The 64,998-nt window shown below is 40.4% G+C and overlaps 1 protein-coding gene across 1 annotated transcript; it reads left to right on the top strand.

The window, feature by feature from the left end:
• The first annotated feature begins 11,168 nt into the window (after window positions 1-11,168).
• Window positions 11,169-42,280, top strand: EPYC (epiphycan). Its single transcript, XM_019480801.2, has 6 exons — window positions 11,169-11,365; window positions 31,671-31,824; window positions 38,057-38,215; window positions 38,621-38,823; window positions 40,726-40,821; window positions 41,625-42,280. Exons 1-6 carry the CDS (start codon window positions 11,198-11,200, stop codon window positions 41,793-41,795), a joined length of 951 nt encoding a protein of 316 aa, XP_019336346.2. The 5' UTR covers window positions 11,169-11,197; the 3' UTR covers window positions 41,796-42,280.
• The last annotated feature ends 22,718 nt before the right edge of the window (window positions 42,281-64,998 follow it).

The following is a 64,998-nucleotide window of genomic DNA, read 5'->3' as shown; positions in this document are numbered from 1 at the left end:
TGCTGTAATGCCAGTTATTGCATATTGAGTTAGTACCTGTTTTTATAGGTACTAAACTTAATGTGCCATAATGACAGCACATTAATGCATGTGTAAACACACCCAGAATGACTAAAACAACCTTATTGTGCAAACTATATCAGAGACATAGATCTGCCTTGTGAAGAGATTATCCTAGACAGGTGTTTTGCCTTAGGAAAGAGTACAATATCAAGGTCAAAGGGTATGGAATCAGGGCCTGTTGCATAACTTAAACTCTGATGTGATAACCTTTCAAATGCAAAACACAACACAATAAATATTTAACTATTATGTTTTTAGTTTAAATTAGAACTGATCACCTTATGACAATGGCAGAGTGAAAATACCCAGTAAAACCAATGGAGATAGAAAAACAGCAACTAATTAGTTAGGATGGAGCTCACCCATTTTATTCCAAAGTATTCAGTGGGTATAACTGTTTTGTAACTACATGGGTACACAATACAATTAACTTTTTACCATTAGAGACCTGGAGTATATGTTATAGAAAGAAGAGGAATATTGTTTTTAGAAATTCATGGCCCCTTTTCTCCAGTGGAGGAATTTGTTGGTATGCCAAGAAGAAACCAAACCGGAAGTAAGTGACATATCTCCTTTTCCTTTAATATTTTCCCACCTTCTGCATTATACTACCCAATATGCATTATAAAGCAGACAGAATAGTCTTTGCTTCAGAAGGAGCCTTTTTACTCAAGACTGAACAGCAGAACTAGCCCTGACCTGGGCCCTGGTAGATACTTGGACAATCAATTCCCAATGAACAGAATGACCAAGTCACCTCTGGCTAAAGCATATTTCAATAGACTTGATTACTAAACATTAGGGCTATGTAAAGCTTTGGTTCCTGATTCAACTCAGTGGAGATTTGGCCCAATTCAGTGGTCGAATCTCTGAATCCGAATCTAATCAAAGGACCCTTTAATCTCTCCGAACCGAATCAGAACCATCTGAATTGATTTGGAGAGATTTAGAAATTTTGGCAATTTGGACATAGACACCACTTTACATTTTTTTTTTACATACCTCAAGTTTCTAGGTGGCTTATGAATGCTGCAATGCTGGGGTGGATGGAGCATCTTACAGGAGCAGGGAGGCTCCCCAGCATGCTCAACAGCAGACCCAGAAGTGGTCCAGAAGCACTTGCAGTCCACTTCTTGGTCCACCAGGGAGCATGCTGGGGGGTACCCCCACACCCCTCCAGCTCGGTGACTGGTGCCACCCAGGGTCCCCCCATGGCCAATCGCTGAGCCAGAGGGGAGCTCCTGTGAGATGCTCCATCTGCCCCATCATCACAGTGTTCGTGAGCTGCGCCTGGTACCTTGAGGTATGTAGAAAAAACATTTAAAGCTATGTCTGTCTGAATCATTGATTCTCCGAATCAGCATCGAATCTTCAGATTTGGGTTCAGCTGAATTGAATCAGGGACAGTGATCTGAATTAACAAACTGAATCAATATCCCCAATTTGGGCTGAATCTGAATTGAATAGGGCCTATTTCATGCACCCCTACTAAACATCTTACCATTTCAAAACCAAACTATACCATTTAAAAGGAAAAGAAGCATATCTTTAGGAATCTAGCCTATAAGGATAGTTTATCAAGCAGACATCCCTGATTCAGCTTGCAGTAGGAGAAACATGATCTGCCAGGGTTAGCTGAAGTGCCACAAGAACAGCAGACTCAGAGGTCTAACAGAGAAGAGTGTATCTCCCCTCTCTGGCCCATTATCTATCCCATCGATAACTTCTCTTGTCAATTCAGCACCCCCTAAGAGTCTTGCTAAGCAGTCTGTTGTATTTCTTTTTCTGCTTGTGGTGATGAGTTTAAAAATATATATTGATAGGGCAGCCTATATGATGATTCAACAACTATGATTCTGGAATGGGGCACATCTCCTTGACCCATTCATAACTTTTTTTTGTTGTTGTTAGGGTCAGAAGGGACCTCAAAGGATCATCGAGTCCGACCCCCTGCATAGGCAGGAAAGATTGCTGGGTTTAGATGACCCCAACTAGATGCCTATCTAACCTCCTCTTGAAGACCCCCAGGGTAGGGGAGAGCACCACCTCCCTTGGGACCCCGTTCCAGACCTTGGCCACTCTAACTGTGAAAAAGTTCTTCCTAATGTCTAGTCTAAATCTGCTCTCTACTAGCTTGTGGCTATTATTTCTTGTAACCCCCGGGGGCGCCTTGGTGAGTAAAGCCTCACCAATTCCCTTCTGTGTCCCCATGATGAACTTATAGGCAGCCACAAGGTTGCCTCTCAACCTTCTCTTGCGGAGGCTGAAGAGGTCCAGGTGCCCTAGTCTCTCCTCATAGGGCTTGGCCTGCAAGCCCTTAACCATATGAGTGGCCCTTCTCTGGACCCTCTCCAGGTTATCCACATCCCTCTTAAAGTGCGGTGCCCAAAATTGCATGCAGTATTCCAACTGCGGTCTGACCAGAGCTCAATAGAGGGGAATTATCACCTCCTTGGTTCTGTTTGTCATGCATCTGCTGATGCACGATAAAGTGCCACATGTCAATAGCCTAGACTGTCTTAAGGTAACAGGGAACCCCTGCCTCTCTTACTCGGATGGCTAGAGAGAGGATAAGCAGTTAAAATGGATAGCACAGGTGTATCAAACCCAAAACTAGTAAGGCTTGACACCTAAGATGCAACAGATGTACCTTGCCATTGGTTGCAGTGAACCCAGCCAGGGGACTAGAAGACAACTGAGTTAAGGGATATAAGCCCTGCCTAGGGCCAGGAAAAGGGAAGAAAGGACCTCAGGAGAGAGTGGGTGCTCCTGGAGATAGATAGGTACATGAACTGTTCAAGGAAGCTGGAGAGAAGGTTCCTGAGCAGGTAAGTCCTGCAAGCAGCATTTATCTAAGTAGGAAGACTGTTTTTGCTTTGAAACAGCTGGGCTGTGTTTTTGTTTGGTTTGGACGTGTTGCTGGAGGAGCAGGTTGTGGTTACAGGGGTGCCAGAAGTGAGGGGTCAGGAGATAGTCCTAAGATGAGAAGCAGAGACTAGAAAACAGAGATAGAAACTCCCCGCCCTGCTACCCAGAGGGCAGCCTGCTAAAATAAGGCTGGTACCGCAGAGGCTGAAGTCTATCCAGTGAACCAAAGCAGGGGTCTGGCCAGATAGAAAAAGGGACCTAAGGTTAGGATAGCTGAAGCCCTGACAAGCCCTCAGAAACTCACAAGAGTACTGGGCAAATGGCTGGACAGAGGACCCAGGCAGGGTGTCTGACCTGACTGGATGGTCCAGGTTACTTGTGAAGCCACTACTAGTCCCAGGAGTTTCCACTCCCCAACTATAAACAACAGCAAAGTCAGGCAGGAAAGAAATTGGAGGCATGGAAAGGGTGGAAGAGGGGCAGTTGAGCGGGGCAGCTGCTACCTGTATTACACTCATCTACCTGGTGTTTAGGAAATTTCCCACTCAGAGGGGTTTGTCAACATTTATCTTGTTTCTTCAAGTGGTTACCTTCCTTTTAAGTATACAGCTATGGATTGTGTGGCTTGAGTTGCAGCACTCTGAAAGGAACTGGAGTACAGTGGCATCTGCTCAAAAATAACTCAGTCAGGACAAAACTGTTTTCAAATGGTCTGGTGCAGTTTGCCAATAACATCTTTTCTGAATCATTGGTATTCTTAAAATGGGGCTTCACTAGCTTTACCACAACCTTGATGACCACATTGCTTTGTGGAACAAAACCTTGAAGTGGTGTGGATAAAGTTGCATTCTTTTACTAACACTGTGAACAGATAGACCTGGGATGGGTTGAACTATGGCCCATTATTATCCATGCAGAGCCCTTCCAGGTCACCGTGCCTCAAAAAGAGGAACCTCATGTGAGTAGTGACTGTGTTTGAGGAAAAATCTTTTAGCTTGGCAAACCTGAAATAGTATGAATAGTACTTGGACACAAAAAGATATCCCTGACCATTTAGGTGATGGCAGGAATTTGAATGTGTACTTCTGGAATGGAGTAATGAATATGTTAATATAGATGAATCCCAAGAGAGTGGTACCTGCCAAAGCCAGGTATCAAGTGTGCTGAACACTGCAGCATTTTGCAGCTGGTCACTAGCATAGATTACTATTTGTGTTCCATACTTGTTGAACTCTAGTTAATCAACACAGAAACTCATGTCTCTAGAGGGGTTTGACATAATGGCCATGGACTCTCAATGGTTAGAAGGCTTATCAACCACCTCATTAATTCCTTAGTCGACTAGTTTTGATACCTTTCATCAATGGAAGTGGCTCTTGACAAGGTTCTAGGAGTATAAAGGAATTAACTTTTTTTTTTTGCTTGATTATAAAGTTCTGTTTCAGTTTTCTATAGCTTTAGGAAATCTCAAACTGGGATTACCTTGAGCACCTTGAAACCTGACAGTATAAAACCTCCCTGTGAAGACAAGTTCATTGCTTTGTTTACAGCTCAGTAGACATTGTTTGAGGTCTTTGATTACATAGATGTCTTCCTATGTGCATGCCATCTTGTGCTACAGCTGCTCACTAAGCATTTCAGTGATCTGTGGGGATGACTTCTCAAGTGCAAATAGTCTGTAAGCAGGACAGAATTTGAGATGAACCATAGATTCATAGATGTTAGGGTCGGAAGGGACCTCAGTAGATCATCGAGTCTGACCCCCTGCATAAGCAGGAAAGAGTGCTGGGTCTAGATGACCCCAGCTAGATACTCATCTAACCTCCTTTGAAGACCCCCAGGGTAGGGGAGAGCACCACCTCCCTTGGGAGCCTGTTCCAGACCTTGGCCACTCAAACTGTGAAGAAGTTCTTCCTAATGTCCAATCTAAATCTGCTCTCTGCTAGCTTGTGGCCATTGTTTCTTGTAACCCCCGGGGGCGCCTTGGTGAATAAATACTCACCAATTCCCTTCTCTGCCCCCGTGATGAACTTATAGGCAGCCACAAGGTCGCCTCTCAACCTTCTCTTGCGGAGGCTGAAAAGGTCCAGTTTCTCTAGTCTCTCCTCGTAAGGCTTGGTCTGCAGGCCCTTGACCATACGAGTTGCCCTTCTCTGGACCCTCTCCAGGTTATCCGCATCCTTCTTGAAGTGTGGCGCCCAGAATTGCACGCAGTACTCCAACTGCGGTCTGACCAGCGCCCTATAGAGGGGTAGTATCACCTCCCTGGACCTATTCGTCATGCATCTGCTGATGCACGATAAAGTGCCATTGGCTTTTCTGAGGGCTTCGTCACACTGCCGGCTCATGTTCATCTTGGAGCCCACTAGGACTCCGAGATCCCTTTCCAGCTCTGTGCCACCCAGCAGGTCATTCCCTAGGCTGTAGGTGTGCTGGACATTTTTCCTCCCTAGGTGCAGCACTTTGCATTTCTCCTTGTTGAACTGCATCCTGTTGTTTTTTGCCCACTTGTCCAACCTATCCAGGTCTGCCTGCAGCTGTTCCCTGCCCTCTGGCGTGTCCACTTCTCCCCATAGCTTTGTGTCATCTGCAAACTTGGACAGCGTACATTTGACTCCCTTGTCCAAGTCACTGATGAAGACATTAAAGAGTATCGGTCCAAGGACCGAGCCCTGCAGGACCCCACTGCCCACACCCTTCCAGGTCGAGACTGACCCATCCACCACGACTCTTTGGGTGCGACCCTCTAGCCAATTCGCCACCCACCGGACTGTGCAGTCATCCACATCACACATCACCAGAACAGAACTATACAACTTGAGGATGATGGCGGTGTCACCTGGAGTTGATCTTGGAGCATAATGGCTGGGGTCCAATGACCCACTCAGCTCCAACTGGCAGAATGTATCACTACCTCACATAGACAAAAATTGTCCTGAGTGACACATGCACACCTAGTAGGCCATTTATGTCACCTGTAGAGACCTACCAAATTCATGGCAGAAGTGGGCTGTGTGGCAGCTCCTTTAATCTTGCAGCTTCCCCCACATACCCCTCCTGCCTCTCTCTCCTGACCAGCAGGGAAATGAAAACCATGGTTTTACATATGGCATCTTTTTTTGCCCACCAGCTGGTTATCAGCAAGCAGCATAGCCACCGAGGCCCCTCGGCGGGGGGAAACAATTGGTGGGGGAGCGTGGCTGCATGATGCAGCAAGGGGGTTGAGTGCCCCCTGGGATGGGTGAAGCCCACTCCAAGTGGCTTCAGCCTATAGGAGAGACTAGCCTGGTAAAAGCTAGTGATAGGCATGATTTACCTGCAGGCACCGGATCTGTGGCAATGGAACAGCATGAGCTGCTGCCACTCCATTTTACAAGTATGTGCTCCCTGTTTGTAGGCAGGTGCACAGGAAGTGACACAATAAAAGCATGCCCATGTCAGAGGGTCTGGGCAGGTGATCCAGGTGGAAGCAGCCGAGAGGGCTCCCCAGCTCCGATGAACCAAATAACTCAGGATGCAGGGCGAAGATGCAGGAGCTCAAAATCAAAGAACCCAGAGGTGTTCTCATCCACGAATTTCTCAGCCACAGAAAGCCTGGACGACTCTGTGGTTCTGCACCCAGATGGAGGGAGCAAAAGGAATGCATGAGTGTGACACCCTGCCTAGCACCTGCCAAAGCATACTGGAAGGGCTACACTGTCTGAGTTTCTCTTTATGGGCATCTGCCTAGCCTTGCTCTGGCTAAGGAGCTGAGTAAGCTTTGAGTTCTATTGTCTACAAATTGACCTAAAAAGTGAACTGTGGGGATACTGAAAATAATCCCAAAGAGAAGTTATAGGGATGGATGTTGCCCAACCAGGATGATTACCTGGGATTGCAGTTGGCAGTGGTAGAGCTCTAGGCTCAGGCTCAACTGCCACCATTTGAGTGTTTCTTTTGGAATTACATTGTCAGTTCCATGACTGAGGGACTAAGCCTAGGACTGTTTTGTGTAAAAAACTGAATTAAGAGAAATACACAAATGTTAAATTAAGTATATGAGTGATTTGGGATAGCAGAAGTCATGTTCGGTGATGCCCTGCACAGACAATCTTGCCCCATTATACGAGCCACCAGTCTACAGACAATGGTTGCCCCAACTCGTGTCATTACGCACCACCTGGAGTATCCAGTTGGTGTGTGGATGGGGTGGAGGAGCTCCATGAAACATGCTTAAGAAGAGCCTCCCTGAGGAAAAAATACCATCTATTATTGGAGCCTCCCTCCCTAGTGTTCTGTTCACATCAAGTCACGGCGAGTGAGTAAAGAGGGATTTCCATTAAGGGAAAAGCTTCCAGTACCCAGTAAGGAGCAGACAAGGGGAACTAAGGTTGGGACAGGTGATCTCAATGATCACACCACTCTCCTCACTGCCCTAACTGGGTACAGGGGGCATGGGGAAACCTGCAAGTTTGAAGGAGTTGCCATGCAGCCCATGTTTGCTGCGAATTCAGTAGATCTCTAGTCATCAGTCACATATGTCATTCTTAGCAGAACATTCACTACATGGTTGCCTAAATACGTATCCACTTGAAACATACATGGATAGAATTTACTTTTCCAAAATGGAATATGACTACTAACTTACAGTATCTGTGGACATTATTTCAATGAAGGGCTGGAGGGAAAAGTGATAGGCGCTAAGGAAACTGAGAAAGACATGTAAGATTTTCAGTATTATAGATGTAATTACCAGAGCAAGTAGAACAGAATAGGAAATATATTAGAGATAAAACAGAGAAGGGATATATTGACATATCTCATGTCAGACAAAATATTGAGAAGTCTATTTTTGATATGAAGAAATAAGATGTGGGAAATTGTCTGGTCCTGTCCTGTCCTGTCCTGTCCTGTCCTGGATAATTTTCTGTGACAATATATAGATAGCAATGTATATCATTTAAACAAGATGTGCTCTCCAATGACTGGGGAAAAATTTCTGAAAAGAGTAGCTTTCCCTGTATGCTCAGTGAAATGTCAAAATTAAATATTAAGATGTACATCTTAATACACAGGAGACTATACCTGTCGTAGTCTTAGATTCAATAAGCACTGTCAGGTATGATGACTCAGAAGGGAAATATTACTTACAAGAAGCAACATTGGCCTCAATGCTATTGGTCAGGGCCAATGTTATCTAGTTTGATAAGGATTTGCACTTATATGAGGGAAATAGCCTTCTTCGATTCAATGCTTGCTTACAGAAGCCTGGCTTAGGATAAAGACATAGTTAAATGTTTTAAATTGCAAAGGCAAAATACATGATCATGGCAGGTTATTGATAGCTTTCCATTTAATCATTATAAATCCAGAGTAACTCAACTTATTTCCATTGAATTATTGCAAATTGGTATAACTGATCAGGATTCAGACAAAGTTAAAAAGAGCACATATAATTTATTAAAAAATATGAAGATCTTGATGCATGGCATATGTTCCTTGTTACAGTTTGACTAGGCTTCCTTTTACTGTCATGTTTATCTTAACTTTAGATAGCTTTTACTTTATGTCTATATTTGAATATTTTTATTATAAATAAAATCAATTTTAAATATCTAAACTTCTTATTTCAAGTTTCTAACTCCATATTTTTGTGTGTATTCAAGTATATCCTTGAGTAGCGGTAATACATATAGTGTAAATATATTGCATGGTCTTATTTTGTAGAATTTATAATGGATAGACCCCAAAAGTAAAACTGTTCCTCTTTGTTCCTGATATTTATGAGGAATACTGATAAGCACAGTAACATCCAATAGCAGATTTTATTTTTTTTTGTAACAAACTCGAACTTCTGAAAAATTACATTTGTTTATAGTATTTCTTTTCTTGGACTTTCCTTAGATCTATTTCAGCATAACTACTATCAAGGTGTTTAAAGACCAAGAAACTTCTCAGGATGAGGTCTCTACTTGAATGATATCACCCTCCCACAGCCCCCAAATCCCACTGCCATTGGTCAGGGTCAAATACCTCTGGTTCTGCATTCTGAGCAACTCTGTGCCATTTGAAAAAGTAGAAGCCAAAGGTAAGTTTTAGTGCTTCTTTTCTTTGATTGAAAAATTGGGTTCTTAAAGTTGGAAAGATTTTTTTTATGATATTTGTTTAACCTGTACTTTAAAATACTATGTAGATTAGTGATACTATTTACTTTATTTTCCATGGATATTTCTTAGTTCCTTCCTGTGAGAGAGGAGTACATAACCTTCACCAAAATATTTCATTTTTTACAGCTACAGTAGATGCCAATATAATTACAGTGTGTTCCAATATATTACATCATAAATGTACAGAGGCACACAAAGTAGACATAGAGTGCTATAAGCATAGTTGGAAGGTTATTTTTTTTCCACAGATATCATAATATTACTACTTAACTTACATTTAGTTGCCAATATTGCCTTTGTACATAAGATAAAGTATGTTAAAATATTTTCTATTTAGGAAAATAAATATTTTGAAAGTGTACTAAGCAAACTAAGTGTAAACAATTTTAAAAGGTTAATTACATAGCATATTTAAAAATAGGAGGTGCTCAGACAAGTTTTCACAGGATAAAAAGAAATGTTTGTCTGATATAGCTCTTCTAAATTTAGAGTTAGTATACAACATAACTTATTGTTAGACGATTTGGGAAAAATTCCAGAAATGTGCCAATTACAAATTGAGGCCAATAGCAACCCTGGCAGATGTAGGGAACAGGAGAGAGACAGACAGTCAGGCAGACAGAGAGCAAGCAAGAGAGAGTGCAAAAACAAGCTAATATAGTTACTCTATCACTTTTACATAGTGCAGTAGATTGGAGAGATCTAGGAAAGACTTCTCATATGAAAAGCAGGATCTTTAATAATCTTGGAAGCCTGCACCAAGAAGCTGCTATACAAGCAAGCCTTGCCCAACAACAAGCAAATCGGACACTAGGTTCTCCCAGCAGCTGCTAAAAAAGTTACTTTGAAAAAAGCAGCGGAGGGAAAAAGAGTGCCTTGTGCTGTTCACCATCCCCAGTGGAATTTCATATCCTCATGCCTAAAGCAGCTTCATAAAGACCTTCTTTCAAGTCACTGAAATTCAGTTTGTTGCTCAGTGTATGAAACTTTGAAAGAAAACCATGTAATGCTTTTTTTTTTATTTCATACACTGTGAAAACTACAAGCTTATAAAGAAAATAATACAACATGTACAGTCTTCAATGTACTATTGTTACAAATCAAGATATGGTTTATTAGACCTGTTCACTATTACTGTCATGGCTTCTGTTGGATCAAGGTGAGGTTTAGGTAAAAATGTATGAAAAAAGAATGCCGAGTAGGACTACATGTACAGATATTTTAGATGACACTGAGCCAAGCACATAAGAGTGAGAGAGAATGAATGCTAGTATTCTAGCTGAGTATGCCTTCTACAGAATTTTAGTAAGTCAGGGAACATTTAAATATGTGAAGTTGGATGCACAAGTGAATATGCCATACTAGCACTTCTCATTAGAGATGGCTAGAGAAAGAGTGACTGGAGGACAAGGAAGAAAAAAAAGGAAAGGAAAGGAGAATGCTGTCACTTTTGGATTGTGGTAAGAACACAAATTTCTTCCTTCATTCCAACTACGCCCCATACATAGTCTAAGATACTGGTAAACAGTGAAGTACTTGGAATAAGCTACTTCAAGAATAGTGTCAAGAAAAAATGGTTCTACTTCTTGTTGGATTTAGTTAGGTTGACTGGTGCTATGGACAAAAGGATGGTATTCTGTTACTGAACATCTTAGGATGCCAACCATTTTTCCTGTTGTGCGCATGTGCATGTGTGTGTGTGTGTGTGTGTGTGTGTGTGTGTGTGTGTGTGTACACACTACACACTCACAAAGTAGTATGTGGCTTTTGGTTAACTTCTCAGCTGTTTATGGAGGAAGTTGAACTGAAATGGAGGAAGTTGAAAGGGAATCAAAACCCACTCCTCTTTCAGATAATCAGCATAGCTTTAATGAAGTTTGCAGGATATATGAGCAATAATTCTGACTGAACAGAAACTGAATGGTGTTTTAGAGTTTAATCACTGACCTATAAATACACTTTACAGGAATGCCACTGGAATATTAAGAAGTTCTTCAGCCTTCAGCTTCTTTCTTGTTATTTTATTTGCTATTCATGCTTGAATGAATTTTCACAGGTGATTTACAATCCTATTTATACAAACATTTTTGGTTTTTTTCTCCTTTAGAAAGGAAGGAAGAATGAAGACCCTTGCAAATATTTTTCTGGGATTTTTCATCTTTGAGGGCATTGTGGCTGCTCCTACCATTGATACACTAACTTATGACTCCGATTTATATGGCATAATACTTGGAGAGTCAGATAATCTATTTGACCACATTGAAAATGAACAATCTGCTCAGGCAGAGGTAATCTGAACTTCATTTATTCTACTTTTCCATATTGCAGAGTATATATAGGTTTCTTCTTCCCCTTTAAGTATTCATAAGTAAGATAGGTCTGGTTTTATTGGTTGGCATGGCATACAATTGAGTCAAAGGTTTTCTATGGAACTTAATATAGCATACTTAATTCATGTTTATGCCTCATCTTCATATGTGGTCCAAGGTCTGTCTCTGATTGCAGTCAATATCTGTCATGATTTTCCCAGGTCTTATAATTTGGCTGCAGTACATTCTGTTGGCTCTCGTAGTGGTATCAGTGTCTTAGTAAGATACCGAGAAGAAGAAAATTGGGATAAAACAAAACACACATGGCTTCCCATAAAGCAAGGCAGAAAAACTGCTGTGGTTGTGTATCTATTTTATCCATTGGTATATGATAAATATTTCAGTTCTAGTAGTGAAAAAGAGGTGAAGGTGGGAAGGAAAGGTAAGTGTAATAAGAGAAAAAAAGAACAGAAGAAAGATCATAAAGTAGACAAACAATGGAAAAAAAAGACTAAACTAGTTATAGTCTGATTGTAGTGTAAGGGCTTAGATGAAACCCCAGTGAGGTAGGATTGACTCATTAGAATGTTTAGAATGAAGGATCATTAATAAATATTAGATTTACAGAATACAAACCTCAAATATGATTTGGGGGCTTTGTTACTTAAAAATTCACAATTCATAACATTTATTTCTTCAGTGCTACATGATTTAGAGAGTGACAGAAGCTGTAACTAGCATTTGGTACCAATATCATAAATATTGGCCTGCAACCAGAGAGCTAAAGAATGAATAGGGCAATTGTAAATAAAACATAAGCCAGATCTTCAGAGAAGGAAAGTAAATGCATCTTCACTGAAGTACGTGCTGAACCCCATCTGCAAATCTGCCCTAACATCATGAACACTTTCATAACTATGCTAATGTATTAAGAGGAAATATGCTGTTCCTTTAAAAATAAGGTGAGAGATTTCTGCTAGCTAACCCAGAAACCCAGCAGACCATAAAAATGCTTGAGCAGGGTTTGCAAACTTTCAAAAATATAAAGTCCACAAGGAGCTGACATGCCTAGGTGAAATGTATGATTAAGCTACAAATTACCAGCTTTCTTTCCATAGAGGCAGTACAATGGTGGAAAGATCAGAATGTAAAAAGCTAGATTGGTTGCTTTTTGCTTCTGTACACCTCCTCCATGTACAGTTCCTGTTTACAGATTCATGCCTCGGGTGTCTCATTCCAGATGAAAGCATGCCTGCTGTCTTTATTTTATGCTGAGTAATATAAATTATGAGGTATGTCTTGCTTAGCCTGAACATGGAACCTACACCAAGACTATTGGGTTGGTTCATCAAATCTGAGATGGACAGTTTTCAGCATCTCGTCTTGCCTTCATGATGCTCCAGTTAAACTGTATCTGTCTTATGTACACGGTGATTAGTAAAGGTAAACCTCATGCACTTTGTTCTCTCTGGGATACACCCAAGTAGGCTCCCACCTAACTGGGGGTGGGCCTTTTAAATCAAACTTTCACAATGAAAGACACAAATCTGATGAGTTCCTTCCAAAAATCTGGAAGGAAATACAGGGTTCCCTGTGCAGTCTTTGTTCCCAGTAACTGGAGAGAATAGCCCCTTCAGCTCAGTCTCCTCACATACTTCCATAAGAAAATAAAAAAGGGGAGGGGTGAATGATAACTCTATTAATTCCTCCTGTCAGTCTCACCCCCAGGGTATACTGTCTCCTCTTACTGAGATCATTCAGTCTTATTTTAAAGTCCTCAAGGGTGCCTGTAGACATGTCAAGAGGCTGCTCTGATGTGCGTAATTAAAGTGCGTCAGAGCAGGCTTGATTAATCAAGTCTCCTGGAGCATGCTAATTAGCTTCAGCCTCTTGGACCAGGGAGTTAGCATGCTCCAGCTAATTAGCATGCACCAGCCAGCTTCTGTATCTTGTGTGGGGGGCGCTTTGGTGGGGGGGGCTCTTTAACTAAAGCTTATTCGATGAGCTTTGCTTAAAGCGCTCCCACTGCCATTTTGAAGCATGAGGATGCTGATACATGAGACACTGGTGCTTTCATCTGAGCAGTCCTCAGAGCTGCTCTAATTAAAGCACCTCCTCCCCGTCCCCCCCACAGAGTACTTGTAAAAATGCCCCAAGTTACTAGTCATCAACCATAGCAGCTGAAAGGGAGGTTTTGTAGATTAACAGATCTCCATGTGAGAATTTTTTCCAGAAATCTACCCAGAAATTTCTTTTGCTTCCTTCTAACCTGCATCATCTTGAGAAGCCCTCATCAGTGAAAGGTGTTTGTGTTTTGTACCTTTAATAAATCAAACCACTTTTATGCAGGTGTCTACGTTTCTTCACTTCAGTGGGTGCATCTACACATACAATTAATGCAGAGCAATAAATTCTGGTATGGCAGAGTTTTTTGCTCCTGGGTGTGATGTTTGAATGTGTGCCTGGGACTGCAGCATGTTGGAGCAGCCCCAGCTAGCAGAGGGCCCTAGGGAGATGTCTGCCAGCCTGGGGCTACTCCTGCCCAGCTCAACGTGCTGTGGAGGGGCTGGCAGGGATATGAGAGTGCTCCATTGTGGGGCTAGCTGGCAAGCAGCCCCCACACTGAAGTACCCTTGTGCCCCAGCCAGCTGGGCACTGGTCTACATATGTACTGCTGCAGCATCTACACATGCATTGCTGCACATGGGTCAGCAGGTCACGATTTACAATTACCAACCCACTGTGGCGTTTATTAGTTTCCTGAGGTCTAATAAGGCCACATATGTAGATGCCAAGACTTTTACTGCAGAGCTAATTAGGTGACTGCATTAAACATCCCATGCAGGCATGCCGAGTTTAAACTGCAAGACCATTACTTAATTCTTAATCTCTATAAACAAAATGCATTTTCTCCTTCTATCGCTCTTTTTGGCTATCTGATACGAAATAGGATCCAATTGTATATGATGTTCTGAGCAATATAAATAGTTTTCATTAGAGTAAGAAACCCTTTGATAAACTGGATCCTAGAGGGCACAGTCAAATTAGGTGGGTTTTTTTAATTGTATCCAATAGTCCTATAATTGTTATTTATATGCATAAGAACAGACTTACATTAGACCTTTGCAGACTAGAAAAGGAAAGGTATTTAGAGTGCATGAGAGAAACATCAGTTCCATTAAAAAAAGAAGAGAAAAAAAAAAAGTGGCAGAAAAAGAATAGCTGATATGGCTCTTTTATGTAAACACATTTAATGTGGAGTCTATGTTGTCTATTAGATGAGTACCCTCTCAAACGTTGTTATTTTTCAAGACATACTAACAATCTATAACCAAATTAAATGAGTCTGAGCACAGATTAAGAGCTGCAAGCTTTGTCTAGGCTTCCCAGTGGAAAGCGCATGGACAGAAGTTTTTGCAACAGCATAAACTCAGAAGCATGAGCCTGCTCCAAGAACTGAGTATTGGAGAAGCTAAGGGACTACCTTATTTTTCTGTCTTTGGGGTTTTGTGGTATAGTTGATTATGGTATGAGTCAGCTCAGCAAGAGGAATCTGTTCATGAAAGGTTCATGAAAAAGAAATAATTTGAGAGGTGCGAGAGAAAAGTGGTAAAAAAAGTTGGGGGAGAAGTCATGGGCCCCTTGAAAAATGGTGCTTTTCGCCAGCTTGCTTAGTCTGAAGTGTGAAAGCTGCCTAATGGTGACAAAGAACACCTTAAAGAATATTGCCATTTTTTCCCTTCCAATTACAAAACAGTATTCTTCTAAGCTTAAGGAATTTAAACTTAAATTTTTAACTTGGGGGTCCGTGTCTTATGTTCTAGAGATAATTTTTTCCATGTGGAATCTTTCTTTTCTGGTACAAATGAAACTATTGTGGTGTTTTTATGCAATTAACAGTGTCTTCATGGACTATTTTTTCTGACCTACTGGTTTGTTAACCAACTTATGAAGATGTCCCTGATGGAAGCTAGTAGAAGCTAACATGATTGTGTTAATGCAACTTTAAGGTTCACAGAGGTAGAATACTGCAAAGATACACTGGGATATAACCAGGATACTCTGAATAAGTGTTCGATGGCCCCTTTGACTGTATGTGGCATCAGCAGGCAGAGTCCATTTCTTGAAGTGCATTCATCCCATATCACTGGTTTATGTGAAACACATTATATATTGAAAAATATTGGAAGGAGAGGGTAGCTGAACTTTGTGCTATTCCAGCAGAAAGGTACTGAATTGCAAATTAGCTCCATGCAGCTGCATGCATTAGGTAAGGTCAAATTTTGGCTATGAAAATCAAAACTAGCCTCCAAGCTCAAAGGTGATTGAAATAAGGAGGCCCTACTAAGGGTTTGCAACCAAAGGGAGTTTATTGTTAAAAGAATCTTAAATAAAGAAAAGTGTATCTTGAGTAAAAAAAATTATGTGGCATTTGTAAACAGATCAGTGCCAACCACAGACAACAGGAAAAAGAATGTGAAAGAAAATAAACCAAAGAACAAGGAAGAAATACAGAGGTCCTGAAGGAGAAAAAGACTAGGAGGGAGTGTGGCTGAAAGGCAGCGGTCAATTTTTTTTTTTCGCTATTTTTCCCCTGACTTAGATAATCACAGTAGTACAAATACGAATTGCAGCATCAGAGCTTTTCCTTAGAGGAGCTTTTATAATTATCTTTAATGAATATTTATATCATGGTAGAGTCCAAATGTTCCAATCAAGACTGGGACTTCATTATACTAGCTACCATACACTAGACACTGTATACAAAGACACTATTCCTTCCCCAGTGGGAGTATATCAAAAGGCCAGATAGTCAAAGGAACTACTGATCTCAGTACACTACTCACCGAGGTAAATAAGTGGCTCAGAAAACTTTCCCACAAAAGGTCTCTTTGAAGTGAAAACTTAGTTGGGATGTTCTGAGGAAAACCTTCAAGAACTAGAGACAGATTTTTGCTTGCTTCAGCTAGCAAAGTTAAAGAAAATATAGCCCATGACTATTGAGTACATTTAACCCCTCTTCTCTAAATTAAACCAAACTATAGAAGACAGGCAAAATTAAAAGGTATGGAAATAAAGGAAAAAAAAAATATATATATATATTAGTTGAGATATGCAATGAGGTGGGGAATTAGAGGAGGAGAAATATGAGAAAACTATCCTAGGTGACAGGAGCTTAGTAACCAATAATAAGTTAATGAGACTAGGTAAGGAAGTAGGCCAGGGCTATATTAAGTAACCAATAATAAGTTAATGAGACTAGGTAAGGAAGTAGGCCAGGGCTATATTAAGAGGAAGAACAGAGCTGGGGACCAAGGAACAACAAAATAGTCAAAAAAAGGAAGCAGATGCCTGATAATGAACCATATATTCATTTATCTTGCAGGCATTAGTTTAAATTTAAATCTAACTGGTATGAGCATAACATTGTTATTCAAAAGCCTGAACAAAATTAATTGACCGTCTGATTGCAATTCAGGGTTTACAGGCATGAACAGTAAGCCACCCCTGCGGTTAGTGCACTATTTACCAAACTTATTTGATAAGGCAGAGACTGAACAGAAGATTCCTGGATATTAAACAGTAGTCATGGAATACGAGTCAAATGACAACTTGTCTTGGAGCAAGTCTGTATTGAAAGTAATTTGAATTTAGTTTTTACTGGGGCCATCTACATGTGCACTTTACTGCTGAGTTGACGAATTAGTTCTGCAGTAAACAATCACCATTTACGTGTGAGGTGTTATTAGGCCAGAGTAAACTAATTAACTCTGCCATATGATAGTACTGCCCAACATGAGTACTATCCTACGGCAGAGCTATTTAGTGTGTCACAATGCACGGGTAGTGACTGGGGCTAACTGAGGCCCTGGTCACAGTGCGGTTAACAGACAGGCAATGCGACTAGCAGGCAGGCAGCACCCTTGTGTCCTGAGCACCCGGTCACAGCACAGCTAGCAGGCAGGCAGCACCTTTGTGCCCTAGTGAGCTCCTCTGCAGCACACTGAACTGTGGAGGAGCAACTCTGGCCTGGCAAATGAAAGCCTTCTCTTCTTTTAATCAATAAGCCAAAAGTTGGGATATTTACCCAGGATCTGGTACAGCTATGTCCTAGATGCAACTCAGCCTAAGGAGGTTTGAACCTACATCCACCTGTCAGGAAAGGTTTGAGCCTATATACACCTCTCAGGAAAGGGTCTTAAACACCTGGCTATGGGACAGACAGGGCTCTTTTGGATGAAGTTGGGCTACTGGGTATGGGCTTAGAAGGAGAGCTGTTTAAGGGGAGTGTGACTCTGGTCTAGTGAGGAGGGAACTTCCCTTGGAGAGTTAAGGCTTTGAGTTTCAGATGATTATTTTTATGCATTTTATTCAAAGCATATTTGATGCAAAATTTTGGATAACGTACATAAACAATGTTGGGAACAGAGGCCAAAACTCTGCTCTTCTCTCGCAAAGAAATGCCCTTCTCACTAGTTAGAAGAAGTGGTATCAGAGAATTAATCAAGCTTTCCTTTGTTGATACCCTTCAAGTTACTATATTTGGGTCCCAAATGATAGGCCTATGCATATTAAAATTCCTTTGGCAGGACAGAAGGTAGCCATTACCTTTGAGTTTCTAGACACAATCTTGGGGTGTAGACAATGTGTCTAGCATCACCTTTTGAGAGCTGAGTCCCTACTGTCTAATTGTCTATACACTTGAGCACTCTGTTGCAATTCCGTTCTTCAGGGACGTGTGATATTTGAAGCACAAGGAAGGCAAGATTCTTCAGGTAAATGTGAAATCTTTTATTAGACCAATGAAATAGTTGGAATAAGGTTCTTTGCAAGCTTTCGGGCACAAACACCTTTCTTCAGGCACTGGGAGATTCTGCTGCTCTTATGTGTTCTCCAAGGTAGGAAAGAAGCTAAAGTAAACATGAAGTGTGTGAAAAGGCAAATGCGTGGAAGTTTGGAAGACAATGGAATGGGTAGAGATAGGAGGAGTGATGGGGAGGGGAGGGAAGTGTGTGAAGGAATGCAAGCAGCCAGCTTGAGGCAGGTTACTTGGAGTGTCAGATGTCAGGCAGGTTGTCATGTGTCATAAATCCAATATCTATATTAAAGTCCATGATTTTTTGTATCCAGTAGATTTCTGAAGTGAAACTGGTAGGCTCATCTATGAAAAGTGTTTTGTCAATTCTCTTTGAGAATTAGAACTGAGAGATCAGAGAGGGAGTGATTGTCTTGTGAGAAGCCCCCACAGGTAATTGTATGTTTTTGTCTTTGATGGATTTTTGGTATGCATTCATTCTAGCGTGCAGTTGTTGTTTGGTTTCTCCTACATATTTCCCATCAGGGCATTTGGTGCACTGGATGAGATATATTAAATTTCTGGAGGTTCAGGCGTAAGATCCAGAGATGGTGATGGTTCTGTTTTGGGGACAAAGTTACTGTGGGAGTGGTGGAGATGTTTTGGCAGGTTTTACATTTCTTGCCCCGGCATGGTCTGGGTCCATTGAGAGTGGTTTGGGTCGTAGGAAGTTTGCTTCTGATGATGAGGTTAGTGAGGCTCAGTGCTTGTCTAAAGGCTAGGATGGGTAGTTCTGGAAAGATTTCTTTAAGAACTGGGTTGCCTTCTAGTATGGGTTGTAATTGTGTAAGGATTTTCTGACTAGGTTCCAGGGAAGGATGGTATGTCATAACTAATGCTGTGCAATTCATGAGGATTTTTTTTTTTTTTTTGTACTGCTGCAATTCTTCATGTGGTATCTGGGTTGCTCTTTCAAAAGTGTGATTTATCTCTCTGGAGGAGTGCCCTTGTTTGATGAAAGCCCTTTCAAGATTTGCAAGGTGATGATTGTGGGTATTCTCCTCAGTGCAAATTCAGTGGTATCAGAGAACTTGGCTGTAAATTACAGGTTTTTTTATGTGTCTAGGATGATTGCTGGTTCTCTGTAGACATATGTATGTTGGTCCATGGGTTTCTTGTACATGGTGGCTTGTATTTTACATTTTTGGATATTGATCATGTTGTCTAAAAAGGAAATGTTGTGTTGGAGTATTCAAGAGATAGTCTGATGGAAGGGTGACAATTGTTGAATTTCTGATAGAAATCAATCAGAGACTGCAGGTTTTCGGTCCAAATAATGATGATGTCATCTATATATCTCAGGTGAAGCATGAGTTTGGTGGTGCAGTTCTTAAGGAATTCTTCTTCCAGGTGGGCCATTTAAAGGTTGGCATATTGTGGGGCCATTTGAAGCACAAAACACAAAAGCCTTTCAATAATTTTCAAACTTACTACTCTATCTTAGCTAGCACAAGAAACAGGTATCTAAACAATACATTCTTGTCTGCAATTCTCTGCTTTAGTTTCTTTATCGCTTGAATGTTTTTTCAGTAGCAAAGGCTACTGAATTATGAAGGTAATCCTTTCAGAAGGTATTCCATTCAGAATTACCTTCATCTAGACCTCTGGAACATGAAGCCTGCTCCCTTCCCCATGCCCTCTCTTACCCCACCATTTTTCTTTGACCTTGGCTTTTCCTGTAGTAAACAGAGGCCCCTTTGACTCCAAAAGTTGGTACTTTTGTCCCTTGATGCTCCAAGAGTTTTTTTGTTTACTTAAACTACTATTTTAAAACCTCTGCATCTTTGTTTCTTCATTTGAGAATTTTCACTATTCTACTCACGCCTTGCTGCAGACAACAGGAATATGCAAGGCTTGTCTTGTTGCTGTTCCTTCTTAATTTACTTACTGTCTGATCAGAAGGAAGGGCAGAAGGCACCTTACAAGGGTGGGTCCAGAGAGGGTGCAGTGGTGCAGCTGCACCCTTGTTTTGGACTGGACCATGCTGCTGGAGCCTCTGGGGCTAAGTACAGACAGTCAAAAAGCCCAAGGCTGACTTGATTCAATCCTAGCAGGTTATTCTAAATTGCAGAGATTGAACTGATGAGCAAGTGAATATTCTTTTTTGATTCTGGAAATGCAGCAACATGCCTCCAGTGACTCAGGCCAGAAGCTAGGGGGTGCTAGAGCAGCTTGGGCCAAGGCATCCACCTGCCCTGTGAGGTGGGGTTTATGGGAGAGGTGAAAAGCATCTTGGGATGCTGCGAGTTAACTTGAATCTGGAAGGGATCTGGGACAGAAGATCAATAAACCGATTTAACCTAAATCAGTTAAGTCTGATACTACATCCATGCAGGTTTATCTTAAACCAGTTTCAGCCATTTTGAAAGCAGTTTATGTGGACTGAACTTCTGTTGTGTTAAAGATTTGAACCAGCTTCCAATCACTTATACCAGTTCATGTGTAATTTTGGTCCCTACCCTGGGGGTTTAAAAAATGTGTCCGAAGCAGAAGAGACTCCCCCCTTCCCCTCTGTGCTCAGAGGCACATCTGCTACCTGTCCTCTTCTTCCATTCCTCTCCTGTTGTGGCTGCTTTCCCTGCTGTTCTAGGAGCAGAGGTAACTCCAGAGCTGCTCCTGCCCATTCCAGTTGGCCTATGCAAGGGCTGTGCTCTCCTAGGGCTATGACAGTGTCAATGGCTTCCCCCACCAGCTCCTGGTGGGGACCAGGCAGTGTAGAGGAACCCACCCCACAAATTCCTGATGATGCTGAGCCCAGCCTTCATGCTGCCTGGCTGGAGTGGGCAGGAGCAGCAGCAACTGGAGAAAGAAGGCACAGATGTTGAGGGTGTGCCTCTCAGTATAGAATTGAAGAGGAGGATATTTATCTGCTCTGGGGACTTTAATAAGTCCCCAGAGTTTCCTACAGTAAGATCTGCCTACACTGGTGGGTTGGGGAACAAGAGGCTGGGACCAGGGGTGCAGCCACCCCTAAAGTACAAGTGGCTGCTCCCACATCCCCCTTTGCTGAATCCTGGATCCTCCCTGACACCTTATATACTAACCTGATCAATGAGGCTTGATGTTTAATAAGTGACAACCTACTTGGTCAGCTAGTATCTATAAGGTCCCACCCTGCCCAGCCTTCAGATTAACGTATCTAGTTGCCTTTCTACCAAGGATGTTATCTGCCTATGCGTGATACCCTATTCATTGAAGCACTGAAGATAAAACCATTTCATTAAATTAATCAGAATGTATAAGTTTTACAAAGGCACACTCTCTAGGTCATATGATATGCTTACCTGAATGCTAGTAGACACACTTTAAACTTTTCACAAAATGGGACTTGTCATTCTTTGTACTCTTATATCCTTAATATTATTTAATTAGTTTTGTTGGACTATTAAATTAATCTAAGAAGCTAAAGAATCAAAAGTTGATGAAAAACTTAAATTAGATTTCTGATTCCTTTTTCAAGACATGGAAATTTGGGCCCAGCAAATATTTCAATATTTTGTTTCCAATGTTTAGTATAATGAAAAGCATGCTGTGTATCAACAATATTTTTATTTATCTTTTTTAACAAACTGTTAATTTGCTAGCAGCCAGAACTGAATACTTTGTATATGCAGCTTTTTTCCTAGAGTATAAACCAAGAAAACTCTGCTATTTATATATTCTTTTAAAATGCGACATATTACTAATTGACTAATGGGAAGTGGGAGTTTCTACCTGTGGCAGTGCTTTTATTGCAATTCAGGTTTCCTGACTTTCAGTTGAATTTTGTATTACTTGACCACCCACTTCTAAAGGTGTAGACCTATTAAGGACAACTTTACTGAAAAGTAGAGATGTAAAGTAACATGTATCCTGAGACTTGAACAGGTTTTTTTATACTCTTTCTCCAAACAATAAGATTGTACTTCTTGTTATGGGTACTTGTACTTCTTGTCAGAGTAAATATAGCTGTGGTCTGTACTACATAGTAAAATTATATTTTATTTTGATCAAAACTGAATGCTTGACTTGAAATAAATATTGTATATTTAAAAAAATCTGCAGCTCCTGAGAAACTAGTCAAAGTCATAGCTTTTTAATACCAGTACTGGTTTCCTATTTTTTTTGTAGCCATCAATATAATTAATTACCTGTCAGTTGTGTCCATGCCACCTTTCAAATTCTCAGTTTGTATTCCTAGGAATATTTTAATTAACAAAATCAAGGGAAGAACACCGTATTCCTAAAATGTGTAAAATACTATTAACAGTAGATGAAGAGTTCAGTTCATAAGCCTAGAGAACTTCAAAAAGCATCTTAAAATCTGTGTAAAACTAGGAAAAAAAAGGGAACCCTCTCCCTTCTACCGCTATTTCTTGTTGCCTATTTTTACATTGTTCATATCTTAGCATTCCTATAGAAAATCTATGAAGAACGCAATTATTGTCATTAGATATAATGCTCCTGCTTTTTCCTGTCCTCAGAGAAAAAAGCTGTTCCAACTCCTGGTAACTTGTTACCAACTAAAAAGGGTCCTTTATGAACCCTATACCAATAGTTATTTTAGGTTCAGATGAGAACTCAACCATAATTATATGCATCCTCAACATTGCCACTACACATTAAATGTGAGGAGTGGCATATAAAGGGCTTTTACATGTTTCTGGGCAATAAAAATGGTGCCTTCTGTCCAGGTATAGACACTACACTTTTACCATTATAAATAATTGGAAACTGGTCTATACCTGTAACAAAACAGAAGCTCAGCGCATAGATTGGCTTAAAAACAGCGGAAACCAGTCTACAATTCCTCCCCTCCTCACCACCAAAGGGCAAATGTGTGTCCTGTTAGCTACTCATCTAAACTACGCTGCTTACAGAAAGCCTTGTAACTTGGATCCATTCCTCCTCAGGCTTTTTGAATGTCTCTACCTGGCTTCCAACTATGGCTTGCATCAGCAAGAGAAGAGGAGAAATCTTTGCTCACCAGGTGTGGCTAGATTACAGCCCATTTGTGTCTTCTCAGTGGTTTAAAATGGGACAGATCCATTTTTTGTTATTATTCCAAAATTATGTCATAAAGTAGCATTTCTACTGCTAGATTTCCAGTATTGGTTCAGAGCAAAAGATATGCTGCTTCAGGATGACTTAGTTTGCCTACCACATAGACCTCAGAGCAAATCAAAACTAAATGTCAGAACCAGATATTAGAACACCAGCAACTGCAAATTAAATCCGTGATCTACCTGGGAAGAGAGTCCTGCTTTAATTTCATTTACATTTCTTTAGTGTAAGTCTGGAATTTTTTTCAGTCAGTGACTTCTTCTGTACTCTGGTACAATATAACTGGTAAGCAAAACCTCAACTATGCCAGCAGACCCACTGGATTTACTCAGGATTGATACTGGAAGAATAAAAATACAATCTAGACAGTCTTGTCTTTGGAAAAGCAAGGTTCAGGATACCCATTTGGTATGCAATGATCCTCTTTGGTGAGCAAGGATGATCAATGAACTATTCCTCCTTCTCAAACAAGATTCATTGAAGAACCATGAGTTGGCCAAAATTTTCACAGGCAGCAGCCACAGACATTACATTTCTGAAAGATCAGGTTACAACTTTTTATTTATACAACTCTGTACAAACAAATGATAGTGTAGCTACTCTGCAGAATGCACAGTCTAAATAGACATTACATTATCATGAAAATCCCTGCTGTTTCCTGGGTTACTGATCTATTCTTTTTATTTATTATTATTTAATTAAGATAATAAAAGGAAAAAGCCATGAAATGCAAAGATCAAGAAAATGCTAGACTGAAGCCACTTACTGAAAGGGGTTGGGGAAAAGATTCCATACATAGGCGTTTTCTTGTGACAAGAAACCTTTGGAAGTTGCAGAAGTGCTGTAGGGAATACGGTCCTTCTAAAAGGGCAAATCTCTGCTACGAGGATCCTTTACATTTTAAAAATTCCATTTGTGCTTTATAGTAAAGCTTCCAAAGTGAAAATAGTATGAAAATAGTGGGAACTTCAGATTCCTGCATGGACTCAAAATAATACAATATATCGTCTTTGATCTTAAAAGATTTCCAAAGCATTTTATAGACAAACTATAAAGCATTCTTATACTTCAACAGCTAATTGAATTCAGCCACTTCTGAAATAAAAGACCTTTCAGCCCTAACCTCCTGTTTTTTGCCACATTTGGCTCAGATTGTTTGGTTCACTTTGTAAGGAACTACCCAGTTTAATTTAATAAAATTCATAGATGTTAGGGTTGGAAGGGACTTTAGGAGATCATTGAGTCTGACCCCCTGTCCTGGGCAGAAAAGAGTGCTGGGGTCAGATGACCCCAGCCAGGTGCATGTCTAGCCTCCTCTTAAAGACCCCCAACATGGGGGAGAAGCCCATTGCAGATGTTGGCAACCCTTACCATAAAGAAGTTCTTCCTGATGTCTAACCTAAATCTGCTCTGTCAGTTTGTGGCCATTGTTCCTACTTACTCCAAGGGGTGCCCTGTTAAACAACACATCTCCTATTCCTTGCTGTCCCCCCCTGATGAATTTATAGGCAGCCACAAGATCACCACTCAGCCTTCTCTTGCAGAGGCTGAAGAAATCCAGGGCCCTGTAATTCAGCTCTATTTTCCTTGATTCACCCTCTCCTAACACCCGCACTATATATATTATTTCTTCTTTCTCCTCCTCCCATCTTTTGTGGCTATTTTTTTCACCACTCCTAGTACCAGCACGAGCTTGCCATCAGAACCTTCATTTTTCCCATCCATCAACTCCCAAAATGTACATACTTCAATTTATTCAGTCATTCAATTCTAACTAAATAAATTTATCCTCACTATTATACTTAATCATAACCAGTTAACAAACTTAATAAAAATAGATTTCAAAGGGAAAAAGTGATATAATGAAATTAATTAGATTGAATTTTGAGAAATAACCTTTCAATTTTCTTCTACATACAATAATGAGGTATATGCACATAGAAAGACTGGTTTCACAGTTAACACCTCATTTTGAGACTAGCATCCAAGGAAAAAAATCAAACAAACTGTACTGCTGTTACAAAAGAAAAAAACATGGAACATGGCTGCACTATAGCCTGAACCAAGCTAACTCATTTCAATAGAAAAATTACCATTAACTTCAGCTGGATCAGGCCCTATTTTAGTAAAATTTATACCTGAAAAGATTGAAAGTTATCATGTAAATGTAGATGGAATATAAATTGTAAGGAGGTACTGAATATCAGTTATTCAACCAGAAGTCCATGGGACCAAGAGAGCTCAGCATTCCTGATTTACTGGTAACTTAATACCTATTTTCTGTAAACTGAATAAGAATTTCAGGTTCCTTTCTGGGACCCCATTTTCAGAAGCTGGTGCTCAGAACTTTTTTGAAAACAACCTGCTTTCAAAGAGTATCAGGCCGGGCAACCAAGATAAGCAGACACCTTTGAAAACGTAGGTTATACCATGTATACACATAAGAAAGGGAATCTACGGAGAATCTATAGACATATTTGAGCCTCTAGAAAAGATTTAATTAAGTTATATTGTAATTCTTTAGAAACATTTTATTACAGTGCAGGTGTATAAAACCTTCCGCTTCCACTTACTACATTTGTTCTTTCTTGACTTGCATCCATGTAAGTATGCAGCCTTAAAGTTTTCTTTCTCTATATGAGCACAAGAACAAATGCATTTCTTCATGTATATTTTCATATCTGGTTTCTATAGATGTCATACAAAAAGAAAGGATATATATAGCTCTTTAAACAAAAAGTTATGGTAATTACTGCCTGTCTTAGAAAATTGATAGTGGTTTTAAAAACATCACAATATTTCAGCAAAGAAAAAAATGGTGGTGGGGGGAAAGGAATTGAAGGAAAAGTGAGTTAAATTCTTCAATCTAGCTAGCTAGCTTTGCTTCTCTGCAGTTTTTTGTTGTTGTTGTTGTGTTTTGCTTGTTTGTTTGTAAAATTTACTGTCTTAGAAAAACAGAGAAAATCTAGAGTACAACAAGATAACAAATACTACATCATGCAGAAACATAGTTGCCTGAAATAACAGCATTTCTAATATGGAAAAATGTTGCCAAAAATACAAAAATATCTGGAAGATAAAGGACTATTTTGCATAATATGGATTCTATGAAATGTCTTTCTTTTGTTAGTATCTTGTGTGATCCATCAAACATGTAGAAGATGGAGGCTTGCATATATTAGATGGATGATATAAGAAACAGACTTTTACTTCTCAGTCACTAATTCACATCCAGTTTTTTGACAGGCACCTAAAATATATCAGTTACTAAAGGAAAAGTGTCAATAAAAAAACTACTATTAAAACTGGCATTTTTTTTGACCGTCTTAGCAGAAGTACTGCTGACTGGGCATGTCTACACATTTATTGATGTGCCGTAATTACAGTGCACTATGTTTAGTACCTGTAATAACAGGTATTAATTGAATGCACCATAATTGACTTGACTGCACATAAGCGCAGGTGAACGCTTTTCAGGTGATGTTTAACACGTATTGGATTAAGTCTACTGCACATTAGTTCAGTTGAACACTTTTTGCTAGCTGCGCTAATGTGCCGTAGAATTAGTCCAATGGGCACTAAACATCTTGTGTAAACATGCCCACTGAGTAGTCATGCGTTGTCAATACTAGTTAGTATTTTAGCATACTGGCATGGAAAGCATCGGGGAATTTGCACTGCTACTGCCCATACCAGTTCTATTTGAAAGAAATAGAAAAGCAGCGGGTATATAGAGTATCGTTCCATAACCAGAGAAATTGTGGAATCTCCACCCTTGGAGGTTTTTTTAAGACCTAGCTAGACAAAGCCTTGGCTGGGATGAGATAATTGAGGGGGGTCCGTCTTTGAGCAGGGGGTTAGAATAGATTACCTCCTGATATCCCTTCTAACCCTAATTTTCTATGATTCCATGATTCACAGGTATTAACTTAATTTAAAAATACAAATACAGGTATCTGCAAGATTACTCAGGGCAACTATAGGAAGAATGGTGGTCTTGCATTTAGGGCACAGGGGTGGTACACCACATTCATTTCCTTGCTTTACCAAAGACTATAGATATGTCTATACAGAACAAAAAACATCATACAGAGATATCCTAAACCAGGGATGGCCAACCTGCAGCATGCATGCCACAAATGGCAAGTGGGCAGCCATGATGTATGGCATGCAACAGATTGGGGATGAGACAGGCAGTATACCAGCGGATAGGGTATGGAGCAGAAAGCAGAGCAGCAAATCAGATCTGGGAAGAGGACTGAAGTGGCACTCAGGGAGGACATATTGCTAATTTATCACAAGTCTGCCAAAAAGGCTGTGTCCTACTGCCCTAATCTAAACATCTGTTCATGCTAATTCTGGAGCCAGAAGCAATGTTGTTGTGTTAGTGCAGTGCACCCAGAAGAATTAATCTGCTAAGAAGCATCATTTACTCATTTGGGTATTGTACTATGCTAATGGCTAGGGAGAGAACTTACACAAGTACTGGTATGTGATTAGAAACCAGTTCAAATCTGTTACACAACAGAAGTTCAGTACACATAAACCACTTTCAAAATGGCTGAAACCAGTTTAAGATGAACCAGGATGGATGTCATATCAGAGTTAACTGATTATGGGTAAAGCAGTTTATTGAACTTCTGTCCCAGATCCCCTCCAGATTCAAATTTAACTCACAGCAGCAGGCCACTGCAGATGTGTGACTGCATTTCTAGAATCAATAGTGAATGTCTGTTCACTTGCTTATTGAGTCTATCTACACAGCTTAGACCTGTGAAGATTGAATTGATTCAGCTTTGGGCTTTTTAACCATCTGTACTCAGCCAATATGGCTATAGTGAATCCGGTGTCAGACTTCTTGTGTGTAGATCTAGCTCAAGTTATCTTTGCTTGGGGCTGCCTTGTTCTCCATAGATATTTTATATGACCTCAGATGATTCATGTATGTTGAAATTCTAGTCTCATTGAAGTCAGTGGGAATTTTGCCATTGACTTTACTCAGGCCAGGATTTGACCTGCTTTCACTTTCAAGTGTAAAACAGGACAATGTTCATTTATTTCAGAAGCACTTTGTGTAATTTAATAAATGAAATATTGTTGAATTACTTTGAGATTCTGAAATGGAAAGTCATGTTTTAGATTGAGATCATCTATTTTAAAACATCTCAGGATTCCAATGATATGCCTAAAAATCCAGATCTTGTCTTGTAATAATAATACAGTGAAAGATAAAAACACCGCCAGGAGACCATTATTTATGTCCTGACCTCTCTGCAGAAGGGTCATATGGGATAGATAAGATTACAAGAATTTAACAGCCTGGAGGCAGTTCTCACTGGCTCTATGGAATATTGTTATATTATCCTCTAAACAACAGACACCACCTTCTCATAAGAAGATAAGATTTAACATCAACCAAAACCAATAAAAACAGATGAACAAAGTATTTTAAATACACACACATCTGGAGGTAGCAGATGATGACCTGAAATCTGCCTCTTATTGGACATTGTCAATAATTTCTCTCTATGAAGCTCAATGATTACTTTCCTAGAACTTTCTGTGCAGTACCTTGCCTCTGTCTTACTTGCATTAAGATGTGCACAAAGGCATTCCTGTGTCTGAACCCCGCCTTGGAGACTCAAATTCTGCACTGACAAAAAGGGATGTTTTACCAGTGTCCATGAGATGAAGAAGTCACATTCTGCAGACAGCATATGCAAGCACTTTTGCACAGTGCTACCACTAGGTCAATAAGTCTGGGAATGTCTCTCTCCTCTAGACTTTCTCCATCCAGAGAACATCTGTCCCCATTTCCTGTGTTCCTTTGGTCTTCTTTTGATTTATCTCTAAGTCCATTCCTGTTAAAGCTACTTCACTCTCAGCCCCACAGATGGGAACAGTGTGTGTGTTGTTACATATAGTAACAAGGTTCATCATCACTCTTACCCCAACCTGACAAGCACTCATTTGCTGCCTTTTGAAGGAGTTACTCTTTTTCACTATACTGCAACCCTTTCTTAGAAGTTTTCCAACTACTGGTACTTCATATTTCCAGCAGAAAGTTACTTTGTTTTAAATACATTTAAAAGACAATACATAGGACTCATTTAAATCTAGTTTAAAAATTGGGGCAATATACAGGCCATTGTGAGGCCAAATTCTCTTGGGTGAAACCAATTCAGTGAGGTAGGAACCAATTCTGAAGTACCGGGAATCTCATGTGAGATTCTAAGCTGCCTCAGTATTCAGTATATAATTAAATGTGACTGAATATACTCTAGCTCAGTTTGAGCTGGAATAAAGTAATCCCAACATCACCATCTACATATGCACTTAAGCACAGTAATTTACCGCTCATCAGATACCTGATGGGACTATCAGGTAGCACAGTAAATTACTCTACTGCACCCTAATTGCTGCACACACGTAGACAGTGATATGTAGTAATAAGCATCTCATGTAGCTCACAGTCTTCAGTTTAATACCTCCAAGTATCAGGTGTCTAATCACCACCTAAATCCAACTCTATTGTTATGCAAAGAATAGGTGTTAGTTGTTAAAACTTTCCAGTTCAGGTCCGAGACTTAATGTTTCAAGTACAGGTAAAGTTACAACACAATATTTATAAAAATGAAGAAGCATTTCTTGTTTCAGGATTAAAGGTGAGGTAAGAAGATAAAAACCAGTTATCCTTTCAGAAATAAAATAAAACCACCCCTGTAGTTGATGAAGATTACTCAAGCTAAACATTCACAGTGTGATTACACTAGTGTACAGGAACAACTTTGGTCATCGTTGAGACACAGGCCAAGTGCGTTAGTTTAACTTAATCAATTTTCATGGAAAGCCTTATATAAAAAAATCTTAACCACCTGCATTTTCCTGATGCTTTCTATACACGTTCCATACTTTTACAGCAATGATTTATATGAGTAGTCGCTCAAGCTGCCAAGCAACCAGTTCTCCGCTGGGACCATGGGACCAAGAGTGAATGTGGCAGGGGAAGGTCAGCTTGGAGATGTGGGGATTCAGGATGTTTATTACATGGTCTCTGCTGAGGTGAGGGTGGTTGAAATACTTTTAATGTCTTTCTCCCACACCAAGGAAAAGGGACTGTATCGTCTAAATCACAAGCTCTGTTCCGTATGGACAGAGGAAAGTGTTAAAAGTAATGTTTTGCACCTAGAGAGGTGACCAGCACTTCAGCAGTCATACAAGATCTCAGACATTTAATGAACACTACAGATATGATTCCATATAAAATAATACTAACACACTTACCTCAAAAAGGGGAGGTTGGAAGGAGGAAGAAGTATGAAAATAATTATTAACTACTAAGGAAACCAAGACATACAGTTAAAATGATTTTTCCAAAGCCACACAGCAAGCCAGTGGCAGAGTCCAGGTTAAAATGTATGATTTACTAATTCCCAATGACCCATTCATTCATCCAAATTACACTACTTTTCTGCAGCTGTAAGCTTCCCCTGAAGACGCTTGCCAATTCTGCTATAATTTTTACGATAGTATTATAGTATCATACCTGCTTCTAAATAGTGAATTCGTTTTGGAGAAAGATCAACAGAATGCAATTTTATCCTTACAGTTAGTATGACATCAACTGGTTCTTTTAATCATTTTGGGAGTAGGGGGCAGGGAAGGGAAAAGGTTTTCTAATTCCATAGAAGGGTTTGCCAAATTTGAGATTTTTATGAGTATAGTTTTTCATGCTCGTCTAGACCCTTCTTTACAGTCTCACTTTCTGTCCTCTAGAACCAGTGATAAGTAAAACTACAGCACAGCTTTCAGACAGCAAAATGGTTGATAAACACTGATGTTGATTTATTTTGACAAGCCCTAACTGCCATTCCCGTCGTATAAGTGTGTTTTATATAAACTTACTGTAGTTTATACAATAATGTAGGCCTGTACAACTTCACCACATTTGGATTTATCCTGACAGATTTTGCAATTCTATATTTACATGATTGATATATTTTTCTTTGGAACTTCTTAGTAACTTTTAATTTATCAGACCCAGGATCAGCTAAATCACTGAACTGATTATTCAACCTTGATAAAGAAGAACTCATTTAAAAGTTTCCATTAATATATAATGTGTGTGTGTTATGGGAAAGATGTTGAGAAAACATTTGATAGCTAAAGTAAATCAATGTTGCAGTTTCATGAACTGTATCATTGCTGACCAAGTTAAATGTCAGCTCCTAGCTGTGAAATAAAATGCAGATCTACTGCTCAGCCTCAGAGTATGTGTGACCTCTAGTGGTAGAAGCTGGTAAATGAAACACTGATAGAACAACACCAGCCAAAGAACAAAAAATGTTTCATGTATCTCATTAATATAACTGTGTTTCTCCCCAGACAGAAGTTGGCACAATATTACCTTTTGTAACTCAAGACAGTTATTCCTCTGCACCACTGACTGAAGAGCCTGAGGAGGAAGCATCAACGCCAAAACTTATTGATGGTTCCTCGCCACTGGGCTCTGGAGTTCTTGGGCCCCAAACACATGATGGTTAGTAAAGAAAAAAAAAACAAAAAAGGGGAGCATGTCATGGGGTTGACTTTCATGCTGTACTGTACGAGCTGTGCCCACAGATGGATTTGTATATCTTTTCTTAAATGTCTAACATAGATTGAATATTGAGATACAGAAATAGCCAAAACATACAAAATAATTTCTGATGAAAACTGGCCAGTTCAAAATTTCACAAAAGGAACTTTTTCATAAGAGTCAATATGTTCGGCATACTCAATATTTTGTAAAAGTTACCACAATAGTTTTATTGATATTTTATCTGAAATATTTTCCAACAAAGTACATTTTCATTTTTAACTGCCTTTAATGGATTTCAGTAGACATGAGTTTATTGAGTCCATAGAATCATAGAGAAATAGGGCTGGAAGGGACCTCCAAAAGGTCTTCGAGGCAGGAACATCCCTATCCAAACCATCCTAGACAATCCATAATCTAAACTTTATATAAGATTACCATTAACCCCAATACAATGAAAACCTACACCTTAATCTGCCACAAGTAAAGCAGGGGAACCACAGCAGCCAATGTCCTGCTACCATGAAAAATTGAGACTATAAGCTCGAGATCCTGGGTAGAGGGCCATTGCCCTTGCTACAGAGGAAATCAACCCCCTACCCCAGTCCATACCATTCTGACTGTGGGATAAAATGCCTTCCTGACCCAAAATATGGTGATGGGTCTGATTGAGCATAAAGGCAAGACCTGCAAGCACTTGTCCCAGCATAAGCATTGGTACACCCCAATCAAAAGTCCACAGCCTTGGCTATAGCCAAAACCCAATGCCTCTAAGGAAGGCTTAAAAATACCCTGACACGTATAGCAGAACAGGGCAGGGGGGAGGGCATGGGGGGCAACCAGCAAAGCCCAGAAGCATGGGAAATAAGTACAGTAGAACTAGGGTGGCACTATAACTAGATCATCCCCAACCACTATCTGCCCAACCTCCTCTTGAGCACTTCCAATGATGGACAGTCCCCAACTTCCCTAGAAAGTCTATTCCATGACCTCCCTGTTCTAGCAGCAGAGAAGTTTTTTTTCTGGATAACCAATCTAAACTTACTTTGCTAAACCTTCAAGCCATTGGTCCATGTCCCCTTCTTTTCTCATGTCTCCTCTTAAGAACCTTTCCCACAAACTTAACATGCCTCACTCTATTAGCCTCTCCTCATATGACTTGCTTTCCAAGCCCTTTATCATCTTTGTTGCCCACCTCAGAAGACTAATTTCTCCATGTCCATTTTAAAATTTGGAACCCAGAGCTGCACACAATACACCAGATGAAGCCTAACCAGTGCTGAGTTCAAAAAACATTTAAACATAAATTAAAACACACAATATGAAAAATTTAGCAAAAATGGAACATGGGCCCATTTCAAAACTTGCAAATAAGAAGTAACTTACAAGAAATTCCCCATGAAACTGGTTTTCTAGTTTTGGACCTCATTTCATAACATAAGGATTTTTTATAGGTTATAATTCCTTTAAAATGTAGAACAAAACGAACTCTGTAAAACATAAAAATAACTCCACCGAATATTAACAATAGTTAATGGCTAAACTAAACTGAAGTTGAATATGGAAGAATTTTTGCTTGTGGTCTGTGCTTTAAAAGAACAAGCACCACAGCCAGTATTCCCTTTGAGTATTGTCAGGTAGCCGCAGATGATGGTCTTTATGCTCCCTGGAGATTGACATTTTTGGCGGGAAAAAGTGCTAAGTATTATTTCCCTAGTTAGTTACATTTTCTAGTCTAATAGGCAACTCAGAAAACAATTAAAAAAAAAAAAAGCTAGTTAAACTATTTCAAATTGTAAATATAGCTAATGTGCACAAACTATTCAACTGACAAATTAAAATTAACTGACAAATGACGCTTGATTAAAAAAAAATTATACACACACACACACACACGCACCCCTGTACAAAATAGTCAATTGGATCCATGGCTGAAGTGGAATATTTATACCCTTAGTCAGAGAATCAGTAAACTTTTAGGATATTCACAATGATCTCAAAGTCATCTGGCCAAGTACAAATTCCCCACCATGTGGAAAACAGAACAGGAAGTAGAAAACTTTGCAAATAAGGTGAAATAGTATATTTTAATGCTGTTTCAGCAGTAGCTAAATGTTTTATTTATAAATGCACAGCTTTCAGGCAGTTATAACTCAAGGGATGATGGGCATCTGTCCTGATGTCAAAGTTCTGGATCAGAGATGTTAATTAAAAACAATGAAAAGGAAATTGATATCCTGTGTCTATAACCCTGTAAAAAAAATTCATTTCCTTAAAAGCCATCTCAAAATACTGTTTACAGAACTAAGCTTATGCAATGCAATAAGATTCAAAGCCAGCACACTTGAATCCCTAGAGTAGTAACTGGGCAGGTCAGTGGGACGAGTTTTACTACTCTATTCGAGGGTTGGGTGTTTTTATGTAAAGCTGTCTTTTCTCATGAATAAGTTTCTTATGAAAGTGGATTACTTTTCTCAGTGGTGACGTGTAGGCGGTGCATGGGAGTGAACATGCACCCCCTGAGAGCATCGGTGCACCCTCTGATCAGCTGTGCTCACTACTTAGGTAATGGGTAGGGGGGCAGGTGGGAGTGCTAGTGCCCCCCCTGCAAGTGCTAGCTGATCTTTGCAGACGCTTCCACCTGGGCATTGAGATCTGCTGTAGGGGGACCCCATACCCCCCAAGCAGCAAGACTGGCCGCAGAGGGGGCAACAGTCACCCATGAGTTTTCTTGTGATTGCTCTTTTTAATCAAAAGTTCTTACATCACCAAAGAAATTTAATCAGTAACTTTTGTTTTTAATTATTATGTAGTAAAAACTTTGATGGGTCTCATTACATGCATATATACATATGTATGGTAGGCTTGGTTTGATAACATCGGCTAGGAACACAAATTAGACATTAACTGGTATAAATTATCAGAAACCAGTTCAAATCTGTAAAACAACAGAAGTTCAGTGCACATAAACCACTTTCAAATGGTCTAGACAAGTTTAAGATAAACCTGGATAGATGTAGTATTAGACTTAACTGATTTGGGTTAAATTGGTTTCTTCAATTTCTGTCCCAAATCCCCTCCAGATTCAAGTTAATTCACAGTCCCCTAGAATCCAAGGATGCTTTGCGCCTCCCCTGCAAACCCCTCCTCACAGAGTGGGTGGGCTAGCCTTGGCTCAAGTCGTCTACTGTAGCCAAGAAGGGAGTTGCGCTTTGGCACCCTCCAGCTTCTGGCCTGAGCCACTACAGATGTGTGGCTGCATTTCCAGAATCAAAAGTGAATGTCTCTTCACTTGTTTATCAGTTTGATCCACAGTTTAGACTAGAGACCCTCTGGGTCAAGATTCCAGGGAGCTCAGGAGAGGCGGATCTGATGGTGGGAGTCTACTATAGACCTCCCTGCCAAGAAGAGGAGTGCGATTAAGCATTCTCCAGGGAACTGACTGAGGCAGCCAGCACTAAAGACCTGATTGTCATGGGTGACTTCAACTACCCTGACATCTGCTGGGAAGACCATTCAGCCAGCTCAAGCAGGTCAACCAACTTCCTGGCAGCTATCAGCAACCTGCTCTTGACACAGGCTTTGGAAGGACCAACTAGGGGTAAAGCCTTTCTGGACTTAGTGCTGACCAAAGGGCAAGACATGGTAGGCAACCTGAAGACTGGAGGTACTTTGGGTGACAGTGAACACGATCTGACTTCAGAAGGGCAGACTTTGGTAAACTCAGGAGACTAGTCTGAAAGAGACCTGGGGGTAACAATCGACCAGAAGATGAGTATGAGCCAACAGTGCGATGAAGTCACCAGCAGAGCAATAGAACTCTCATGTGTATCAGCCAATGTGTTGCAAACAGATCCAGAGAGGTGCTCCTCCCCCTTATATTCAGCACTGGTGAGGCCACAGCTGGAGTACTGTGTGTAGTTCTGGGCACTGCACTTCAGGAAGGATGTGGATAAGCTCAAAAGGGTTTAAAGAAGGGCCACCCACATGATTCATACTTACTTTATTAAACTTACACTATAACAAGAATGCAATTTGTATATGATGTGAATTAATCCATTATAAATCACGTTATAAGACCCAAAGATCTAAAAGAAATGTACTCATACCGCTGAAACGTTGATTCTTTGGTCTTCTTGGGAAGACACAGAAATTTAGGAAGCCCAGAACCAAAGACCCAAAATTCCCCTATGTGTTTTATTTATTCAATTTTTTAAAAATTTGTATCCTCAAAACATGTATAAGAACAAGTACAAATTCAATGTTCTAGTAGTGTCAATCTAATCAGACTCCACCATCCTAAACCATGAATTAATATTTTCTGCACTTTATCCCTCTTATGCAAAAAGATTACGAATTAGACTGCAAGTAGTCTCTCAGCTACCACATAGTGGTGTTCAAGAAACTTCTAATTTCCAAGTTGAAAGAGGATGTGGTTAAACACCAGAAAGGGAAAAGACCTATTAGAATTAGAGGATAATACTGGCATCAGAACCAGGCTGATAATTAGAAGAAGCTTCTTGAACAGCCTTTCAATAGGAGTACTGGCAAGAAAGTTAACTAGTTTTAGGATGGAGCTCAATAAATTAATAAAATAAAATTAAATTATGTGGTGGTTTGATAACAGGAGACTGGACTTAATGAGCCATGCAGTACCTTTAAATGATATGTGCCTGTATTTATAGTATGTTCTCCCTCTGCAACTTCAGAGGGAGGTCAAGCCTCCACAAGGGGCTGTCCCTGGGACTCAATTGCAATGCCCTGTGCTGAACATTTGTGGCCTACCACCACAATCTTGCCCTATGATAAAGGACAAGCTTTATATGATGAACATAAATAGAATTACAAAGGCTTGTTCAACATGATTCTCCATTGAGACAGTACCTTTTTATACTAGTATAATGTTATTCGAGCTACTGGAGTTATACCAGTATAAAAAGTACAAGTATCGAGATATTTAGAAAGTAGAAAGACTACAGTAGTTGAATTCAATAAAAATAAAACTCTTGTACCATCCACACAGTGATGACAAATGACATCCTCAGTTTTCCATCCCCAAAGCTCCTTAAACTTGCCAAGTGAGAGGGGTTATAAAACAGAATCCTAGAGATTCTCCAAGAGCTGTCCAAGGGGGTGACCACCTGCCATTTACCAACCTCGCATCTGAAAGGAAAGGGATTTGGCTCTCACTGCTCAGACCTGATGAAAAATGTTTTGCATTTGAAAGCTTGTCTAACTATCCCAACTATACAGTTGGTCCAATAAAAAGATAATCATCCCATGAAATCCTTACCTTTCACATCCATCCCAGCCAAATTTGAGACAGAGTTAATAATATCTTATGGGGAATGGCATGAACACTCTTGATAGGTCAAAAGCATTCAGCATGGAATACATAGTAATTTAAGAGGGAGAGCAAGTCCCTTCTAACACTGAATATGTGCAGTCCTTCTGTCATGCTTAAGCAGAAAACCAAACTAAACAGTGTCAGGGAAAAATCAGGAAATACAGTTTTTAGCAGACCTAAATCAGCAAAACTTTGTGCTTTTCCCATGCAAGGAAGTTTAGAGGCACACCAGTAGCTGTTCAGACTTGGCATCAAAATGGTGCTTAGTAGCAGTACTTAATGGTTTTTCTCTGATGATAAAAAAACTTCTCCTTTCTTATGGAAACATTGACAATCTTATCAAAAAAGAGCCAAATAACACACTCCCTTAAATCTAGATTTACTTCCCATTTTTACATCTTGTAAGTTGTGATCTGTATTCAGCTGGTACCATATGTTATTCCTTGTATTGGGCATCTAAGTGTGATTCTATTTCACTCTGCTCAGGTCAAGGAAAAGCTGGTGATAAAAAATATCCATGTGAAGTAGGAGGGGGTAGAGGGGAAGGGATCTTTCTCCTCCTGGATGCTTTTTTGTGACTCAGTCTTAAGGGTAAAATGATTGGTTGGTTGGTTTTACAGAAGAAGATATATTAATGGATTTTTAGGGCTTGAACAGGATGGGACCCCTGGAGTACTGAGGAACTAGGACAGGGCAATTTCCCTGCTATACAAACTGCTTGTCCAGAAGTGCTGGAGGTACTCTTCAGAAGTTAAATTACTGGCTTTTATAAACTTTAAGGATCTTAGTATGCCCACTCTACCTTGTTCATCCCCAGATTAATGGTTTTCCTTTACTTTTTTGTAGGCCTTCCAACTTGTCTTCTGTGTACCTGTCTGGGAACCACAGTCTACTGTGATGATCATGAACTCAACGCTATTCCCCCACTCCCTAAGAAAACCACCTATTTCTACTCCCGTTACAACAGAATAAAAAAGATCAACAGAAATGACTTTGCTAACCTAAGTATAGATGCCATACAAGTTTTAAGACCTAATCAGTTTTAAGATGGATCTAGATATAAATTTATGTTATATGAAACTGTTGCGTGTGATAGCTGAACCCTAGACTTGTGACTGGAGAGGATACAGAAAATAAAAATCATAGGAGAATATTCTCCTCTTGGAGCTTCATGAATACTAATAACAGTTGTGCTTGTTATTAAGGGGAATTAGGATTGGAAGTTATTGGAACCATTATATGATGCAATGAAAGAAGCAACCTTAGGGGGAGAAGTAATTAAGACTGTACCACACTTGGGTGTGTGTAATTCAACAGTGATCATTTGTAGTAATGAAACTGCCTTTGCTTTTCCATCCCTACTTTACTTTTAAAAATATGTATAATTACTGTTATTTGTTTTTCTCACAGACAATTTAAAGAGAATTGATTTGACAGAAAACTTTATATCTGAGATTGATGAAGATGCCTTCAGAAAATTGCCTCAGCTTCAGGAGCTGGTGCTCCGTAATAACAAAATAAGGCAGCTCCCTGAGTTACCTGCCACCTTGACATTTATTGATATTAGTAACAACAGGCTGGGTCGCAAAGGAATAAGGACTGAAGCATTCAAAGTAAGTTTGGGATTGATGGAAATAGCTTATCATCTCTTTGATTTAAATTGTGGACTGTCAGAAAGTAAGATAAGGATTTGTCTTTACGTCCTTGCACCAGCTACCTATGTCACTGATATCAGCCTAGAAGGAAAAGCAGGCTTCCTAGAGCTGTTGCCTCCACCTGTTGGAGGTAGGCAGGCAGGGCTAACAGTAGGCAAGATCTCAGATTTATCCCTTCAGCATAGTCAGAATTGCAAAAACACCCATATTTTTCAGATGATACACTGGAGCACATGAGTGTCCGAAGAGCTAAAGGGGGCTGATTTGTGTCTTAGGCTGTTAGGGCATTTGTACACATGCTTGTGGTATATAAATTGGTATAAACAGTGAAATGTGTGTTGGTACTGAAAAAATGGCAGCAGCGTGCTTTTGAACTAAAACACATTGGAGATGTTTTAGTGCAAAAGTGCACTGCTGCAATTTTCTGCGTGCTGATGCACATTTCACTGCTTATACAAATGCATGTGATGCAGCGCAGTGCGTGTCAGCTCACATGTGGAGCAGATTCATGCCAGATCTCTGGTGCATCACAGCATGACAACGTATGTGTATCAATGCCCTTGTTTTGCTCCAGTAATACCCTGCCTCTAAAGTGGTTCACTGTGTCATGATCCAGGGGTTTATTTTAATAAATACTAAACACTAAAGATTTCATGCCCGATTCATCATCTCAGCACTCTCTCTTACTACTCATTTGTTCCAAAGGAACCATGTTTTAGCTATAACTGCCCAGTTATGAATGGGGAGGCAGCTTTCAGCCTGGTCCCACCAGAACCAGAAGAGGAGGTATGTTATAGAAGATAGGAATAGTCTCAAAGCAGGCCCCAGAACCAAGGCATCTTGATAGATCTTAACCATGGAAGAAACTCCATCCGAATTGTACATACTTACACCTTTTCTCCTACAGCATGTAGAAATTAAAGTCAAAGATAGAGTATTACACCCTGTCTAGAGAGGGATGGATTGAAATGTTATTTGCTTTATTGGCTTGAGCAAGTTTATGCTGTGGAAGGAAAACCCAGGAGACCAGATGCTCTGATATTTGGAGTAACTATGGGCATCTTTACACATGCTCCAGGGGTGTGGGGTGGAGCATTTCAATTAGAGAAGCTCTCAGGAGCTGTTCTAATTAAAGCACTGGCAGCATCTCATGTAGTCAATGTCCTGCACTTCAAAATGGCAGCAGGGATGCTTTAACTAAAGCTCATTTAGTGAGCTATGATTTTGAAGCTCAGAAATGCTGAATACACAAGATGCTGAGGCTGCCAGACTCTGCTAAGCATAGTCCAGCAGACTCAATCAAGCTTGCTCCAATGTTCTATAATTACAGTGCATCAAAGTAGGCATCCTGCACATCTAGTGGCACCCTATTAGAATATGCCATTTCCTCACTGTACTACTGTTGCACAACACTGGAAAGGGTGTAAAGTCCATCTTATTTTTGAAAAATTGATGACACATATATATATTTTAAGAAATCATATTATTTAGTGACTTTGCTAACCACTTGAATAACCAAAGAAACAAGGTAAACAAATAAGTCCAAAGGAAGGACTTCTGCAGAAGCTGGGAGAGGGAACATTTCAAGTTTAGGACAACAATGTGCTGAAAATGTTCTACTTGAACATGAGATTCCTAGTTATTATAACAAAACAGCTGATATTTAATAGTAATGGGCTTTACATATAGGAATATCTATAACTTTTTTTTTAAACCTGGAATCACATTGAACAAAATAAATTGCTTGTACGCAGGTTCTTTTTGCAGAGATGGAAGTAAGACCATATCCTCTCTGTTGAAGTTTTTATAAAAATCTAGTACTTAATGAAACACCTTTCCTCTTTTTCCTTCTTCTTCCAGGATATGATTGACCTACAACATCTATACATCACTGACAATAACTTGGATCACATCCCACTCCCACTCCCTGAAAGTCTTCAAGCTCTTCATCTTCAGGTAAACTAAAAAACTAGACGTACATAACAATAAAAGATTGTGTTTAATCATCAGGAGGGAAAACCAATAATATTAAGATGTGTTTTACTTCACGTAAATTCTGTCAATCCATATGTTTCGTGGGATACCATGTTAAATCTGGGAATTGGATGCAAGAAGTGTTTTGTTTTTTTTTCCCTATGCAAAAGGCTAGGGTTTTTGTGGGTGATATCTTTTAGAGGACCAATTCTGTGGTTGGGATAGATTTAGCTAGCCTAGTAAAAGATATCACCCACAAAAAATGCTTGCCTCGAGCAATTTCAGTCAGATGGTAGAAGCAGAAATTAAAATATGAAATAAGACAAAAAAAGTCAGCCCAATCTAGATGTGAATCACTTACACACAAAATGTATCTTTATTATATTACAGGGGTGTAGGTTGTAGCTGCGTTGGTCTAAGGACATAGGCAGACAAGGTTCTTTGGGTGAATCCGATATATTTTATTAGACCAACTTAAATAGTTGGGGGGGAAAAAATTAGCAAGCTTTCAGGTTTAAGAACCCTGCAGAGACTTCCTCAGCCTGATGGAGGGTTTTTAAACCTGAAAGCTTGCTAATTTTTTTTTTCCCAACTATTTAAGTTAGTCTGATAAAAGATATCAGATTCACCCAAAGAACCTTGTCTGTCTTTATTATGTAAGGTTTTTTGCAAACATTTTGCAAACATAAGGGTTTGATTTGCCAGTGGTGTAATTCAGTCTTCAGTAATTCAATCATTTACCATTTTTGTCATCCTTAACTTGATATTTTTGGTTTTGTTTTTAGAACAACAATATTCAAGAGATGCACGAAGATAATTTCTGCAAAATGAAAGATGTTACTTATGTCCGTAGGGCTCTAGAAGACATCAGACTGGATGGTAATCCCATCAATTTGAGCAAGACCCCTTATGCTTATATGTGTCTACCCCGTTTACCAATTGGTAGTCTCATCTAAGCTTAGACAGTGACCAAAACTCATTTTCTATGATACGCTCCACAAAAAGTGAACAAGTCATTGCTACATACAGCACAACACATAATTTTCAAAGCTTATTAATTTGTAAAGACACGTTTATTGATAATTAGAATTGTAAAAGGTAAATCCATTGTTTATTGAACAATATAATGTACAATACTATAAACAATATATTAATTATAAGATTGCTTTGAATATATAGATAGCAACTATCAGGAAAAGAGACCTGAAATGTGTAGATTTGATATTGGAACAGGCAGCTGTAGTGGGGGAGCTCTAAAGCTAGGTAATTTTATATAAATTAAAATTAATTATTTACACAATAAGAACAAATATATACTTGTACATAAATGTCCACATCTTTTTTTATTTAATTGGATATTATACAAACCTTTGTTTTCTTCTCTATAGCACACTTTTGTTTTGTAAAAATTACAGTAATAAAAATATGTTCTCATTGGAAATACATTGAGCCTTTCTTTACAGCAAAAATAAATATAGAGAACAAACTTACAAGTAAATAAGTGTACATAAATTTCTTATCAATATCTTTGTAGTAATAATTGGACTTCATAGAGTTTATGATAGAGAGTTCCCCCACATCCATCTTAGCAAAGCTAGCCACACATTTAAGAGCAAGACACTGATGATCTTACAGGTCCCTTCTGGTTCTATGTTTCTACGATTCTATAATAAAGAAAATCCATTGTTAAATGGCCTATTCAGAAACAATGAAGATTACATGAACTTGTGTAAGTGATAGCCTACTCTATTAGATGCCGTGAATAGACCATCTGATGAAGCAGGTTTTCCCTATGAAAGTTTATGACTTTCTGAGTTAGTTTCTAATGTGCTGCCCTGCCTTCTGTCTGACTTCTGAATAACACTAACTCTAGCCAGACTTTGGTGATTCTCTCATACTTGAGAAAAAAAGTCTCCCCCCAACCTCCCCATCATCTAAAAGATGGAGCTTTAATCCTTTCTATTTGGCAAAATAATGCTAAAAACGTCCTGGTGGATATTATAGGAACATAGAATTATAACGGGCTTCCTGGGCCATTAGGTCCAGTCCTCAGCACTTGCAGGCAATCATTTACTTGTGGATCCTCCCAAAATTGACATTTCAAACCCTCATCCACACTTCAAAGCCTCACATACAACTACAAGTCCCAAAACCAGAAGTACCAAGAACACCCTATGGGCACATCCCAACATGCAGAGGTGTACATTTCCAGGGGCACAAAAAGCAGTGGCACATGCATGTGCCACCGCTTTGTGCCCCAGGGCATGCTCCTGCATGAGCATTCCGGTGTATGCCAAATTGTCCTGGGTGGGATAGAGAAGGCTGGGGCCAGCAGCCTTACTTGAGGTCATGGTGACTTCCTGGGCCAGCAGTGACACCGATCTGGCCATATGGAGCCTGGCTAGCAGCCACAGCATGGCTCTGGATGGCCAGGCTCCATTTCTGGTGGTGCATACTGCTGAGACATGTGCTGTGGTGCTTTTTGTGGTGGGATGTTCTTTTGGGGGGGGGGGGAAGGTTGAGGGGTTTTTGTGGCTTTTTTTGGCAGTTGCATGTTTGCCATGTGCGGTTTTTGGTGCCTTAAAAGGTTTGAGACACTACAAGCTGCATGCGCATGTTCATCTGGACATGCTGTACCGGTGTAAAGGAGGGTGAGACAGAGAAGCTGCCAATGCAATGACAGAAAAAATAACTGTTTAATGTCAGAGCGGCTGACACTGTAAAGGGAAAGTGAGAAAAGTGACACTGATTTTTTTTGGATATGGTTATTACAAAAAAGTCTTCAGTAGTAGGGGAAACAAAAGAAAAATAGAGAGATTTCCAGCTACAAAAACTGCAATTCTTCTATAGTATGAACATTCCTCTCAGTTTAATAGAATATGTGCATCCAGACAAGACTAATGCATTTTTTGCAGGCACAGGCAATGGAAAGTCTGTACACAGAGACTTTGCTTCTCTTTCACTTCATATTCACTCCAATTTCCTAGAGTGGACGGAGACAGCAAATCTGTACAGTACATGAATTCTAAAGTGTGAAACAAAATCAATGTCAGAGAACAACACCAGTCTACATCCACTGCTGTGCCATTACTTTTGAAATCACTCTCATTAAAAAAAAAGATATTAATGATAGGATTATGATTTAATGTAGCCTCCATTTGCAGTTAATTCTTTGTTACATATTTCAGTCTTTCCTAGACCTAGTAAAGCAAAGTTTTGTTTTTAATTCCTCTCCATGGACATGGGTTGTTCCCCCCCTTAATTGTTGTTAGCATCAGGCATTCTATGCTCAGCTTTGCTCTCTCTCTTTCTCATAGGGCCCTGATGTCTCAGACAATAAATAGGGGGTCAAGAGTTTATAACTCTGTTGAAGTATTGACTCATTGCTTTAGATCATAAAATCTCAGCCAACTGGACTATGTTTGGCAGGCCAAGGGTGACAAACAGATGTGCTGTACGTGTTAAATGATGCAGACTCCATAATGGCTTGTTCTGCAGCTATTCTATCTACCCTTGGGAGTCACCTCATCCATCCGCTCATGTCATGCAGTATTCACGCTATAGTCAAGATATATGTAAATTGTCAGTCAATGGTACTAACTCAAATTAGGAATAAATATAACTTAATATTCTTTTTATCTGCATGACATTCAATTAGGATTTCTGACATGGGTGGCAGAGGCCAAATTATATTGGTATGATACAATGTTTCACAACAATGTTGTTTAAAAAAAGAACTCCATCCTTCCTGTTAACAATGGTTCTGAAGGAAACCATGTGTTTGGATTAAGGAACAGTCCAAAGGAAAGGGGACAGAAACAGGGGGAAGGGAAAGAACTGGAATAGACATGCATTACTTATTCATAAAACTTTTACCTACCCTAACTTTATGAACATAGGTAGTGATCCCCATTTCCCCCTCTCCATTGCACACCATCTTTGATTCACATTTGTATCACATACTGTTACTTCTCGTATACTATGATGATGTAAAGGTTTATATTTAGAGGGATGTCCATCTCCGAGGTGAACTCTAATTGTAATAATAATTTATATTAACCACAAAAAGTCTTTCTATATGTGAATCCAGTTTTTCCACTTGAAGTTCTGGATCCTGTACATAAGGATCCTGCAATTTCAACATATTCTTTCTTCTGTAATAGTGTTACAAATAAATGCACTCTGTGACATAAATGACTAACTCTTGGCACTAAGTCAGACAACAAATTTTACTGCATAATATCCTTCAGACCTCAGAGTTCATAGACATTAGGGCTGGAAGGGATCTTGGAAGATCATCAAGTCCAGACCCCTACCCCAGGGGCAATAAGTCACCAGGGGGTCACAGGATCCCAGCAAGATAAACATCCAATTATTTTTTAAAGGCGTTCAGAGTAGGTGCTTGAACCACCTCTGATGGCAGGCTATTCCAGACCTTCGGGGCTCAGACACTAAAGAAATTCTTCCTTATGTCCAGCCTGAAATGCTCTTGCAGGAGTTTATAACCGTTCAACCTTGTCATCCCTTGGGAGGCTCTGGTGAACAATCATTCCCCCAGATCCTGGCACCCCTGATAAACTTATAGGTGGCCATCAGGTTGACCCTGAGCCTGTGCTTTTCCAGGCTGAAGAGCCCCATAGCTCTCAGCCTCTCATCATATGGTCTGTTTTCCTGACCTCTGATCATGTGCGTGGCTCTTCTCTGGACTCTCTCAAGATTCTCCACGTCCTTTTTGAATTGTGGAGCCCAAAACTGGACGCAGTACTCCAGCTGCAGCCTCACCAAGGCTGAGTACAACGGAAGAATGACGTCCTGGGATTTGCTTGAGAAGCATCTATGGATGCAAGCCAGTTTTGCTCACTTTACTAGTCACAGCATCCGATTAAAGGCTCATATTCATCTTGTGGTCAATCATGACCCCTCAAGTCCCTTTCATCCGTAGTGCTAACCAGCATAGCACTGCCGAGCTTATAAGGATGCTGCAGGTATTTCCTCCCAAGGTGAAGAACCTTGCATTTTTTGGTATTAAACACCATCAGGTTCTCATCCACCCATTTCCTGAGCCTGTCAAGGTCAGCCTAGATCACCCTCCTGTCCTCAGGTGTGGATGCTTTACCCCAAAGTTTGGTATCATTGGCGACTTGGCCAGTCCGCTTCTGACTCCAATGTCCACATCATTAATGAAGATGTTGAACAATATAGGCCCAAGGACAGAGTCTTGGAGGACCCCACTGGTCACAGGGCACCATGACAATTGACTTCCGTCAACCACCACCTTCTGGATTTGGGAAGCAACATGATCCCTGGAAGAAGATTCTAGTTACTATAGCTCTCACATAAACATCTCTCATATTGACTAATGCCTGTGTGGTAAAAATAGATTTAACAAAAATCTTATTTTTATTTTCCGTTTATAAGTGCAATAGATTCAACATTGAAGCAACTTGGGAAGGTGTAGATTTACTGTCTGCTGGTATCTTCAAGTTAGTGGATTGTCTTTTTTTAACAGCAGTTTGTTGAAGTTAACAGAAGTCTTTACTGTCTTTCATGGGCTTTGCATCTGACACTAAGACAGGCATGAAATGTCATGGGAGGTCTCTCTTGTTTATAGAAGAACCAGGGCATTTCCCAAACTACACTGCAAATGCAGCTTGACCTTGAAGAGAGCTAATTTATGTGGGTAAAAAGGTAATTCTGTTCTCATAAATAAGAAAATAATCTTAATAATCAATAGGTGTTGTTTACTTATTAAGTTCTGACATCTTTTAGCATCTTTTGGAACATAGCATCGTTGGTAGTGTTCACTTTAACTGGAACTAGATATTCACTCCTTGCACTTAAGTAAATAAATGTTAGATAGTGACTTCTTTTTGTTTGTGTCATTGCTGAGTTGGGTCATATTGAACTTATGCCTTAGTGATGTAAGATTATCCTTTTATCAGTTCCTTGAAGAATGGAGGGACTAGGAGTTGATTCAGAAAGACCTGCCTGCAATGGGACTTGAGTGGAATTTAAGCATCTAAATCCAAAGCCGAGGTCCTGAAAAACCCCATTCAGCTACTTCTTCACTTTAATATCCATGGGCATCTGAGCTGTTGACCTTAAAGTTCCATAGTGGTGTCTGAAAAGATATACTCCTGTATGCATGCTGAAGCCTAGTAGTTCTGATAGGGCTGAGCAGCTATCACATGCCTACACTCATTTGAGATTCAGAAACAAGGTGTTCCTCCATTTAGAAACCATAGGGGCTTGATCCACAAAAGCCATAGCACTGGGCCCCCTAAAAAAAAACCCAAAAAAACTCCCCTCCACCCAACAATACCCACTTTGTTCTAACCATGGCCTTGTGATTTAGAGCATGTCCACTGGTTGTGGTACATCCAAGTCCAGTTTCCTTCTCTGCATAGGGATGATACAGAGAGTGATTTAACTACCAACCTCTAATTTTGGGATTTTTTTGCATGTACCGCCCCCCTCTGTTTAAAGATATACTATTCAAAGGAAAAGAATTCAAGATTCATAGACTCGGAGAAAAAACAAAAGAGGGAGTATGACTGTAACCTAAGGATTGAGGCACTCACCTGCCCTGGATTTTGGCTCCTTCTTCAAGGACTGTTTAGGTATTTTAGCTGATAGTGTTTTGGTATTGTAGCCAATGGAGAGTCAGGCCTCTCCCATCCCAAATGAGCCAATACTTGGGAGCTGAAGTCAATGGTATATGTTTAGATGTTTACATTTTGTCTGCGTAATTGATCGTATGGATTTTTTTTGTAATGGTCACCTTAAATCATTAAGCATGACTTGTTGTGTACTATTCACTTTTGGTTTTTGCAACTTTCACCTGCAAGATTACCAAGGATAAATAAATTGAGAAAATAAATAGGAAAATCACTCAGATAATTCAGGAGTGAAAAACATTTTTTCTGACTTTGTATGCTTCTTTCTCATTATAAGCGTCAACTCCTTGAACTCTGTAGCTTCTAAACCAGTGACCCAAACATATTTAGGAGGTCAAAATGTCTCAGCTTTCTTGAGGTGGTTTTTTTAAAGTGTAGCTCTGATAGTGGCATATGGGTAGTTACTGCTAAAGATTTTTGGCATTCACAATCACATCTAACCTTGGCCAGTTTTTTTCTCTCCCTTTACAGCATTGCTTCTGATGATATCAGTTGCACTGTGTGTGTTCAGGCCAGGAATTGAACTTAACTTCCTGTACATTGACCTAAGTCATCATTGTTTTCTGCACCCTTTCCCCTACTATTCTGAAGAATGGAAATTTCTTTTGGATGGAAACTTTTCTTTTTATCATTGATCATGCAAAAAGATCTTACTACTTCTACTTTCCTTGGTAGAGAAAGATAAAGGGAATAGAGCTCGGTGTTCAAGATTTAAATCTATCTTCAGATTGGCAGCCATTAACAACTCTCTTCAGACAATCACCCTTCCTATTCTCTGGGCTCTGGACTCTGAACAGACTAGCAACAGAGATGCTGGAATAGCTTGTTCTTCTCAGTCAAGTGTGGTTGATGGAACTATATCCATAGAAGCAGAGTGGCCTGAAGTAATGGCTGTAGCCTTTATCTTTTCTCCTTTTGATTTAGCCATTTGTTTCATTACCTTGGAGATTCAAATGCGGCCCTGTCCTTTCTTGTTAATGAATGAAAGTGTGAATTTTCAACTACCTCACATGACTAGAGCAGCTACAAAGTAGATCCCAAATGCTACCACTTCAGGATTATACACTCACCCACCCTGTGCCAGGTGCAAATGACCACTGGAAAAACAAGACAAAAAAGAGACTGGCAGAAAGCAAAATAGATTTGGTTTTGTTTTGATAGCGCACACACACACACACACACACACACACTCTCTCTCTCTCTCTCTCTCTCTCTCTCTCTCTCACTTGCAATCTCTCACAAATTGAATGTGATAATTTAGCTAACATGTTGTCATTGTAACTAATGAAATGTAGTATGTCATTGTTGCCTGGACTATTCATTTGTGTTAGGATGCTACATTAGATTGCCCCATCCACCGTCACCACATGCCCATTGCCTTTCATAGTCTAATAGAACAGACACAGGGTCAGAAACCAGAAATTCTTGAGGTGGAAATTCTACCTTCAATAAACTCCAGGCAAGAAGAATAGAGAAGCTATGTTGAATCAGACCTAGGTTCACCTTGCCCGGTATCCTGTATTTCACAGGATACTGATGGACCTACCCTGTATGTATTTGTCCAATCCTCTTTTGAGCCCAGTTAAATTATCAGCCTCTGCAATAGCCTGTGGCAGTGAGTTCTATGAGTTAATTGCACACAGTGTATGAAAAAAACTTTTTTAAATTTGTCCTAAACCCACTTCCTAATAAACATTTTTGTATGTCTTCTAGTTCTAGAGTTGGAAGCATCTAAACTTCCCATGTGAAACATGGAGAAAAAGAATTCTAAATATTTACCACCAAGACGTAGAAAGAAATCCATGCTGATGCAGATCCAACCAGTTTAAATCCTATTTGATATTCTATTGCTCACATTTTATTTTACTTTTCAGAACAGTTTGAGAGGGAGTTAACCGTAAACATATGAATGAAAACAGTTGCTACATTTCAAGCAACTCCATTTTGTGTTTATATTAAGTTTTCTTTGAGGGAGAGGAAAAAGCAAGGAACAATGGATTTGCTTTCCAAATTATGAGCAGAAATGGCTCCTAATCAAGGTCTAAATCAACGGGGGGAGGGGCACTGAGTGCATCTACATATGCAGTAATGTGCTGTTGCTACTGCTCATTGTTTCGTATCTCTAATATGAGGTACTACATAAATGCGCAGTAGGCAGTGCTAATGCATAATATCAATGGCGCATGTACATTTTGTGGCACTTAAAGTGCTGTAGACTAATTCTATTGCATATTAGCAAGTTTTTGCCCTGACATGCTAATGCTCAATAGAATTAGTCTGCTGTACTTTAAGCATCTTGTGAAGACACGCCCACTGGTGTATAATAGAAAACTAAAACATGAGTAGGAATCAAAATGCTTTCAGTGTGCTAGTGTCTGAAGTTAGTTTAAACAGAATTGGCTTCATCTTTTGAGTCTATAGTGACCTGAAGGTCAGATTTCTATCCCCTTCACTGGCTTCAGTGGAGTCGTCATGGTTACAGGGCTAGCTGTAGGTATCTCATCTTTTTGACAGTCATTTTGCTCAACCAGGTATTTGACCTCCTTCCATACCTGTCTTTCAGTCAGGGGTTTAATTCTATATATAGACCATATTTTGGGGTGTAGATTAATATTGATCACTGAGTATCCCCTCCTTTGTCACAGGAGCTATAACTTGTTACTTGTTACTCCAGCTTTGCCTCTGGAGCCAAATTTTCAAGTATTCAAGTTCCTTTGTATCACTCCAGAGGAACTCTTAATGGTTCCAAGATGACTGAGCAGATATCTGCATTAGCTCACTTCACATCCAGGTATCCTAAGTAGTGGAGGAAGCATCAGCCTTGAGAGAGTTTTGCCTTATGCCAACCCTCTCATAGCCTTCATAGAAGTGTAAGCCTCTAGACTGTTCTAGTTATTGCTGTAGCTGGTGTGATTGCATCCCTTGATGCCATGCTCACCATGCATACCTGTTTTAAATAGAGTTTGAAATGTTGTGAAAAAAGGGTAGGTCTATATGTTAGTACTCATAACCACTGTACTGTAAGTGCCAGTTATTCTTGCATTGTAGGACTGCTACAGTTTCATTTTTTTAATTTTCTGTTATTAGAACTCATTATGGACTGGGAAGGCTTTAAAGCCAGGAAAATCCATTGAATTACCTAGATTGTCCTTCCATAAAAATTGCATGACTGATTTTTTCCATTAATTTGAATATTTAAATTATTATTAATTTAAACAAACAAAACCCTATTGACCAAGCAAATTGGAAAGCAATAAATATCATTTGATATCATTTGGGGTAGAACAAAAAGTTTAGTTTAATTTGAAACGGAAAATTTTATCTATTTTTTTAGCTTTCTTTTTCTTTTTCTTTTTTTTTTAAATAAAATTGAATTGTATTGGGCAAGGGAAGGGGGTTCAAAACTTTCCCCATTTTTATGGAAGCATTTATTGAAATAAATGTGACTGTATGAAATGGTTTGGCTTGCCAAAATGTAGCATTTTTCAGCAAATATGGTTTCAAGCAGAAAAAATTGGATCTCACTTATTTTATATAATATAGGCCATGGAACTTCAATCCCTAAACTGAATTCAATACTTATATTTAACTAAAGCATTAGTTAAATGCTGTTTAACTTCAACAGGCTTTGAATCAGACCTAAAATGCTAATATTTAATTGAGAAACAAAGAATGACTGACGAGACCAGCTATATGACAGACTACAGAAAGCCGAATAAGACAGCATGGCAGCAGGTAATGGTACACTACAGGAACATAATCAGCTTTCATTACAGAACCCATATTGGTCATTATGTCTAGGACAATTTTGCTCCATAGGATTAAACAAGGACAAAAATTAAGACCTCTTTCAATGCTACTTGCAGCTGCTCTCAGTCCAGTTGAGCTACATAAGCTATTGGTTCCATAATAACTAAAAATAACATTTCGTAGATTCCATAGACATTAGGGCTGGAAGGGACCTTGGAAGATCATCGAGTTCATCCCCCTGCCCGAGGGGCAGGAAGTCAGCTGGGGTCATAGGATCCCAGCAAGATAAGCATTCAAATTTATCTTGAAGGTGTTTAATGTAGGTGCTTGAATCACCTCTGATGGCAGGCTTTTCCAGACCTTGGGGACTCGGACAGTAAAGAAATTCTTCCTTAAATCCAGCCTGAAAAGGTCTTGCAGTAGTTTAGAACCATTAAACCTTGTCATCCCTTGGGGCAGAGATTTGCTTTTTTTTCCCCACAAACAATATTACTTACAATTTTTACAGGCTACTGCTGCCATCCTGTGTTGATAAATGGTAAAATAATATATCCTAATATGCAACATGAATTAACTTGCCCTTTGCTCATGTTTGTAGTGTTCAAAACTTTTTTCTCCATTGTAGTCCTAATATATCAGCCTCAGAATTTTTATTGTAGTCTCTTGAATTAATATTTAAAAGAGAAGTGTGGTATTGTAGTATGCCTCAGTCTCTCCTTTTCTTTCTTTTACACACTGCCATATTGTAAGCAATCATTCTGTATCTCCATTTTACAAATGAGACTGCCATTATGCTCACTCAGCTTTACACAGTGCTTTGAGAGCTACAGAGGGAAATTTCTATTTTTTTTAGTTCAACCACTTAAACAGATCAAATAAAGATCAATATTACAGCTAGAAGTGGAGCTGGATGTAATAAAGGAGGACATACAAATGTTGTGGCTTAGGCCCTGATCACCGGAACTGATCAAGGTCACAGGTATCATATAACAGAGACAAGGATTCACAGCTGCACTGGATGTGACCCGTGCCAGACTCTGGAAGTGTTTCGATCTGGCATGTTGGTGCAAGCCCACCTCCAGTCAAAGCCCAGGCAGAAGATACAGCAAATATGTGGAGGGGTTGTGCTACCCCACAGTCTGAGGCAAGCACTAGCTTGTACTTTCCTTAAACCCTCTAAATAGGAAAACCAATCCTAGCCCCAGTCAGAGTACCAGCAATGGTGGAATGTTTAGCCTCAGCCCCTCCCACTGCTTTGTGATTGGGTGTTTGTTGCCCAGAGCAACCAGAATGTTACAGTCAGTGTGGACAGGACTTCTGAGGTCAGAGGAAGCCACCACTCCCAGTGGCAGGATACTGATGGCCAAATGAGTCTTTGCAGGGACAAGGGCCCAAAAGGCAACTCACACCAGGGAGTCATCATGCTACCAGTTACTAGAGGAGCAAGGCATGGCTATGAGATGGGAGGAACTGGAATGAACAGCTGCAGACAAGGACAGCGCTTACAGGACAGGCGGGAGCAAGTGCCCACCTGGCTAAGATCAGGAGGGGCTGGCAGTAGCAGAAAGAGTCAACAGTACAGAAGGAACAGGCAGCTGCAAGATGAGTTGAAACCAAGGCAGCAGCTAGCTGTACAAGGGGAGAAGAATTCAGCAGAACAGAGACCCAACCTACCTTTATCTAACAGGTGGAGGCAGCAACATTGGTGGCAGCAGCTTTCTATGCAAGAACAACAGGATCAGCAGCCTGCAGCAGCAGGAAGAGCCATGGGGAGGGAGAGAAGAAGTGTGGGAGGGCTCCCTCACAGCCAGTATACAATCAGGCACAAGCAGCCTGGGGCTACCCATTCCTCTTATCAGAAGAAAAATTGCAAAGTGTCTAGGAGGAGATGGTATAGGTCCAACAGCAAGCAATCCTGGAGGAAGCATCAAACAAAGTACTGGAGAATAAAACAGTACTGCTGGGTCCCCAAGTTCCATGTGCCAGCAAGTATGCGTGCAGTTGTGGCCAGACTACTGCGACCCATGAACCTATGGGGGTGGCGTGCACCAGGGATGCGGGCACCTAGGAATACCACCCAGTTCATCATGAACCAGGTATATCAGGACATGCAGCAGCAGGAGAAGGAAGCAGCAGCAAAAAAGAAAGCTGCTTTAGCAGCAGCAGCGTCAAGCCTAATTGAGGAGGAGCCAGCAAGTCAACCCTCCAGAGGAAATTACGTCTGCAACCAAGGAGCAGAGAACTTCTCTCACACGGGGACTGTCTCTTCTGTGACACCAGGAAGCTGCTTCTCTATAGGGGAGGGGGATGAGGACAGCAGACAATAAATGCCAACTGGAGCCCTTCTATGAGGACCTGCAGTGCCATGTTGATGTCTACCATGCGACATCAAAAATGCAGTGACAGTGAAAAGTGATGACTTGTGAGATCAATAGCTCTTAGGAGCAGGCAAGTTCTTGATATTCAGGTCCCTAAATAAATATATATCTTCACTCCTAACTGTCCTTCTTATTGACTAATGATTCACACACACACACACACACACACACACACACAGGGCTAGTATGATGAAAGACGAGCTAGTTTTGCATGCCAAAATCATCACAATAGTATCTCCAAAGATATACTCCTTCAGGTTTCATAATTCCCTTAAAAGTCTTTCTATTTAAAATAACACTTTCATCAGGTACCTAAGGCTTAGTTATTTTAGTTAAGCGTATGCTTATTTTCTTTAATAGTGATGATTTTGCATACTCGCTTTCTTCAACTGGAGATCTATTTAGAACATTATGAGGGGGAAATATTTCTTTATTTGTACATTTATTTAGATGTCCAAGACCATTACAGTCAACTCATCCAGGGATAAAGTATCTTTAGTTGTGCACATGAGTGATACAATTCAAATAAATGCAGCCCCTTCCCTAAAACCAAGGAAAGAAAAAAAATCCCATTTCAGTCACAGAATCTTAAAGGGCCTACAACCTAACTCTCCAATGACCACACAGCTACTAAAATCATGGAAAGATAGGCTTTGTAATAAGTCTTAGCATCTTAGGAGTTGATTAATTTCGTATTCCCAAACCCTATCGCACACATACAGAGGCAGATCCAGCGGGTGCATGGGTAGAGTCAACACAAACTTTAAAACCAGCTTCTTGATAGGAGTGGTGCCATTTCTATTCAGGCAGCACTGAGGGAGTTGACTAACTTTGTGGCTCATTATCATCTCCCTGATTCCTGCTATTCTCTCTACTCCACAGGTGTTAACAATCCTCTGTCCTTTTCAGTGATTTTGATGTTCTACTACTCAACTTGCCCTTCTGCAATTCAGCTATCTGTTAGCCGTTCTTGGTAATTTCTTTCTCCTGTTTCCACAGCCCTGTAGACTGTTATTAGCTTTAATCAGGTGTGGTAATATTAACTCCTGACACTGAGGTATTGAAGGCTATTTAAGTTTTGGTAATCTTAAATGAGCGACACTGAAGTACTAGAGGTGCTGTTAAGATGCTCAGGAAGGCTAGATTTTGTTTACAAATCTAAATAAAAACATACAATTACTATTAGACTGGTGACAGTATCTTGTGACTATTTTTGCCTACTTTTTATGGGGGTTTTCAGTCTTTATATGTAATCTAGCAAATTAGGGCAGATCCCAATAGCTGTATGCAGTTTTGCTTCGATCTTAAAGGCTAGGGACAGGCATTAGACACAAACCAGTTTAAGTGATCAGAAACTGGTTTAAACCTGTAACAGAACAGATGTTCATTGCACATAAACCAGCTTGAAAATGGCTGAAACCGGTTTGAGATAAACCTGGTTGAATGTAGTATAAGATTTAAGGCAATCAGGGCTCATGATAGAGGTGATCTCTTTTATTAAACCTACAAGATTTTTGCAAAAAAAAAAAATCTTTAATTGCAAGTTTTCAGACACAAACACCCTTCGCGAGGCATCGGAGAAAAGATTGTAAAAGTTCTTCTGGGTAGAAATGAAAGTTCATATTTCATAGGATTTCACAGAGGAGTCAATAGATGGAAAACTCCTCTGGGCCAGCAGTTCTTCGCTGGTAAAGTGTCGCTCAGCTCTTGTGAGGCTCTGTGATGAAGAAAGAAGCAACTCTGACCACTTGAGATACTGCTCCTTCCTTTGTCTAAGGTGATTTGCATCATCACAGAGCCTCACAAAAGCTGAGACTCATTACCAGCTAAGAATTGCCTGCCATCTAGTGACTCCTCTGTGAAATCCTATGAAATATGAACTTTCATCCCAGCATATGCTCTGGGCTAGGCAGGGCTCTCTGCTCCACAGCACGGCTGGTCCCTCCCCTCTGCTCCCTGGACGGAGCTCCAGAAGAGACTTGCAGACACAGAGCAGCTGTCTGGTTTTCCCCTGCTAATCAGGGATTATTCCCCCTGCCCATCTGCCTTACACAGATACCTCAGCATTAGTTAGCAGACCACATGCTGGCTACAGTCCATGCTGTGAGAGACAGAACAAAGGCAGAGAACAGGGCTGATCCTGCCCCTCTGCTCCCTAACTGGACCTCTGCTGGAGACTGCAGGCACAACAGGGTCTCCCTGGCTTCCCCCTGCCCCATCCTCCCTCTCACCCCCCCACACTGCTCAAGCAGGAATTCCCCCCCACCCCTTCCCACCTCCCACAGCACGGAGCTCAGGGCCATAGACCCTAGGCATGTGGTATGCTAGCTAATGGTGTGTGTGTGTTCATCCAATTTCACTGGAACAGGCAGATAGAACAGTGTCCGCTTAGGGATCTTTTGAGCTAATCAACAGGTAGCTTAATGTCCTGCCTTGGAAGAGCTGTTTAAGAAGAGCTCCATTAGTTAATGGAGAGAGGCTTGGTTTTCTTAATGGGTCGCTAAACACCGAGTAAGGGGTGATAAACATTCCCCAGCTCAGGCTTATGGAATCAAAGGGAGGGCTGCTCTAGTGCCCTCTGGCTTCTAGCCTAAGCTACTGCAGACATGTGCCTGAACTTTTTCAGTCTAGAGGGGATGACAGTACGGTTACAAAGTGACTTAGCCTAGCCAGTTTAGACTAACCTGCAAAGATGGAATCAGCTCAGGCTTAGGCTTTTTGGATGTCTGTCTCTAGCCAAACTGAATAATATAGTTCTAGGTCCCTGGCTTATCTAGTTTCTTTTTAATTGGAGAAAGATGTGTTATGTGTAATGATGTGCCACCTCATCTGCATTCCCCCTTCTCAAAATCCTAAATCTATCCTTGCATACATATCAGGAATTTAATCCCAAAGTAACAGAGACACAAATCATGTGTGTATAACCCCCAAAGGAAAAAAAAATAATTACAACCTTCTTAAAAAAGGTGGGAAGATAAAATACCTTCCTAGTTACTGTTGCTGTTTACTCCTCTAAGAGCAACTGGGGATCTGACAGGAACCACAGACTCTTAAATTAAAAAGAAAGTAACAGACACATACTCTTAATTTTAAAAATGCATATATATATATATATATATATATATATATATATATATATGTGTGTATATATATATATATATATATATATATATATATATATATATATATATATAATATTAACATCTTATGTACATCTTCCAGTGCCTTCTGCACCATACCTCATATTGCATAATTCTTGTCATAACCCCCCCCACACACACACCCGCCAACAACTTAGGCATAGCTTTAGGCCTAACATCTGTACATCTGTTTTTTGAGATGGGAAAGTAGCATGGGATGAATTATTTGGATTGGCATGTTTGAAGGAGGTGGGACTGTATTTTTTTTTCCATTTAACATGAAATATCTACTCCTCTTGCCTTAGCTTTCCCTTCTAGTGAAGCTGTTCCTGTAGCATTTCACATGCCATTGAGCACCCCAACAGCCAGTCCTGCTAGCCCTGGGAGCATGGGAGGAGGAGTGGAAAGGATGAGCTGGCCTGCAAAGCACGACTCCTTCTGTGCATCCACCCACCAACCCAGTTGCAGCAGAGCATGCTGCTGGGGGAGCTTGGGGTGAAGGAGGATATGGGGGGCTTGGAATATCAGCAGTCTCCAGCAGAGTAATCACAGGTGCTAATGAAATAGCTGGAGCAGGTGCAGGGTGCTGGATTCATGAGAAGAACATTTACCTCCTCACTCAGGGGAATCCTGCAGCATACCCTTTGGGAATCTGTACTCTAGATTTATAATATTCAGTATCGGTAAAATCTTTATGTTAATTTTTATAAGCATATATGGATTGAAGTCTCTACTTGTGATAAAGATAGAGAACAAATGATAAAATTGTTATAAAACCTTTTTTGGGGGTTAAAATAATCTCTGACTTCGTATGTGTATGAAATATGGAAAACAATTCAGAGTCAAGAATAAGAAAAGACGAATTACACTGGGATTATATATACATCTAAAATGCAGTTCAAGACTTTTGGATTCTGTTTCAGAATATTTTATTATTTAAATATATCCCCTTGCTTCCAGTTCCAAGTATGACATTTAAATAGGTATTTTTTCATATGGTTTATGAGTAATAAGGCAGCTTCTAAGAAGAAGAAAAAAAACCCTACACCTTTCATCACACAGTTGAGCATTTTCCAAGTATTTAATAGGAGAAATAATATTAATTCCCCCTCCTCTTTCTTGCCAGCCTACAGGGGAAAAAAAGCTTGATAAGTGGTTAGTTTGTGAGAGAGTGCAAGCACTCGCATCATTTTGGGGAAATGCTAAGCCAAAAATTGTATATATAAAGCATTATTTAGAGGTCTGAAGGCCAGAAGGTTAGTGATTACTAAATGTGTCAACTTTGATAGAAGTAAACATAACAATAAAAAATTCCCACAGATTAATACATAATCCTTAGAGCTATTTATAATCAATTCAACTTGCTCTTTTCTAGCATATTGAAAGATATTTATATAGCAAAAAATGCTATAGAAGAAACAGTTGATTTGGCAAAATAGTTGGCCAGGGTGGGAGGTAGGGAGTGGAGGGGATGGGACATTTTTTTTTACATGTGGGGAGAAGTTTCTGCAAAACTCATGAGCAAAGAAATGATGATTTTTGCCATTGTGCTTTACTGTTGTTACCCTATTAAAATCAACTGGAAGAGCATGCTGCATCAATCCACGCTCTTCTTATTCAGAATAGTCTTCCCAATAGGAAAAGCCAAGAGAAGAAACATACCTTGAAAGAAGCCTTTAGTTTAACCCAACAGTATTTTACAATTCTGCAACTAGTTACTAGAACTCCATAATTCCATGACCGCGTTTACTACAAGGTGAACCTGCATGATTGTTTGCTCTCTTGTGGGATTAAGATGGATGGAATGTATGGTAGTTTATTCAATACTTTATTACTATTGCTAAATTAATCACAGAACATTTCTCCACCAGACTGTTCAAAATGCAACCATAGACCATCAGCTTAAACAGCAGCAGTACAAACCCTAAGATTATGATTATTTGATTTACTCTGTTCTCAAACAGCTGGGAGGAACTCACAAATACTTTGCTGTGCTGCTCAGAGCTCAGACATGATTTAAGTATTGTTTCTGGGAACAACTTTAAGACAAGGGGGAAAAAAAACAAAAGTTTCTTCCATTTATGATAGTTTTGCTTCAAGTTAGAGGTTTTGGTTTTGAAGCAGTTCAATTTTATCTCAAGGAATTATTACAGAGAAAGAGGAAGAACACCCACTTTGAAGTTCTTCATATAATACTGCTGCAACACAAAGAAGAAAAATCTGAATTATGTAAAACAACATTGGCAGACAAATTGGTCCCAAAGGTCTCATTACATAGAGCTAACCAAGTATGTCTGAGCTGGTAGAATAGGAACCCCCCCAAAAAACAGTGATAAAAGAAAGAGGAAATTCAAACTATATTAAAAAATGGTTTAACCCCCCCCCCCCACACACACACACACTCCCAACACACACACACCTGCTAAGTATATCATAATAGTTCTATATTAAGTGGAACACTGAATCCAGGAGCTCACAGGTCGGAATGTCTGGAAGTATTGTGACACTGTGGCATGATGGGAACGATGCTCATTTAATCAAGCTGATTTTTTTGTTCCAAGACGCATACCAGCTAAAGATTTAGATGCTACATAAACCTTTTATGAACTCTGGCATTTCAGCCAATGAAATAAGTGAATTGTTTCATTATATAATCACATTTCTTAAGGGACTAGCTCTTCCTGAAAAACACATTACCTGGAACCTAAATTCATATTATGTAATAAAATAGATGTATGCCTGAATTGAATTAAGTGTTCTTATGCAAGTGTCAGTCTGACCTTGAGGAATCTTTTGATAATAATTTCACTGTCATTTAAGAATCTAAACCAAGCTGTTTTTGCCAGTCTATCATTAACATTTGTTAACATCATCCAATATTTTTTATTTAGAAATATTGGGAATATTAAGGAAGGTAGCATAATTATGGATTCATCCACATGTATGTTTGAGGCAGCATTTTGTTAATACAGGGAAAAAAAAACACCCCATATACCACAACCTACTTATTCATAGTTAAATAATTCCTTAAGGCTTCATTTCATTTGTACACACACACTCCTAATTAAAAATGAAATAAAATTAGGGTTTAGGCTTATTAGGATTGTCAACTCTTTGAGTTATTTGTTGGAGTTTTTGGCTCTACATTTCCTTAAAGACTGCTTTCCTGCTGGCAATCTTATCTGCTTGGAAAGTTTATAGCCTTATTGTTCAACTAGCTGAAGTTTGAATTCAGATCTGACTAGCCAGGGGAGGGAACCAAATGCAGATCTTCCGCAGTATGTCATCTATTGACCTATTAAATAAACATGAAGCATGGCCACCTCAGTCTCCAGTTGCTTGGCTAATCTACCAAACAGATTAGGAGTTGAGATGAGTAATGGAGTGGTTTTTTATCAGCATATAAGGGCACTGTACATTTGCTGAATTTACTAAATTTCAACATGATTCAGGCTTTGGATAAAATAAAGTGCATCTCTTCCTACAGTCTCAATATGCAGACACCTTATATTCATAGAATTCCAGTAAATTACAGTTTTCATATTTCTCTATTTCATAAATTAAGGAGATATATACACTATTTGACTTACCTAAGGTCATATTTGATTCAGTGGCAGACAACAAATGAGATTCTGACTTCTTAGCCCATACCCATATAAAGCTGGAAAATGCAAAAGCCTTTCTTAAAAGGCCCTTCACTAACCATTTCATATCCATAGGCCAACAGGGTCAATTTAAGCTCCACGTGAAGAACTGTCCCATACATTTAACATAGCTTTTACACTGGAGCCAGCTCTGAAAATCTTGGATTAGTCTGGATTTGCAGGCTGATATTGGATGAAGACTACTCTTGCATATCCTAGTGGAGAATACGGTTAAGGATTTTTTTAAAGTAGGGAACTATGATCCATCATTTGTTTTGTTGATGTAGAAACAGCTGTTTATTTATTTACAGAACTGCTGCAACTTAACATTCAAGCTTCACCAAGAGGTTTACTATTCAGTCTGGTATTTTCAGTTTGCTATTATGAATTAAAAAAAAATCCTTTTATTGGGGGTGAACAATAAAAGCATGCCACATATTATGAAGTGAAAGAAAAACTAGGCAAACAATTTGGATTCCTCAAAAACAGCTAAAAATTGCCCAGATTACCTGGTAAATACCTAACATTTTTAACTAACTTGTGGGTTATTTTCTTTAAAAATTGGGGACTCAGATGTGGTGTGTTTAACTTTTGTTTGAACCATCTTAAGCACTGAATAAGGAGGACACATCAAAATCTCCATAGAATCAAATAGACTACACAGAGTCTTAATTTTAAAGAAGTAATTCCGTTTAATTACTAACTGATTAACAATTGTTTTCTCTAATTACTATAATTGTATAAGCTACCGACTGGGTCAGATCAACAGTTCAGCTCACCCTTAAGTAGGGCCATTGTAATAGTGGGAAATCAACCAAGCAACACATTTATTTTCCAGATAATTCACATAACCAATAGAATGGTTTGCATGGCAGAGATGAAACATTAAGTATTCTAGATGTTCCAATTCTGAGTCTAAATGATTTTGTTCTTTCAAGATTGCACAGCTCTGAGCTACATTTACACATCAGTGCTTGAAAGGCTTCCTCATATATTGCTACCTTACGCACCGAGGCAGGAGGAAACGGAAAGCCTTCAGGGCAAAGGACAGACATTACACAGAAGCTGGTTTAAGTGATCAGAAACTAGTTTAAAGCTGTAACAGAACATAACTTCAATGCAAATAAACCATTTTCAAAATGGCTGAAACTGGTTTAAGATAAGTCTTATACTACATTCAACCAGGTTTAAGGAAGAGCACGCACAAACTGCAGAAACTTCCTTAGCCTGACAAAGGGTTTTTGAACCCAAAAGCTTGCTTAAAAATTGTTTTCCAACTATTTAAGTTGGTTTAATAAAAGATATCAGACTCACCCAAAGAACCTTGCCTGCCTATGTCCTTAGACCAACACAGCTACAACCTACACCCGTATAAGACTTAACTGATTTGGGTCAAAACTCTTTATACAATGTCTGTCCCAGATTCCTTCCTGGTTTAACTTAAGCTAGAGTCCCCCTTCATACCAAATACTTTGCAACCCTGGGCTGGGCTAGGCTTGTCTGGGCTGTGCTCTGTTCCAGAGAACAGGCCTGGTCCTTCCCCCTCTGCTCCCTAGCCAGAGCTCCAGTGGAGACTGTAGGCACAACAGGGTCTTCCTGGCTTCCCCCTGCCCCATCCTCCCCACATCACTGCTCAAGCAGGGATTCCCTCCATCTCCTCCCATCTCCCACAGAACGGACCCCAAGCCCACAGATCCTAGGCATGTGGTACGCTAGCTAATGCTGACGGTTCGTGTTTGTGTGTCTGTCCAATTTCACTGGGACAGGCAGAAAGAACAGTGTCTGTTTAGGGCTTTTTCGATTAAATCAACAGGTAGCTGGTAATTCTCTTCATTCCTTCCTTCAAAAAAGCTGTTTAAGAAGAGCTTGAACTAATGAGAAAGGCTTTTGTTTTGTGGATGGGCTGATAACACCGTGTTTATCAGCCCCCTGCTGGCTCCCTTGCCTGCCAGGTTTGCAGACATTATGAAGAAGCAGGGTGAGGGAGAGTGAAAAGCTCAGTATTATCAACACATGCATGCACTATACACACTATCCCCACTGCCTCAGAGTGCTAGCCCAGGGCTGGGGTTTGATAACACTCCCGCCCCTTGAGTAGCAAGCAGGGAAAAAGCCTGGGACAGTGCAGGCAGGGTGGGGGTTTAAACCCCTCCCTAATCAAAGTGTCCTGCTGGGACCTGGTCACATCCCCCTGCAGCTCAGCAGTGTAGAAGGGAAGGGAGGGCTGCTCCTGCACCCCCCCTCCCCTTCCCCAGCTTCTAGCCTAAGCCACTTGTAGACATGTGTGTCGTAGAGCACCTCAGTGCCTGCTCCTAGAGAGGAGAAACTGCCAGGGAGAGAAACCTGGCAGAGCCAATTGAGCGCAGCTGCGGGTTGCCGGAGCAACTAAGGGGGAGCCAACTGGCCAGAAGGGGGAAGGGCCTGGCCCTTATAAAGCCCAGGGACGAAGCCAGGCTAGCCGTTCTCTGCCAGCAGCCGGAGAGGCAGGAGCTCCCTCAGCTGAGATATGGAAAGGAGCATGACTTGCAAGTACAGCTCGTGATAGCCCTGAGAGGATGGGCACTAGGGTTTAGCCGGGGGCTTTAGGTTTGTATTACAGCCAGGAGGCTTGAGTTTGTTTGACTCTGTTATTACACCCGGAGGTTTGGGTGAGGCTGTAGGGGTTGGAGGAGGCCTCAATCACAGGGACCCCAGAGAGAGTGTGGGGTGCCCTAGCGCCAAGAGGGCGCATTATTTTCATAGCGCCAGGGAAGGCACAGCTCGCACGCCAGTGCGTGAGCAACTGGTGGCGAGGAGCGCGGCCAGTGGGTCATGGGCGCAACCGGTAGGTTGCAGATGGGGACCTAGACCCCAGATTGCGTGTGGGGGAACATAGACCCTGGCCCCAGGAAGAGGGGCGATTTGATTGGGAAGCCCCGTGGGGGCACGGTGAGCCCCAAAGAGGGGGAGCGCCATAGCACAGGATTGAACGGCAAGCCCCGAAGAGGGAGAGCGCCATAGTACAGGGTGGAGAAGCCCGAGACGGGCATAGCGAGCCCGGCCGCAGGCTAGTGCGGTAACACCCCTCAGACCAAGGCAGGGCGCTGCAGTTGCCCCGAGAAGACGGGGAGTAGCAGCGCGGTGAGCCAGGGTCAGAGAGGGCACCCGTGCGGTTGGCCCGTAGGACCGGGGGCCCGCTAGAGAGTCCCTGAGCAGAACCACACCGGCAGGGGAGGCCCAGAGTAGGCTAGACGAGAGTCCCAGCAAGAGGCGGGGCACGAGAGAGAAAGCCCAGAGTGGGCTACACTACAGAGGAGTCCCGGGAAGCGGGCGTACAGACTGAACAATGTCCGTTACATCTGCGAGGCTTGGGGCGTGGTATTAGTGGCTGGTAGGAGCCACACATAGCCCACAAGGCTAGGGTGTCCGGGGAACACCCACCATATCGGGAGACCCCCAGGGGGTCCGGAAGAACCTCGGGGACAGAGGTCCCGAGTAGCCGTGCCCAGGGAAAACACAAGGCAGCCTCCCAACATTATATTTACCATCAAAGACGCGGTGGGCGAGAATTAGAGGGTGTCTTGGGCCGGCCTGACACAGAGCGAGGGACCTTAAGGAGATCACGGCCCTCCGCGAGGACCCCGCTGTGACAATGTGCCTCCATTTCCTTAGTCCAGAGGGCATATCTGTGAGTTGCAAACCAATTCAACCTAGGCAAGTTAGACTAATCTGCAAAAACTGAATCAATTCAGGCTCAGGCTTTTTGAATGTCTGTCCTTAGCCCAGGAGATGGGGGCGTCCCTAAGGAGGCATTGAACTGGCTAGTGCCTGCCTTACATTCACATTGCACTGGTCTGGTACAGAAGACATTACCCTATCAACTGGGTTTTAGGCCAGATGCACCAGTAGCCTTGGGCTGCCTTGCATTCTCCTGGCACTAGAAAGCAGATGTTTCAAGACCTAGTATCCTATAGCTGCCTTGCATTTCTCTGATGTACCAGCAAGTCTGCTCTTGGACATTAGGTATAAACTATGTAAACTTCTAAAGATTTGAAGCTACCTATATGTTTTCTCTTTAGTGTACTATCTTCTTTGATGTCATGTGGCATTTAAAAAGCCACATACATTTTTCTTTGGAAGGCAGGTGTTTGGATGGCATTAAGGCTTGAAAAATATAACAGTAATTTAAGGTAAAAATGTCACATGGTTTTTGTAATTATCCAAGATTAAGCCATATAAACCCAGGAGCCTCTAGAGTTAAGACTACACTTACAAATCTAAGTCATGTTAAGGAAAACAGTTAAGACATCCAAACAACAAAAATTCAACTCTGCAGTAATGAGAAGGTAGGAGAAGGAAAAACAAAAATAAATATCTATGTTCTTGAGTCCTGAAAGGTCAGTGAAGTTTAGTCTGGGACCTCAAACCCTAGAATAATTTGGAGTGATCTACCAGTAATTTGGCAGAGAGATGGTGTGGTATTTGAAAGTGAATTTTAGACCTATAACATACGATTTTGTTTATAACATTGTAAGTTGGAAGAGCTTTGAGGTTTTAAAAATCAAGCACCAGAAAGTTTGTTAATGCCAGA

This window comes from Alligator mississippiensis, chromosome 4, assembly GCF_030867095.1.
Source record: "Alligator mississippiensis isolate rAllMis1 chromosome 4, rAllMis1, whole genome shotgun sequence".
NCBI classification, from domain to species: domain Eukaryota; kingdom Metazoa; phylum Chordata; order Crocodylia; family Alligatoridae; genus Alligator; species Alligator mississippiensis.
This window is presented reverse-complemented; position numbering and strand designations above follow the sequence as displayed.

Coding starts and splice junctions, on each gene's coding strand:
- EPYC (XM_019480801.2), top strand. CDS start 11,198: ATGAAGACCCTTGCAAATATTTTTCTGGGATTTTTCATCTTTGAGGGC. Junction 31,825..38,056: donor TGGGCCCCAAACACATGATG/GTTAGTAAAGAA, acceptor ACTTTTTTGTAG/GCCTTCCAACTTGTCTTCTG. Junction 40,822..41,624: donor TTCAAGCTCTTCATCTTCAG/GTAAACTAAAAA, acceptor TTTTGTTTTTAG/AACAACAATATTCAAGAGAT.